Raw genomic sequence first — 55,927 nt, 5'->3', positions numbered from 1 at the left:
ACAATGAGGATAAACAATGAGGACAAAAAAGGTTAATGCGATGTTCATGGCATACACTGATTAATTGGCACAAATTACATTTGTATAATAATTCTTTTTTTGGTACGTTAACGAGTTTTGGTTGCCGGTCTTTTTTTTTTTTTTTTTTTAGGAAAGTCGTCTTTGCATTCTCACGCCCCTACGCATGGCTCAAATGAACTGTGATTGGTTGGTTTTTATTTCAGTCAGGCACTCTTGTAAATAAAAGCTGCTATGCTATGGTCCTAAACTTCTAGCGTTACGTACTAGGTGTCATTTGGTGAGCTGAGTCAAGTGATCTGATTCGTTAACGCAATGACTCATATTTATTTAAATGATGATACTGCCATCTTGTGGTACATATAAATTCAAACAAGGTTGAGGAATTTCTACTCTATTCATAAAAAATAAATACTTCATCTGGATTTAACATGGTGCTGCAGACTATGTCATTATTGTTGTATTGTTGTTTAAAGAACACAAACATTTTGTTTTGAAGTATCAAAATCTATTTATTTATATCTCTGTAATGGTACAATATACAGTATTACTAATGATAAGTCGTCAAGTATATTGACACATTTCATTAAATTCATCCTCAGAGAAGCTTTCTAAAAAACATACAACAAACATTTTTATAAAGTTTTAAAAATCACCTAAAACTAACTAACTAACTAACTAACTAACTAACTAACTAACTAACTAACTAACTAACTAATTCCACATTCTGCTCCACAGAAAATGTCTGATTTATTTTTCATTTAGCACAGACTAACTGAGACTTGTATGTTGTGTTTGTGCTTCTTGTGAGGGCGACAGAGCTTTCTCTATTTTGTTGTGTGTGAATGGATTGGGGTACACACACGATAATGTGCACCTTTTGATTAAGGTGTTAAATACTTGAACTCTAAAATAATGTGTGTGTGTGTGTGTGTGTGTGGGGGGGGGGGGGGTTAAATAAAAATGTAAGTCACTATAGATAAGGGTGTATGCTAAATGCCAGAAATGTTAACTATGCCATTATTGGGAATCAAGTGTTTGATTTCCTGACTGTTGTACCACTTGATAGTCACTTAATGTTGATGGGTTGGAATTGGATTGGCCAAATAATGTATGTTGTTAGGTGCCAACAGGAATAATAAACATTTATACTTCAGACTTCAGGCTCATTCATTTACATGAGTATTGAACAATTCGGGTTGCCATGTGGTTAAGGTGTTACTTTTTCGATCTTCTTCACTGTCATCCTAATGGTGCCATTAACCATAGCCTGAATGTGTTGAAAAAACTGCAATAAAAAGAAAGGTAAGTGAAGTGACATTTTACAGTGCCTTAAAACTTATACATGTAAAAAATATACATATATTACATACACAAAAATGTATTATTTGAAAAAAAGTATGCTAGTGTGATGTTTTCTGTAAAGAGACATGTATGCCAGTGTCAGTATTTTGTACCACAACAAGATGCATTTTGGATTTATTAACATCTTATTAACTTCTCACATAAGTAAAAATAGGAACTAACTTGTTAGAAAAACATTACAAAGTTTAATATAATTATAAATTATAAAAAATTATGATACTAAATACTATTCAAATACTTGGCTGTGGTATAAGAGCAAGAGAATACTTTGGCACATTCTGTAAAAGGAAGATAATCAACTTCAGAGTGGCTACACGATACCACCCTGTAGTTTATTTCCTTATAAATGCAGGCCCTAGGAATGTTTAATTTCATACTTATTGCTTTTTATATATATTACAATATCGCATAAAGCATAGTCTTACCTCTTGTATATAAATGATGATATTTTCATTGCTTAGTTCAGTGAAAGATTGCATCCTAACCACTGCTTGAGCAGACTCTGTAATATATAGAGAAATAAATACGAGAGTTAATTTAAACAACAATAAAAAATAAATTAACAAACAAATGAATGAACAAAACACAAATCCATCTAAAAATTTCCATTTAATATCTTAGAATTTAGAATAGGATATTAAGGATTAGAGTATGAAAAACAATACTTGTTTGACGAATAGTGGATGTTATATCTGTTGTTGTTGGATAGGTGGTTGTAATGGCTGTTGATGTTGGAGATTGGGTTGTGTTAGTTGTTGTTTCTGGAGTGATGGCTGTAATAGCTGTTGTTTGTGTAAAGGTGGTTGTTATATCTGTTGTAGGATAGGTGATTACAATGGCTGTTGATGTGGGAGATTGGGTTGTGTTGGTTGTTGTTTCTGGCGAGATGGTTCCAAGAGTTGTTTGTGGAAAGGTGGTTGTTAGGTCTGTTGATGTTGGATAGGTTATTACAATGGCTGTAGATATGGGAGATTGGGTTGTGTTGGTTGTTGTTTCAGGAGTGATGGCTGTAATAGCTGTTGTTTGTGTAGAGGTAGATATTATATCTGTTGTTGTTGGATAGGTGGTTGTAATGGCTGTTGATGTTGGAGATTGGGCTGTGTTAGTTGTTGTTTCTGGAGTGATGGCTGTAATAGCTGTTGTTTGTGTAAAGGTGGTTGTTATATCTGTTGTTGGATAGGTGTTTGTAATGGCTGTTGATGTTGGAGATTGGGTTGTGACGCGTGTTGTTTCTGGAGAGATGGTTCCAAGAGTTGTTTGGGGAAAGGTGGTTGTTATATCTGTTGTTGTTTGATAGGTGTTTGTAATGGCTGTTGATGTTGGAGATTGGGTTGTGACGGTTGTTGTTTCTGGAGTGATGGCTGTAATAGCTGTTGTTTGTGTAAAGGCGGTTGTTATATCTGTTGTTGTTGGATAGGAGTTTGTAATGGCTGTTGATGTTGGAGATTGGGTTGTGACGGTTGTTGTTTCTGGAGTGATGGCTGTAATAGCTGTTGTTTGTGTAAAGGCGGTTGTTATATCTGTTGTTGTTGGATAGGAGTTTGTAATGGCTGTTGATGTTGGAGGTTGGGTTGTGTTGGTTGTTGTTTCTGGAGTGATGGCTGTAATAGCTGTTGTTTGTGTAAAGGCGGTTGTTATATCTGTTGTTGTTGGATAGGTGTTTGTAATGGCTGTTGATGTTGGAGGTTGGGTTGTGACGGGTGTTGTTTCTAATGAGATGTTTCCAAGAGTTGTTTGTAGAAAGGTGGTTGTTAGGTCTGTTGATGTTGGATAGGTGATTACAATGGCTGTTGATGTGGGAGATTGGGTTGTGCTGGTTGTTGTTTCAGGAGTGATGGCTGTAATAGCTGTTGTTTGTGTAGAGGTAGATATTATATCTGTTGTTGTTGGATAGATGGTTGTAATGGCTGTTGATGTTGGAGATTGGGCTGTGTTAGTTGTTGTTTCTGGAGTGATGGCTGTAATAGCTGTTTGTGTAAAGGTGGTTGTTATATCTGTTGTTGGATAGGTGTTTGTAATGGCTGTTGATGTTGGAAATTGGGTTGTGTTGGTTGTTGTTTCTGGAGTGATGGCTGTAATAGCTGTTGTTTGTAGAAACGTGGTTGTTATATCTGTTGTTGTTGGATAGGTGTTTGTAATGGCTGTTGAAGTTGGAGGTTGGGTTGTGACGGGTGTTGTTTCTAATGAGATGGTTCCAAGGGTTGTTTGTAGAAAGGTGGTTGTTAGGTCTGTTGATGTTGGATAGGTGATTACAATGGCTGTTGATGTGGGAGATTGGGTTGTGCTGGTTGTTGTTTCAGGAGTGATGGTTGTAATAGCTGTTGTTTGTGTAGAGGTAGATATTATATCTGTTGTTGTTGGATAGGTGTTTGTAATGGCTGTTGATGTTGGAGATTGGGTTGTGACGGGTGTTGTTTCTGGAGAGATGGTTCCAAGAGTTGTTTGGGGAAAGGTGGTTGTTAAGCCTGTTGATGTTAGATAGGTGATTTCAATGGCTGTTGATGTGGGAGATTGGGTTGTGTTGGTTGTTGTTTCCGAAGTGAAGGCTGTAATAGGTGTTGTTTGTAGAAAGGTGGTAGTTATATCTGTTGTTGTTGGATAGGCGTTGGTAATGGCTGTTGATGTGGGAGATTGGGTTGTGAAGGTTGCTGTTTCTGCAGAGTTGAATGTAGTTGAAGACAATGTAGTTAATATTTGTGTAGTAGCTGTAGTTGTGGATGTCTCTGGAGAGGGTGAAGGCAGAGATGATTCATTTGTAGTTGTTGTTTGTGTAGTAGCTGTAGGTGTGGATGATGTATCTGTAGTCGAAGAAGGCGGGTGAAGGCAGAGATGATTCATTTGTAGTTGTTGTTTGTGTAGTAGCTGTAGGTGTGGATGATGTATCTGTAGTCGAAGAAGGCGGAGATGTTGTTTGTGTAGTAGCTGTAGGTATGGATGTCTCTGGAGAGGGTGAAGGCAGAGATGATTCATTTGTAGTTGTTGTTTGTGTAGCAGCTGTAGGTGTGGATGATGTATCTGTGGTCAATGAAGGCGGAGATGATGTTTCATTTGTAGTTGTTGTTTGTGTAGTAGTTATAGGTGTGGATGATGTATCTGTAGTCGAAGAAGGCGGATATGTTGTTTCAGCTGTAGATGATGTTTGTGTAGTAGCTGTAGGTATGGATGTCTCTGGAGACGGTGAAGGCAGAGATGATTCATTTGTAGTTGTTGTTTGTGTAGTAGCTGTAGGTGTGGATGCTGTATCTGTGGTCAATGAAGGCGGAGATGATGTTTCATTTGTAGTTGTTTGTGTAGTAGCTGTAGGTGTGGATGATGTATCTGTAGTCGAAGAAGGCGGAGATGTTGTTTCAGCTGTAGTTGTTTGTGTAGTAGCTGTAGGTGTGGATGTCTCTGGAGATGGTGAAGGCAGAGATGATGTTTCATTTGTAGTTGTTGTTTGTGTAGTAGCTGTAGGTGTGGATGTCTCTGGAGAGGGTGAAGGCAGAGATGATTCATTTGTAGTTGATGTTTGTGTAGTAGCTATAAGTGTGGATGTTGTATCTGTAATCAATGAAGATGGAGATGATGTTCCATTTGCAGTGGATGTTGAGTCTGAAGACAATGAAGTGTCATAATTTTCTAAAAGAGAGGAATTATATTTCTCAGTGGTATTTTGTTGCATGTTAGAAAATATATGTAAACATGATAACAATAAAATAACAGTTATAGTGTAGTAAATCTTAGTAGCTGTAGTGGTAGTATGTAACTGTTTGACCTGTAGGCTCATAAATACCTAAAAAGGGAAAATATTTATCAGTATGTAAAAAAATCAACTGTTATAACTAATGTTATAACAAGTGTTAAGAAATAGCTACTAAGAAATAGTAACTAGTTACAGTTACTAGGTGTGGAAGTTGCAGGTACAGTTACTCGTTACTTCATTCAGAAAGCAACTCAATTACTTTGTTGATTACTTACACCAAAAAGTAACACATTACTGTTAAAAAGTAACTTTTTAGTTACTTTTTTAAAGAACGTTCTTTAATGTTCCCATTAATGCCCTTTTATGCGTTATGGTCTATACAAACACAAAACTGACTTAAACACAAAGTAATTTTTAAACACTAAAAACGAGAAACTCGTCTTGCTCTCGTTTTGACTCGCCATTTCCCTCGTGCGTCTTCGTGTTTACAGTGGTTGGCATCCACCAATCCTACAGTGCGTCGCTGCTGTAAACAGGTTAGGCTGTAGGCTACACTTCAGACAAAATGAATTAATTCAATGAAGTAATGGACAACCGCATCATATGGTAACGGTAACGGAGTTAATTTATTTAAAAAATAATTTTATTTTATTGAAATTAATTCAGGGGGGCACGGTGGCTTAGTGGTTAGCACGTTCGCCTCACACCTCCAGGGTCGGGGTTCGATTCCCGCCTCCGCCTTGTGTGTGTGGAGTTTGCATGTTCTCCCCGTGCCTCGGGGGTTTCCTCCGGGTACTCCGGTTTCCTCCCCTGGTCCAAAGACATGCATGATAGGTTGATTGGCATTTCTGGAAAATTGTCCCTAGTGTGTGATTGCGTGAGTGAATGAGAGTGTGTGTGTGTGTGTGCCCTGTGATGGGTTGGCACTCCGTCCAGGGTGTATCCTGCCTTGATGCCCAATGACGCCTGAGATAGGCACAGGCTCCCCGTGACCCGAGGTAGTTCGGATAAGCGGTAGAAGATGAATGAATGAATGAATGAAATTAATTCAGGGGGGCACGGTGGCTTAGTGGTTAGCACGTTCGCCTCACACCTCCAGGGTCGGGGTTCGATTCCCGCCTCCGCCTTGTGTGTGTGGAGTTTGCATGTTCTCCCCGTGCCTCGGGGGTTTCCTCCGGGTACTCCGGTTTCCTCTCCTGGTCCAAAGACATGCATGATAGGTTGATTGGCATTTCTGGAAAATTGTCCCTAGTGTGTGATTGCGTGAGTGAATGAGAGTGTGTGTGTGTGTGCCCTGTGATGGGTTGGCACTCCGTCCAGGGTGTATCCTGCCTTGATGCCTGATGACGCCTGAGGTAGGCACAGGCTCCCCGTGACCCGAGGTAGTTCGGATAAGCGGTAGAAAATGAATGAATGAATGAATGAAATTAATTCTGTAATGAGTCTGTCTGTGTTTTGCCCTGTTACTGTCTGCCTTGCTGTTAATTGTTTGCTCCGCCCACTCATTGGCTACCATGGACACTAATTGCACTCTATCTCCCCCCCAGGTGTATCGTGTTAGTCACTGATTGTCTCTGTGTGGTGATTGGTTCCTGTTTGCTATATCTACCCTGTTTGTTCTCTTCCCTGGTGTTGGTCGTTGTTGTATGTTGGTGTCGATGTTCCTGTTTCCCGTGTTGCTCAGTGCTCTTCCCTGTTTTGCCTGCCCGTCTGTTTGCCCATTTCTTGTGTTGGATTAATAAAAGACTGAACTGCGTTTGGATCCTCACTCGCCTTTGTCTCGTCGCGACAATATCTCTGTTGAGAATGCATTTTTTTTTTTATTTGGTGAGATATTGTTTCATGTGGTATTTACTTTAGTGTAAATTTCTTAATCTTTTTTTTTTAGCTTTATTTCAATGTTATTTTTAGAAGTATCAGATAGAGTAATAACTGAGATGCACAAAATTTCTTGCAAAATTTAGTTTGATCCATAATTTTCTAGGCATTATGTTTGGCTGAAGAAATAAAAACTATATGCCAGTCAAAATTTATTCCACTAGGGCCAAGGTGTGTCCATGAAATGAATTATAGTGCTAGGCAGTTGAACTACACAAATTAACATGTAACAGAAGAAGAAGAAATATTGACATCATCAGGAAAGGTGGGGATAGGCACAGACCCAAACACAGGGATAACAAGTTAAAAAAGAAAAACAATTTATTAACAAAAGAAACAGACAGGGAACATAAATTCACGAGCATAAGAACTGGGAAAACATGATACAAAACCGACACGCAAAGACTAAGACTACACATAATAAATAGACATAAAGATTAGTCCATTACGAACAGGTGAGTATTGACAAGAAACGTGACACAAAAAACACTGCTGGAACACCCCCTAATGTTCCGGCAGAGAATGTCCAAGCAAAAGTCCTGACAGATAGTGAATTATTAAAAAAGGACACATTCTGTATTTATAAACTCCTAATGATACAAACAATTGATGTTTATTGTCTTTTTAATACAGATAAGGTACAGTAAAATGTACTATATAACTATGTTTTTGTTTGGTGTTTAGCATTGTGGTAAATGATTAATAGAATGTAAAGTATGCAACATTGTCAAGTAATCAAGGTAATGTCCCATTAATTATGACACATGGTGGCTCATAAAGGAAACGCATGACAGAAAATAACACGTGACAGTTTTCATCAGGAATGGGAAGAATTTACGCTTTACAGTTTATTGGTAACATGACACGCTGCCTGTATGTAAGCTTGTGTTACTTATTTATGGTGTGTGATGTTGTTTTAATAATGCTTTAATTTGTTTGGTTATATGACCAGATTTTCATGTTTTGTTTCCAAATGTATGTAAGAAATTGCTTCAAATTTGCCAAACACTTGAGACAACACAACTGCCATTTTAAAGGTACACAATGCATTTGCTTATAATTGGAGAAGCAATATAAGTATTATTATTATTATTATTATTATTATTATTACATGTATGACCCTTGGTGTCATGTTGTTTTAGGGGGAAATAATTAATTAATTACTGTTATCATTGCCAAATTAGATGATTTCTCTATAACACCACATCCCAAAATGTCTTTTGAGTGATTTTTTAAGAAGAGCATGTCATGAATTCCATTTTTTTTTTTTGTTTTTAATTTAAAGTTGTGTAATATCTGTGAACCAAGAGAGCTTGTGTTCTCATATATATCATGTGTTCTCATTTATATCATAGTGTCTATAAATGCTAAATATATAACAGGTTTGCCAGCATATGCACTCTTCTGTTTGGAAGATATTGGAAACTCTAAAGTTAAAGTTGAATCTCTTAAAAGGTTATGACACTGGAGACACCTACCAGAAATAGGTGTCTTCTCAGAAATCATCTTCTCATTGAAAACCTTACAATTTTAACAATAACACGTTCTTGAATTGTTTTTTGTGAAGTATCCCCTGTACAAGTTCCTGTGAATGAGCTGTCACTATAGAAATAATAACCTACTTGCAGATTGACTACTGTCAAAGTAGTCAGCTTATTTCAATAAATAAGCCTTATAATAATAATAATTTTCAATAATCAACATTTTCTGACCAATTTGAATCCAGAAAGATAGTGCTATATTAAATGTATATTAAATTAAATTGTATTTAAAGTGCTGCTATTTATTTAAGATATTATTCAGGGCACCTTTATCACATTATGAATACTGTAGCAGAACAGATCTGCAGCTTCCTGGTTTGTTTTTCTGAGAATCTCTGAACGTCTTCTGTTTGTTATACACGTGATTAAATGAAGACAATGGTGCTCAGACAAAAAGATAAGTGAGATATAGAGATATAGAGGTGATGGAAAATGAAACGCTAAAGGTGAAAACCAATTGCAAATACAGCTTTACACAATAAAATGTTATTTTCTCCTAACATTACTACCAACACTAGTTGCTATTTTTGGATAGCTAGTAAGTAAAAAAAACATTATTTATTATTATTATTATTACATTATTATTATTTCAGTTGTAATAAGTGTTGGGCTATTTTAGATCAGTGGTTAAGATTTGGGACTAATAATCAAAATCTCAGACACTGCTGCTGCTATGCCATTAATGAAAGTTACTCTGGATAAGGGGGACAACCAAATGTTGTAAATGTAGCTAATAATACAGTACACATCATGGCACCATTGCAATGGTTATATAACAATCAAATTCTTGTCATCACCACATCTACCACATGTCTGTCTGACATTCAGCTGAAATGCAAGAGAGCATTCAATATATGTAGATAAATATACAGCTTTTATAATAGGTAAAGTGACACTAAGGAAAGTGCTCTCAGAGACACTAAAAATATACTAATATATTGTATTGATGATATATAACATCTTACCTGTAGTTTGACCTTTAATCATTATAACACATCCTGCAAGAAGCATGAGTAGCATCTTGGCATGCAGCGATGTTAAAGCAGCTCTCATGGCAATCCTTAAACAGCTTAAAATCTGAGGCAAGCTTATTGTATGTTGCTCTAAAGATGAATAAACTCTGAGGCACTAAGTGACAATGCACAATTGTTTAGCTGTTGTGAAACTCTGACCACAAACTCCACCCTCATCAGCTCAGGGGAAATACCAGGATGTGTTTTAGATAGCTTATATTACACAATTCCTTACTCTACTGAACTACTGAATTACCAAAAGGAAGTAACAAAGGAACTTTAATATGTACTTCTTTGGAATATTAATATAAAGTGAGACCATCTTAACAAACCATTTATTTAGAAAAAGCAGTTTGAGACAATATTTATAAAACATTATCGCACCACCCTGTTGAATGCAATTAAATGCAATTTTAATCAGTCAATATGATGATGGGAATTTCTCATCACCAGGGTGTTGGTTTGCCCAATAATAATAATAATAATAATAGTAATTATAATAATAATAATAATAATAATAATAATAATAATAATAATAATAATAATAACCTCCTTTCTAATTTACTCCCTTTTATCTCCTATGACTTCATTTTTTTCTGTGGAAGGCACAAGAATATTTTCATAATTTCTGAGTACAATTCAGGCTCTTTCAATTTCTGAAAACACATTTGGAAGAATGTTATTATTACTGTGTTGTTAATTGTTACTTTTTAATTGCACGTTTTTAATAAAGCTTGTAGACAATCCAAATTCATTTTCTAAAATGACAGCTGTCACAGTAGTATACTGGAGTTGATAATAACAGTACTATACTGTAATTTCAGAGTTTACAACTAATCTGCCCAGGTCAGATGTGTTAAACACACCAAGAATTTCAGTAGTCTTGTTTATTTATGTCAATAATTTTTATTACATATTTTGCATAATTTAACTGCTTTTCTTGTACACTTGTTTATCAAACCATCTAGCATATCTGTCTATTCTTGCACATATCACTACCTCTTTATTTTTGTACTAATATATTTTACTGTACAGGTTTCACATCTTTTATTGCATCCCCACTGCACTATACACCTTTTGTTTATTGCTCTAAGCCCTATAGCTATTCTTATTATCTCTTTTGTTTTTTGTAACCCTACTATGTTTTACATGTGCCAAGTTGTTACTACAATTTATTTTCCCACCAGGGATTAATAAACTTAATCTATATTCTGTAAAATGTACAGCAAGAAGGGTTATAGTGTAGCTTTTCTCAGTTTGAGTTTCAAATAGGAAAATTTTGGTATTTGGAAAATGTGTGGCCCTGGCTATAGAAGAGGATGGACTGGACAGACTGGATGTGTTTTTTGCTGTGTCAAGGTTAACATCATTGTCAGAATATGTGCTCTCATATATACTGTAGTTTTGAACAATTCCCAGATAATTTCCAGTGTGACCATATCAGCTTTAGGGAGCTTCTATAAGCACTCTGGAGTCACAATTACTTGAAGCAACATTGTGTTTTTCTGGAAACATATGAAATAAAATACGTTCAGTGATTAAGATCAAATAATGATCTTGCTAATCTGTGTACATTATTGCTGCTAGCAATCCAGTGGAAAAAAACTTTAATTTAACAGTAATATTTAGGTGACACCAATTGTCAGGAATGGCAGATTCTGAACCAGATGCAGGGTGCAGACAAGAGTCTTTAATGAGAGTGGGGATAGATGCAGGAAGATAAAAGTGACAAGAGAACAGACAAAAACACAACAGAAGTCACAGAACGAATCTAAATACTGCAGGCAAAATCTCAGTCTAACACAGTCAAATAATCCAGAACCAGTAGGCAGACACAGCAATAAAGGGCAGGCAATAATCCAGGTCAATGGACAGCCCAAGGCAAGCAAAATCTGGAATGTGGAACAGGCAGGTTCGATAAACAGGCAAGGCAGAACAGGAAGCAAAGAAGGACAGTTCTGAGATATGTAACGCAAACTAAAGAACATTGATAACACATTTTCCAAATACAGTATGTCTACTGTCTACCAAATATGTCTACCCAAATTACAATGTCTACTCAAATTACAGTGCAAAAAATAGCAATTGTATTGTCTCATGCCTTTTCAGTTGTGTAGCCAAATGCCTGATAAAGATTTTTTCAGTACACACATTTTAGTAGTCATATAAGTAACAGATAAATGTAGCTTGCACAGTCATTTAATCAAGAATTATGTGTTTTTTTGTTTCTCTTTGAAGTTTAGAACCTAGTAGTTTTACTGACTTTTCCATGAATTTTTGCTTAACCAACACACACAAAACAATAAGTCGTTTTTTTCCCCCATGGTGGTTATGATTCATCCTAGTGACCCGTTCTGTAAGTTACATTGCACCCTTAGGTGGCACCAGTGAGTGTCTTTAAATATTGCAGGGAAACGTAGTTTTTAGATGCGTCCCAAATCGCATACTTATGCACTATTCTATGCTATTTTGTAGTTTAAATAGTGTGACTACAGTATATGCATTTCATGTATAAATGTGATGCGCTTATTCAGCTGATAATACAAAGTTGGACATTTCATGTACTCAATGCTTGCAGCTTTGTTTATGTAGCAGAAGAGGGCGAATAATAAAAAAGAATAATAAATAAAAAATCAAGATGATTTTTTCATCCTTTTTTCATATGTACATTTATGAAGTAGTTTTTAATGTTAACTAATAATTAAAATAGGGGGGCACGGTGGCTTAGTGGTTAGCACATTCGCCTCACACCTCCAGGGTCGGGGTTCGATTCCCGCTTCCACCTTGTGTGTGTGGAGTTTGCATGTTCTCCCCTTGCCTCGTGGGTTTCCTCCGGGTGAGTGAATGAGTGTGTGTGTGTGTGCCCTGCGATGGGTTGGCACTCCGTCCAGGGTGTATCCTGCCTTGATGCCCGATGACGCCTGAGATAGGCACAGGCTCCCCGTGACCCGAGGTAGTTCGGATAAGCGGTAGAAGATGAATGAATAATTAAAATACAATTTCATTTTACACATTTATTTATTGCGGATTATGCTATGAAAAAAACAAGGTTTTGTCTTTGTGCTCCACAATTTGTATGGTTTCTGACCAGTGGTGTAGTCTTCAAAAAAAGTGGTATACTACTACCCCCGCCCACCTCTTAAACCCCCTGTTCCCTGCCACGCTGCCAAAAAAAGAAAAGGAAAACAACCCACAGAAGTCAATGTTTGCATTTACATGACATTAACATTAATGCCTTTAGCAGACACTTTTATCCAAAGAAACTCACAGTGCATTTGAGTTACATACATTTTATCAGTATCTGTGTTCCCTGGGAATCGAACACACAACCTTTGCGATGCTAACATAATGCTCTATGTTTGTTCAGTTACAGTATGTTCCAAACATTTTTTCTATCTATTGTAACATGGACTGTGGAAAAGTGGCATAAGGTTGATTTTTTGATGACTCATCTATTGAACTACATCCCAATCATCGCAAATACTGCAGAAGACCTATTGGAACCCACATGGACCCAAGATTCACACAGAAAACAGTCAAGTTCAGTGGAGGAAAAATCATGGTTTGGGGTTAAATTCAGTATGGGGGCGTGCGAGAGATCTGCAGAGTGGATGGCAACATCAACAGCCTGAGGTATCAAGACATTCTTGCTGCCCATTACATACCACAGGAGAGGGCAAATTCTTCAGCAGGATGGTGCTCCTTCTCATACTTCAGCCTGTCCTAATTAAATAATTAAAAATCAAGGCATGATAAGATTTTATTTTGGTAAAATAAGCTTAATCTAGAGGTCTTTGCCTTTCATATAAGCCACTGCTGATTCCAAATGATCAACTAGAAGTCAAGTTATTATCTGTTTTTCCTACAACTTGGATAGGAGATAGGAGACAAGACTTTTGTCAGGGAGTGTATGGATAAATTTAAAGTAATTAAATATTTCAATATGTTTATGCATTACAGGATTCCTAAAGCAAATATTTTATAGATATAGTTTACATATTTCCCCCCTTATAGATTCAGTGTGGAACCTGCACAAAATGGTTCCACATAAAATGCCTTGGGATGACAGAAGCACAAATACTGAGCAGACATATCCCTTGGTATTGTGCATTGTGCATTGAGCTAACGCAAGTACAGAGAGCATAGTGTTACAATATCTGTAATAGCTCTTATATAAGCAGCAGGATTACATATGTTTGTCAAAAGCTTATTTACACATTGAAGTTTACATCACAGTTAAATGTATATTGTTGTATATTGTTTATAATGCAAACAATAAAAATAATCAAAAAGCAAGGTTTCTCAAAATAAGTGTTGTAGTATTACTATCAGGATATCAGTGATGCGTGAGCTGAATTTGGTGACAATACAGTGTATTACAGTGAAGTTATTGAATATAATTTCCATAATAGTGAAGTTATGGAATTATTTTCATATTTAAAAAATCATATATATTGTTTATCGTATATTGTTGTATATTATTTATAATGCAAACAATAAAAATTATACAAAAAGACATTTCCCCAAAATAAGTGTTGTAATATAACTATCTGGACATCAGTTGTGTGTGAGCTGAATTTGGTGACAGTACAGTGTATATTGTTTGTTTGAAAGCATTAGAAATGCAGTTTCTTGTCTCTCCTTATTGTTCAGATAATAATATGGTGAAAACGGAAGAACAGTATTTTATTTTATCAGGAAACAACACAAAAATTGTCAGAAAGCGCTTAAGAGCGAGGCACACTTTCCTGACCGCTCTGCAAACAGTAGCCTTACTAATATGTTCTGCATCCCCGATGTTATACACAAAACTACAATTCGCAAAGAAACGTAAGGCAACGCAAAGCATCTGCTCCGATTTAAGAGCACGGATTGTAAGAGTGGATGAGATTATGGATCTTATTGACTGTAAAGAAAAACGCTACCGCTCAAATAAAAATCCACTCTGGGCTCAAAAGAATTAATACAGACTCTTCAACAGGATCATCCATATAAGGACACGCCATTTCATTCATTTTACATTTACGGCATTTAGCAGACCCCCTTACCCAGAGTGACTTATATTTTGTTTCAATTTAAACCCATGACCTTCTGATCAGTAGTCCAACACCTTAACCACTAAGCTACCACATCCCACAATCCCTTTGCTGCTCTATGCGTAACTGAAATGTGGGCAATGAATGAGGTGTTTAAACGTCGCTTCCTCTTTAAAAAAGGGGAGGAGACCGACAGAAACTCTGGGTTTACCGAAGAAAACCCCCATACGTACATACATACATACATACATACATACATGCATACATAAATACATACATATATATGCATTTTGCCACACACAGCCACAGTACCCCACCTAAATAGAATTACACACTTTACATTAATTGGCCATGAATAACCATGACACAATACATTTTTTTGTACCTAAAAAGTTATATTTTGCACTCAAATCACAGTTATCTTTTATCGGATTATATATAACAATGGGACGTTGTCTCACTATGAGTCACACAGTTAGAATATATCTTCTAAGTACAGAAACAGAAGACTGTGTGATGGTGCTGAAGTCAGCACAACTATTAATGCAAACTATATGACTGCATTGATGGAGAGTAGTAAAATAAAACACAGCTGTGCTTACATGTTTCTAAGAAATGTCAGGAAAATTAAATAAAATTAATCTGTTGTCAAGCCTTACTGATAATACTGGTGCCTTTTACACAGACATAGTGAAATGCAGCAGCAGTATGCCCAGAAGAACAGCTATGATACTATACACTTTTTACATTTGATTTTTGTATAAAGTAAATAGCATGCAGATACAGGGAACTATAAGGCATTGTCGAGTTTAAGATTTTAACCCAGTTTTTTTTTTTTTTTTTTTTTTTTTTTTTTTGCCAATTTATGTCAAGTCCACACAATAAGTTTAAAATTGCAATGTTTTTAACTGCTTTGCTTTAATATCCACAATAAACAACATCTTTGCCACCGAAGAGAACTGCCACTGGTGATCTTTAAGGCGTGACTTTTTGAATCTTCTTCACTGTAATCGTAACCTTTCCATTAATCTTAGCTTGGATGAGTCTGGAAAACTACAATAAACAAATAAAAAAAATATTTAAAAATACTGGAATAACTGAACAAGATTTTTTTTTATTTTACTCTATGCATGAACATACACTATAGAGCCAAAAGGCTGTGGACACCTGACCATTACAGCCATACAGTATGTGCTTTCTGAACATCCCATTCCAGTTTTAGTCCCCCCTTTGATGTGAATGTTATCCACAAGATTTTAGAAGGTGGCTGTGAGATTTGTCCATTCAGCCACAAGACCATAAGTAAGGCCAGGCACTGAGGTGTTCAGTGAGGTTGATGTTAGGGGTTTCATTCAAACCTTGGCAAACCATGTCCCAAAAAAGATTGGAATGTGCACATATGTGTGTGATGGTTAGGTGTTGGCAACATTTTGGCCCTGTAATAACATTATAATGTCATTATCATATGTGTGTTATATAAGGAATAATACAAGATGGGCTATGCAGGTGTAGTAAAATAACTGACACCAGGGTGGTGTAATATAACCAGTCACAAAGTATCCTGAAGTGTGTTATTTCTTTAATTCTACAGTGATCTCAATTTCAAAATTACACTGTATTAATGAATAACTCATTTTAAATGTTCATAGTCACAGCCACATCCAAAAGTTTGTTTCTGTTCTCACTTACATCACAGCAGCTATTCCCAAACATTTTCTATCACTAGCTGCTCATATTTTTTCCAATTATGAAGGAAATGAATCACATATGTGGTATTAACAACATACATACAGTATGTATATAAGTAACACTTATGAGAGGAGTCTTGAGCCTTTTAAGGTAAGTATGGTTTCTTTGGAGACTGGGACATAATGACTAATTTTAGCTGCTGTAAAGTAGACTGGAATAAAAACTCTCAAAGACATTTTACAGAATTTAACTAATGTATAAACCGATAAAAAAATATATTGCATAATTCGTTAATAAATAAAACATTTTAATTGAGGAATGCCTTGTTACTGGAAAATAATCCACTTTGGGTTGGATTCTTCCTGTATAATAGGAGACACCACATAATATGTTTTCAAGAACAGCAAAAGCATGTCCTTACCTGATCTATATATTCAATGATTGTATCGTTGCTTAGTTCAGTTACAGATAGCATCCTAACCACTGCTTGAGCAAATGCAGTAGAGTCTAGAGAAATTAAAACAAATAAACAGAAGTTATTTTTAATATTAATACATAATACATGCATCTAAATTTTTCTTTCATTGTTTGAAAGGTAAACATTATCACGTGTTAAACACAGTACTTGTTGACGGTGAAGCTGTTGGTGGTCGACTTGTTTGGGGAGAGGTGGTAGTTGGAGGAGTTGTAGTTGTTTTTGTAGAGGCAGTTGTTATAATTGCCGTAAAAGAAGCTGTGTTTGTATTTCCATAGGTGCTTGTGATGTTTATTGAAAAATGTGAAGATGTTTTTGGAGAGATGGTTGTGGTCATTGATGTTGAAGACATGTTATTTGTTGGCATGATAGCTGTTGTTTTTTGAGAAATGCTTGTGATGGCCGTTGTTCCTGGTCCAGTGGTAGTGGTTGTTGCATTTGGAAGAGTTGCTGGTGTTGATGCAGAGTTTGTGGTTGTGCTGGTTGTTGTGGAAAGAGTTGAAAGACTTTTTGTAAAGGTGGTTATATTTGTTAATGCTGTTGGACTAATAGTGGTGGTAGATATGTTTGGGTGAGTTCCTAGAGCTGTTGAGGGTTGAGCAATAGATGTTACAAATAGAGATTGTGGTGTGGTCATGCTTGAGGGAAATGTGACCGTGTTGGTTTTTGAAGTGGTAATTACAGAGGATGTGGGGGTTAGTTTGTTAGTTGTGTTCGTTGTTGCTATTGTAGATGCTGTTGCAAGGGTGGTAGTAGTGGTGTGAACATTTGTTGGAGGAATATTTGTTGCATACATACTTGTCATAAATTGGGCTGATGAATTTGATAGAAAAGATGAAGCTGTATTGCTTGTTGAAGATGTGGTTGTTGAAGGACTTGCAGCAATTATTGTATTTGTGTTTGGAGTATTTGCTATGGTTGATGTTATTGGAGAGATATCTGATGTAATGTGAGAGGTGGTTGTAGTTGGTGTCACTGTCAAAAGAGAAGGAGTTTGGGTGTTTGTTGCTGGAGAACTGTTTATTTTGGATGGGGAGGTCAATGAGATTGTGGGAGTTATAGAGGCAATTGTCATTGGATGGGTGTTTATTGTGGTTGACTGGGTATTTTTATTTGTTGCTGTTCCTGGAAGCGTGGTTGGTAGTGTGATTATTGATGGAATAGTAGTTAGTGGAGAAATAGTGGTTGTTGAGGCCGTTTTTAAAGATGTGGTTGGAGTAAACTGAGATATAGATGTCGAGAGAAAAGAGAGAGATGAAGATATAGTTGTTACAGGAATATTTGGAGATGGAGAGGGAGAATCTTTAGCTGGTAAAGTTTTGGTTGTTGATTGTAGTGATGCAAATGTGGAGGGTAGATATATTTCTTGTGTTGTATATGATGGAGAGGAAGGTAATGCTGTAGACTGATAGTGAACATTGGTTGTCGGTTTTATTGAGGAAGTATATGGTGATGCTGTAATAATTTGTGGTGAGGTTTCTGGAGATTCAGAGGTTAATGATTCATACGTATGTAATGTTTCTGAGGCTTCAGATGTTGATGACTGTTCTGTAGATGATTCTGGGGAAGTATAAGGTGATGCTGTAATTTCTTGTGTTGAAGCTTCTGGAGATTCAGATGCTGTGTGATCTGTAGATGATTCTGGTGAAGTAGATGGTGATACTGTATCTAAAGGTGTAGATAAAGTGACTGGAGCTTCAGGGGTTAAGGAGAGATCTGTTGATGACTCTGGGGAAGAATATGATAATGCTGTAGTGATGTTGGTTGTCACTTCTTGAGATTCAGATGTTGAGTGATCTGTAGATGATTCTGGTGAAGTGATGAGTGATTCTGTAACTGATGGTGTTGAAAAAGATTCTAAAGATTCGGAGGTTGATGATGGATAAATAGATGATTCTGGTGAAGTAGATAGTGAGACTGTATCTGAAGGTGTAAATGAAGTGTCTGGAGATTCAGGTGTTAATGAGAGATCAGTTGATGACTCTGGAGATATATATGATAATGTTGTAGTAGTTTTGGTTGACACTTCTGGAGATTCAGATGTTGAGTGATCTGTAGATGATTCTGGTGAAGTAAATCTTGATGCTGGAACCAATGTTGTTGAAAATGTTTCTGTAGATTCAAAGGTTGATGATGGATCCATAGATGATTCTGGTGATGTGAATGGTGAAACTTTTACTGATGATGAAGGTAACGTTTCTGAGGCTTCAAATGTTGATGACTGGTCTATAGATAATTCTGTGGAAGTATAAGGTGATGCTGTAATTCTTTGTATTGTAATGTCTGGATATTCAGATGTTGTGTGATCTGTAGATGATTCTGGTGAAGTAATTAGTAAGACTGTATCTGAAGGTGTAGACGAAGTGTCTGGAGATTCAGGTGATATTGAGAGATCTGTTGATGACTCTGGCGAAAAATATTGTAATGTTGAAGTGGTTTTGGTTGACACTTTTGAAGATTCAGATGTTGAGCGATCTGTAGATGATTCTGGTGTAGTAGATGGTGATACTACATCTGAAGGTGTAGATAAAGTGTCTGGAGATTCAGGTGTTAATGAGAGATTTGTTGATGACTCTGGAGATATATATGATAATGTTGTAGTAGTTTTGGTTGACACTTCTGGAGATTCAGATATTGAGTGATCTGTAGATGATTCTGGTGAAGTAGATGGTAAGACTGTATCTGAAGGTGTAGATGAAGTGTCTGGAGATTCAGGTGATATTGAGAGATCTGTTGATGACTCTGTGGATATGTATGATAATGTTGTAGTAGTTTTGGTTGACACTTCTTGAGATTCAGATGTTGAGTGATCTGTAGATGATTTTGGTGAAGTGATGAGTGATTCTGTAACTGATCGTGTTAAAAAAGATTCTGAAGATTCAGATGTTGATGATAGATAAATAGATGATTCTGGTGAAGTAGATGGTAAGACTGTATCTGAAGGTGTAGATGAAGTGTCTGGTAATTCAGGTGTTAATGAGAGATCTGTTGATGACTCTGGAGATATGTATGATAATGTTGTAGCAGTTTTGGTTGACACTTCTTGAGATTCAGATGTTGCTGGATCTGTAGATGATTCTGGTGTAGTAGATGGTGATACTGCATCTGAAGGTGTAGATAAAGTGTCTGGAGATTCAGGTGTTAATGAGAGATTTGTTGATGACTCTGGAGATATATATGATAATGTTGTAGTAGTTTTGGTTGACACTTCTTGAGATTCAGATGTTGCTGGATCCATAGATGGTTCTGGTGAAGTAGATGGTGAAACTGTAACTGATGATAAATTAATTGTTTCTGATGCTTCCAATGTTGATGACTGGTATGTAGTTGATTCTGGTGAATTATATGATAATGTTGAAGTGGTTTTGGTTGACACTTCTGGAGATTCAGATATTGAGCGATCTGTAGATGATTCTGGTGTAGTAGATGGTGATACTGCATCTGAAGGTGTAGATAAAGTGTCTGGAGATTCGGGTGTTAATGAGAGATTTGTTGATGACTCTGGAGATATATATGATAATGTTGTAGTAGTTTTGGTTGACACTTCTGGAGATTCAGATGTTGAGCGATCTGTAGATGATTCTGGTGTAGTAGATGGTGATACTGCATCTGAAGGTGTAGATAAAGTGTCTGGAGATTCAGGTGTTAATGAGAGATTTGTTGATGACTCTGGAGATATATATGATAATGTTGTAGTAGTTTTGGTTGACACTTCTGGAGATTCAGATGTTGAGCGATCTGTAGATGATTCTGGTGAAGTAGATGGTAAGACTGTATCTGAAGGTGTAGACGAAGTGTCTGGAGATTCAGGTGATATTGAGAGATCTGTTGATGACTCTGGCGAAGAATATTGTAATGTTGTAGTAGTTTTGGTTGTCACTTCTTGAGATTCAGATGTTGAGTAATCTGTAGATGATTTTGGTGAAGTGATGAGTGATTCTGTAACTGATCGTGTTGAAAAAGATTCTGAAGATTCAGATGTTGATGATGGATAAATAGATGATTCTGGTGTAGTAGATGGTGATACTGTATCTGATGGTGTATATGAAGGGTCTGGTGATTCAGGTGTTAATGAGAGATCTGTTGATGACTCTGGAGATATATATGATAATGTTGTAGTAGTTTTGGTTGACACTTCTGGAGATTCAGATGTTGAGTGATCTGTAGATGATTCTGGTGTAGTAGATGGTGATACTGCATCTGAAGGTGTAGATAAAATGTCTGGAGATTCAGGTGTTAATGAGAGATTTGTTGATGACTCTGGAGATATATATGATAATGTTGTAGTAGTTTTGGTTGACACTTCTTGAGATTCAGATGTTGCTGGATCCATAGATGGTTCTGGTGAAGTAGATGGTGAAACTGTAACTGATGATAAATTAAATGTTTCTGATGCTTCAAATGTTGATGACTGGTATGTAGATGATTCTGGTGAATTATATGATAATGTTGAAGTGATTTTGGTTGACACTTCTGGAGATTCAGATGTTGAGCGATCTGTAGATGATTCTGGTGTAGTAGATGGTGATACTGCATCTGAAGGTGTAGATAAAGTGTCTGGAGATTCAGGTGTTAATGAGAGATTTGTTGATGACTCTGGAGATATATATGATAATGTTGTAGTAGTTTTGGTTGACACTTCTGGAGATTCAGATGTTGAGTGATCTGTAGATGATTCTGGTGAAGTAGATGGTAAGACTGTATCTGAAGGTGTAGATGAAGTGTCTGGAGATTCAGGTGATATTGAGAGATCTGTTGATGACTCTGTGGATATGTATGATAATGTTGTAGTAGTTTTGGTTGACACTTCTTGAGATTCAGATGTTGAGTGATCTGTAGATGATTTTGGTGAAGTGATGAGTGATTCTGTAACTGATCGTGTTAAAAAAGATTCTGAAGATTCAGATGTTGATGATAGATAAATAGATGATTCTGGTGAAGTAGATGGTAAGACTGTATCTGAAGGTGTAGATGAAGTGTCTGGTAATTCAGGTGTTAATGAGAGATCTGTTGATGACTCTGGAGATATGTATGATAATGTTGTAGCAGTTTTGGTTGACACTTCTTGAGATTCAGATGTTGCTGGATCTGTAGATGATTCTGGTGTAGTAGATGGTGATACTGCATCTGAAGGTGTAGATAAAGTGTCTGGAGATTCAGGTGTTAATGAGAGATTTGTTGATGACTCTGGAGATATATATGATAATGTTGTAGTAGTTTTGGTTGACACTTCTTGAGATTCAGATGTTGCTGGATCCATAGATGGTTCTGGTGAAGTAGATGGTGAAACTGTAACTGATGATAAATTAATTGTTTCTGATGCTTCCAATGTTGATGACTGGTATGTAGTTGATTCTGGTGAATTATATGATAATGTTGAAGTGGTTTTGGTTGACACTTCTGGAGATTCAGATATTGAGCGATCTGTAGATGATTCTGGTGTAGTAGATGGTGATACTGCATCTGAAGGTGTAGATAAAGTGTCTGGAGATTCGGGTGTTAATGAGAGATTTGTTGATGACTCTGGAGATATATATGATAATGTTGTAGTAGTTTTGGTTGACACTTCTGGAGATTCAGATGTTGAGCGATCTGTAGATGATTCTGGTGTAGTAGATGGTGATACTGCATCTGAAGGTGTAGATAAAGTGTCTGGAGATTCAGGTGTTAATGAGAGATTTGTTGATGACTCTGGAGATATATATGATAATGTTGTAGTAGTTTTGGTTGACACTTCTGGAGATTCAGATGTTGAGCGATCTGTAGATGATTCTGGTGAAGTAGATGGTAAGACTGTATCTGAAGGTGTAGACGAAGTGTCTGGAGATTCAGGTGATATTGAGAGATCTGTTGATGACTCTGGCGAAGAATATTGTAATGTTGTAGTAGTTTTGGTTGTCACTTCTTGAGATTCAGATGTTGAGTAATCTGTAGATGATTTTGGTGAAGTGATGAGTGATTCTGTAACTGATCGTGTTGAAAAAGATTCTGAAGATTCAGATGTTGATGATGGATAAATAGATGATTCTGGTGTAGTAGATGGTGATACTGTATCTGATGGTGTATATGAAGGGTCTGGTGATTCAGGTGTTAATGAGAGATCTGTTGATGACTCTGGAGATATATATGATAATGTTGTAGTAGTTTTGGTTGACACTTCTGGAGATTCAGATGTTGAGTGATCTGTAGATGATTCTGGTGTAGTAGATGGTGATACTGCATCTGAAGGTGTAGATAAAATGTCTGGAGATTCAGGTGTTAATGAGAGATTTGTTGATGACTCTGGAGATATATATGATAATGTTGTAGTAGTTTTGGTTGACACTTCTGGAGATTCAGATGTTGAGCGATCTGTAGATGATTCTGGTGTAGTAGATGGTGAAACTGTAACTGATGATAAATTAAATGTTTCTGATGCTTCAAATGTTGATGACTGGTATGTAGATGATTCTGGTGAATTATATGATAATGTTGAAGTGATTTTGGTTGACACTTCTGGAGATTCAGATGTTGAGCGATCTGTAGATGATTCTGGTGTAGTAGATGGTGATACTGCATCTGAAGGTGTAGATAAAGTGTCTGGAGATTCAGGTGTTAATGAGAGATTTGTTGATGACTCTGGAGATATATATGATAACGTTGTAGTAGTTTTGGTTGACACTTCTGGAGATTCAGATGTTGAGTGATCTGTATATGATTCTGGTGAAGTAGATGGTAAGACTGTATCTGAAGGTGTAGACGAAGTGTCTGGAGATTCAGGTGATATTGAGAGATCTGTTGATGACTCTGGCGAAGAATATTGTAATGTTGTAGTAGTTTTGGTTGTCACTTCTTGAGATTCAGATGTTGAGTAATCTGTAGATGATTTTGGTGAAGTGATGAGTGATTCTGTAACTGATCGTGTTGAAAAAGATTCTGAAGATTCAGATGTTGATGATGGATAAATAGATGATTTTGGTGTAGTAGATGGTGATACTGTATCTGATGGTGTATATGAAGGGTCTGGTGATTCAGGTGTTAATGAGAGATCTGTTGATGACTCTGGAGATATATATGATAATGTTGTAGTAGTTTTGGTTGACACTTCTGGAGATTCAGATGTTGAGTGATCTGTAGATGATTCTGGTGTAGTAGATGGTGATACTGCATCTGAAGGTGTAGATAAAGTGTCTGGAGATTCAGGTGTTAATGAGAGATTTGTTGATAACTCTGGAGATATATATGATAATGTTGTAGTAGTTTTGGTTGACACTTCTGGAGATTCAGATGTTGAGCGATCTGTAGATGATTCTGGTGTAGTAGATGGTGAAACTGTAACTGATGATAAATTAAATGTTTCTGATGCTTCAAATGTTGATGACTGGTATGTAGATGATTCTGGTGAATTATATGATAATGTTGAAGTGATTTTGGTTGACACTTCTGGAGATATCTGTATATGATTCTGGTGAAGTAGATGGTAAGACTGTATCTGAAGGTGTAGACGAAGTGTCTGGAGATTCAGGTGATATTGAGAGATCTGTTGATGACTCTGGCGAAGAATATTGTAATGTTGTAGTAGTTTTGGTTGTCACTTCTTGAGATTCAGATGTTGAGTAATCTGTAGATGATTTTGGTGAAGTGATGAGTGATTCTGTAACTGATCGTGTTGAAAAAGATTCTGAAGATTCAGATGTTGATGATGGATAAATAGATGATTTTGGTGTAGTAGATGGTGATACTGTATCTGATGGTGTATATGAAGGGTCTGGTGATTCAGGTGTTAATGAGAGATCTGTTGATGACTCTGGAGATATATATGATAATGTTGTAGTAGTTTTGGTTGACACTTCTGGAGATTCAGATGTTGAGTGATCTGTAGATGATTCTGGTGTAGTAGATGGTGATACTCTGATTCAGATATTGAGCGATCTGTAGATGATTCTGGCGTAGTAGATGGTGATACTGCATCTGAAGGTGTAGATAAAGTGTCTGGAGATTCAGGTGTAAATGAGAGATCTGTTGATGACTCTGGGGATATAAATGATACTGTTGTAGTGGTTTTGGTTGCCACTTCTTGAGATTCAGATGTTGAGTGATCTGTAGATGATTCTGGTGAAGTAAATCGTGATTTGGGAACCAATGTTGTTGAAAATGTTTCTGTAGATTCAAAGGTTGATGATGGATCCATAGATGATTCTGGTGATATGAATGGTGAAACTTTTACTGATGATGAAGGTAACGTTTCTGAGGCTTCAAATGTTGATGACTGGTCTATAGATAATTCTGTGGAAGTAGAAGGTGATGCTGTAATTGTTTGTGTTGTAATGTCTGTATATTCAGATGTTGTGTGATCTGTAGATGATTCTGGTGAAGTAATTAGTATGACTGTATCTGAAGGTGTAGATGAAGTGTCTGGAGATTCAGGTGATATTGAGAGATCTGTTGATGACTCTGTGGATATGTATGATAATGTTGTAGTAGTTATGGTTGACACTTCTGGAGATTCAGATGTTGAGTGATCTGTAGATGATTTTGGTGAAGTGATGAGTGATTCGGTAATTGATCGTGTTGAAAAAGGTTCTGAAGATTCAAAGGTTGATGATGGATAAATAGATGATTCTGGTGATGTAGATGGTGATACTGTATCTGATGGTGTATATGAAGTGTCTGGTGATTCAGGTGTTAATGAAAGATCTCTTGATGACTCTGGAGATATATATGATAATGTTGTAGTAGTTTTGGTTGACACTTCTGGAGATTCAGATGTTGATTGATCTGTAGATGATTCTGGTAAAGTAAAGCATGATTTCGGAACCAGTGTTGTTGAAAATGTTTCTGTAGATTCAGAGTTTAATGATTCATCTGAAGATGATATTGATAATGTTGATACTGTAGCTGATTCTAAAGGTAAGGTTTCTGAGGCTTCAAATGTTGATGACTGGTCTATAGATAATTCTGTGGAAGTATAAGGTGATGCTGTAATTGTTTGTGTTGTAATGTCTGTATATTCAGATGTTGTGTGATCTGTAGATGATTCTGGTGAAGTAATTAGTAAGACTGTATCTGAAGGTGTAGATGAAGTGTCTGGAGATTCAGGTGATATTGAGAGATCAGTTGATGACTCTGTGGATATGTATGATAATGTTGTAGTAGTTATGGTTGACACTTCTGGAGATTCAGATGTTGAGCGATCTGTAGATGATTCTGGTGTAGTAGATGGTGAAACTGTAACTGATGATAAATTAAATGTTTCTGATGCTTCAAATGTTGATGACTGGTATGTAGATGATTCTGGTGAATTATATGATAATGTTGAAGTGATTTTGGTTGACACTTCTGGAGATTCAGATATTGAGCGATCTGTAGATGATTCTGGTGTAGTAGATGGTGATACTGCATCTGAAGGTGTAGATAAAGTGTCTGGAGATTCAAAGGTTGATGATGGATAAATAGATGATTCTGGTGATGTAGATGGTGAGACTGTATCTGATGGTGTATATGAAGTGTCTGGTGATTCAGGTGTTAATGAGAGATCTGTTGATGTCTCTGGGGATATAGATGTAGTAGTTTTGGTTGACACTTCTGGAGTTTCATATGTTGAGTGATCTGTAGATGATTCTGGTGAAGTGATGAGAGATTTAGGAACCAATGTTGTTAAAATTCTTTCTGTAGATTCAAAGTTTGATGATAGATCCATAGATGATTCTGGTAAAGTGAATGGTGAAACTGTAACTGATGATGAAGGTAACGTTAAGGTTAAAGTTAAGGTTTCTGAGGCTTCAATTGTGTATGACTCGTAAGTAGATACTACTGGGGAAGTATAAGGTGATGCTGTAATTTCTTGTGTTGAAGCTTCTGGAGATTCAGGTACTTTGTGTTCTGTAGATGATTCTGGTGAAGTAGATTGTGATACTGTATCTGACGGTGTAGACATAGTGTCTGGAGCTTCAGGTGTTAATGAGAGATCTGTTGATGACTCTGGGGATATAGATGTAGTGGTTTTGGTTGACACTTCTGGAGCTTCATAAGTTGAGTGATCTGTAGATGATTCTGGTGAAGTGATGAGAGATTTGGGAACCAATGTTGTTAAAAATGTTTCTGTAGATTCAGAGGTTGATGATGGATCCATAAATGATTCTGGTGAAGTAGATGATAAAGTTAATGTTTCTGATGCTTCAAATGTTGATGACTGGTATGTAGATGATTCTGGTGAATTATATGATAATGTTGTAGTGGTTTCGGTTGACACTTCTGGAGATTCAGATGCTGTGTGATCTGTAGATGATTCTGGTGAAGCAAAGCATGATATGGGAACCAATGTTGTTGAAAATGTTTCAGTAGATTCAGAGGTTGATGATTCATCTGTAGATGATTTTGGTAAAGAAGATGTTGATACTGTAACTGATTCTAAAGGTAAAGTTTCTGATGCTTCAAACGTTGATGACTGGTCTGTAAATAATTTTGGGGAAGTATAAGGTGATGCTGTAATTGATTCTGTTGTAATGTCTGGAGATTCAGATGCTGAGTGATTTGTAGATGATTCTGGTAAAGTAGATGGTGAGACTGTATGTGAAGGTGTAGATAAAGTGTCTGGAGATTCAGGTGATATTGAGAGATCTGTTGATGACTCTGGGGATACAAATGATAATGTTGTGGTGGTTTTGGTTGACACTTTTTGAGATTCAGATGTTGAGTGATCTGTAGATGATTCTGGTGAAGTGATGAGAGATTTAGGACCCGATGTTGTTAAACGTGTTTCTGTAGATTCAATGGCTGGTGATGGATCCATAAATGATTCTGGTGAAGTAGAGAATGAAACTGTAACTGATGATAAAGTTAATGTTTCTGATGCTTCAAATTTTGATGACTGGTATGTAGATGATTCTGGTAAATTATATGATAATCTTGTAGTGGTTTTGGTTGACACATCTGGAGATTCAGAGGCTGATGATCCATCTGTAGATGATTCTGATAAAGTAGATGGTGATACTGTAACTGATGCTAAAGTTAAAGTTTCTGGGGTTTCAAATGTTGATGACTGGTCTGTAGATAATTCTGGGGAAGTATAAGGTGATTCTGTAATTGTTTGTGTTGTAATGTCTGAGGATTCAGATGCCGTGTGATCTGTGGATGACACTGATGAAGTAGATGGTGATACTGTATTTGAAGGTGTAGATGAAGTGTTTGTAGCTTCAGGTGTTAATGAGAGATCTGTTGATGACTCTGGAGATATAGATGTAGTGGTTTTGGTTGACACTTCTGGAGCTTCAGATGTTGAGGGATTTGTAAATGATTCTGTAAATGATGGTGTTTGATTTGGTGTTTCTGTAAATGATGGTATACTTCCTGGAGATACAGAACTTGATAAAATATCTGGAAATTCAGATGGTGATACTCTAACTGATGGAGTAGTTAAAGTTTCTGACGCTTCAATTGTTTTTGTTGGTAAGGAGTCTGGGGATTTAGTTGTTGATGACTGATCTGTACCGATCTGACATTCTGTGGAGTTAAAAGTGATGGTGATGATCAGTTATTATGAAATATATTATATTGCATTATTGTATTGCATATAGTTTACTATGTCTGCTTTACTTTAAGAAAAAATATGGGATTTTATTAGAAATCATACAATATTTATGTCAGGTATACATCATAAAGAGCTACAAATATTTATATTTATATACACACACACACACACACACACACACACACATATATATATATATATATATATATATATATATATATATATATATATATATATATATATATATATATATATATATATATATATAGTAGAGCCACATCAGACATTTTGGAAGTGGAAGCGTAGTTTCTAATGATAATATTGTTGAATATACAATATAATTTGCATTTATATTTTTATTCTTAATGCAGACCTATTTTTTTTATTTTTGAGAACTTTTTGTAAAATGGTACACAAATGATGTAATTCCATAAAACCGTAACATGCTATATGTTTTACAAGATGGCAGTAAATATGCAGAAGTTTTATTTTGTGTTTCATTAGTAATTCATTATCATATTGTAGTGACCATGCATTTTGAGATTGATGTTTTTTTGTGGTCATTTTAAGTTTTGGAAGTTTCTCCAGCAATTTCATTTAAACTTCTTTCTTGGGCGGTAATGTGATCATTATAACAGGCACTTGTGCCTGTAATAAAATTAGATTTTGTCCTTTTGTGTTTTTTAACAAAACCCAGAAATAAGTATTGAGTTTTTAGTCTTAGCTTTCCTTTGATGCAGGATAAATGGATGAGAATATGTAAGAAAAGAAAAAAAAGCATCTGTGTCTATGACAAGGATCAATGGAATTTGGATTGTGAGAAGACAGATAAATAATTGTTCATCTGAGTATTAATATGGTACAACAATAATCTTTGGAGGTTTTCATCCCATAAATAGTTTTATCTTAGAATAATAACTTTTTACACTTTTACTTAGTACCGTACAGACATGGTACCTTGTTCTTAACTCTTTACAGTGTAGCTTTAATATTTCACATTATATGGCAAACAATACCACAAATTGAGTGCAACTTGAGATCAGCATGCTCCTTTTTATTAGTATCCTTAACATTTTTGTTAAACAACAGTTCTCTTTACATGTTTTCAGGTTCTTTGTTTTCTGCATCATTTAAAAATATACAGTATACAGTATCTGGAAAACATGTCTATTCTTAGTTCAGTTGTTGTACTGTTCACATTTTGAAGAATGCTAAGATCGCCGTGTTGTTAATTGTTAAACAGTTAACTACACTTTAAATGATTTAATAAAAAATACTGACAGGGGGATTTCTTCTCTTTGCCTTAAAAATGTGTAAACCCACAGAGAATGCTGTATTCCATTTCCTATTGCTGCTACTATTATGAAAAATGACAAAAAAGCATGTTTTTAAGTATTTAAAGACCAGTAATTCGATCTATAATTACATATATCAGTAATTACAGTATTACTCTGTAAATATACAGTGGATTCCTGTAGACAATAATGTGTATGTATCTAAAGCATATAAAATAATATGTAAATTATCTTACAATAGGATATTAAATTTGGTAATTACAGCATTATACTATTCATGATGATTATAGTAGTAGTCTTGTGAAAATACAGTAAGTGGCTAGGAAGTCAGCGTCCAATATTTTACTGTAAAAGTGCTGTAAATAGTTTAACAGTGTACATTTTCCTTGGTGGTTTGGTGCATACTTTGTTTTTGACTTTTTTCCATTACCAAGTGAACTGCCCCTTTAAGGCTTTGATTCAGGTTCAGTATGTTGAGCTTGTGTTTATATATTCAACACTTCCAGCACTGTCACTAAAAAGCCATGAAGGACAAATTGTACTGATTCTGAGAACATAGACTCACCTTGTTATGGAAGACCTAAGAATAATTATTTGCTTGTTATTTGCTTGCTTTTTTCCTATATAAAACTGATTTGTTAAAATAAATAAAGGAAAATTTAAAATTATTATATATTTAGTATGCAGATATAGCTAGTGTCATATCAGATTGATATCCATTTTCTCTTGCAGCAAATGCAGGTCCAAAGCATGATACTAGCACCACCATGTTTTTTAGAAGGTATATGGATCTTATGCTGGAATTCAGCATTTTTATTTCTTCAAAAATAACGCTATTCATTTTAAACCAAAAATGTCTGGTTTGGTCTCATGCCTCCACAAATTATTTTTCCAATAGTCATCTGGCTTGTCCACATGATCTTTAGCAAGCTTCATGGGCAGCAATGTTCTTTTTGGAGAGTAGTGGCTTTTTCCTTGCAACTCTACCATGCACACCAAGGTTGTTCACCTCATGGCAGACTCACAAACATTAACATTAGCCAAAGTAAAAGAAACCTTTAGTTGCTTAAAAGTTACCATTACCATTTTGGAGTTATCTTTATTGGTTGACCACATCTGGGGAGGGTATAGAATCTGCTTGACTATAGATTTTTGGAGTTAAAAATCTTTAAAGATGATTTTGTAACCTTTTCCAGCACAATGAGCAAGAATAACTCCTTTTCTTAAGTCCTCAGAAATCTCATTTTTGTCATAAAACATTTCCTACAAATTACAAATGTGCGTCATGAACATCAGTGTTTAATATATTATTCTTTAAATAAAAATAGGGCACTCACAGAGACGTAATTGAAATAGGACAGACACTAATTTTACCTTACCTCTGATAATCTTTTAGATCATATTTATGCAAAAATATAGAAATTTCACAAACTTTCAAGCAACATGGTATACACTAAAACTATGTCAGTGTCTACAAGTATGTCAATATCTCAGATAATTTTAAGAAATACCATCTTACCTGTATTTGTAGATTGTCCTTTAATTATTATAATGCATCCAATGACTAATGTAAATTTAAGCATTTTGCCATACTGTGATATAAATGCAGCTTTCAACATGATAATCCTTAAAGTTTTTCCAAATAAAGTGTGTTGTATTCAGCTGTTGGTTGAATAACCTCTGAGGATTGACAATTACCAGTATGGTTATTATAAAGCTCTGACTCCACCTCCACCCTCATATACAGTACTCAAGAAGAACAGGTTCTCAGGGAAATGCCATTCTGTGTCCTAAATGTAAATACAATTTCGGTGCATGTTTATTGGAATATTGTAGCTCATTTTAGACTTTATTTCTTTATATTCACAGTGTGATATGCTTCTTTAAATTTGTTTATATATGTACATACATAAAACTACATGAAATAAGTTTATATTTAGATATTTGTGTTTTTAATGATTTTGGTGCTAATTTGATCTGTACTTTCATTAGTCCCTTGAGATGTTAGCAGTTGAGGGCTGCTCTGATGTCAGGGGAGGCATTATTATTGTTATTACTAGTACAGTTTTGCTAATGTTTTATGGGAGAAATATTTTTACTTGTCTCAAACAAAAGGGACAATGGTCAGGGTTTGATGGTACTAAAAATATAACTTATTTTACTAACCATTTTCCAAAAACATTCAACATTTACAAGGAATACAGTGTAGAAGTAGTGGACATTGGTATAAAACAATACAATGCAGTTACAGTATAAGACTTTGAAATAAAGAAGAGGTTTGACTTGACAAATTAACAGTCTATACTGTATGATGAACACAATGCTATCATACAATGCTGATGATATTAGCATGAAAGCTGAAGCTTTGGGAGATGATCTGTTTAATTAGAGTGTACAGCTTTATTTATAGTACTTAAAGGAGGTGATTAATAAGGTGAAACTTTTTGGATCTTCTTTACTGTAATCTTAAAGGCTCCATTAACCTCAGCCTGGATGAGTTGGGAAAACTGCAATAAAAAGAAATTAAAAGTGACTTTTTACATATTTATAAATAAATAAATAAATAAATAAAGGTAAATCATATTTGGGTTATTTTTTGAATAACTAAACAAAAGATTTTCTTATGCATAGACTTACACTGGACATACAATATGATATCATAAGCATATGCATGTTATACATAGAATAACACAACACTGAAGGAAAACATGTGAAGGAAAACGTGAAGTAAAATCATTTTTCTGCTATGCTTTCCACTTTACAGGTCACTGTGAATTAGTTGTTATTGTAACGTAATGTAATGTAACTCTGTGGTTTACTGCAGCATTACTTGAGCACGGTGATGCAGTTATAGAAAATGGATCAACGCTTTTTAATTAAAAAATGACAGAGTTCTGAGAAAATTTGTGGCAGCTTTATAACAGTCACTATATTTTCTGGCATGGCAGAATCTTCAGGACAGAAGATCTTCAGGACAGAAGTTTATACCTTCTATAATATTCAGACTGTGATAACAGGAAGTTCATTCATGGATGTACCAAAACATTAATACAATGAACTTATTAATACATTTTAAAATCTAAATATTTTGCAGATCACAGTTGTATAAAAGGAAAAATAAAACACTTCAGGATGTACTGTTATATAATTCATTTCGTCACATCACATTATACCACCCATGTAGTGGATTATTTTCCTATAACAATACACCAAGTACTCTTTCTTACTTATCGTTAATACAACTGATAGAAAAGACACAGAAATCTACAAGATACAGTAACCATAAATTTGGAGTGTAACAAAGTGTGGCCTTACCTTCTCTATATAGATGATGATTTCATCATTACTTCCTTTAGTGACACCCCGCATCCTAACCACTGCTTGAGCAAATGCTGTAAAATTGAGAAAAATCAAATAAAAAATGGAAGTTATTTTTAATCACAGTTTACATTTTTATACAGATTCATAGACTGAAATTTAACACAATGTCAAGAGTTAGTGGAGGAATACAATACTTGTTATTAGTGGAGCTGTTGTTGGATGAAAAGTGATCGTTTGTTGTAAAGTGTTGGATTTGTTATTGTTTATTATTGATGGGGTTTTTGAAGAAGAGGTTGTTGGAGAAATAGTTGTGGTCATGTTTGTTGTTGTTGAAAGGGCTGTAGTTGTTGGAGAGATAGTTGTTGTTCTTGAAGAGGTGGTTGTGATGGTTATTGTTGGTGGACCATTGGTTGTGCTTGTTGTATTTGGGAGAGGAGTTGGTGTTTTTGCAGGGTTGGCCATTGTTGGACTAGTGATTGTGGTGCTGGTTGCTGTATTTGGAGGAGTTATTGGTGTAACCCTAACCCTTGGTGTTGGAGCTGTCACAGTTGTACCAATAGCGGTGGTGTATGAATCAGTTTGTGTTCTTGTGGAAATGGTTGTTCTAGTTATTGTTGCTGAAGAGTTTGTTGGCGTTGTTGGTGTTGTTTTTGGCATATTGGTTGGATTGAATGGTGTTGTTGACATTTTTGAGGCTTCAGGTATTTCAGATGTCGATAAATCAACTGATGATGGTTCTGGTGACGTAGCAGGCGATGTTGTAACTAATGGTGTTGATGAATTTTCAGACATTAACAAGTGATGCGAAGAAGATTGTGGAGACGTAGGTGGTGATGTGACTGATTTTTCAGATTCAGATGTGGTTGAGTGATCTGAAAATAATCCTGGGGAAGTAGATGAAGAGGCTGTAACTGTTTGTTTTAATGACATCTCTGGAGATTCGGGTATTAATGAGTAATCCGTAGTTGATTCAGTGTTAGTATGTTGAGATACTATATCTGTTTCTGATGAAGGATCAGTTGATATAGTAATTGTTTGTGTTACTATATTTTCTGTGTATGCAAATTTTACTGTGTCATCTGGAGATGATTCTAGCCATATAGATGGTGATGTAACTATCAGTTCTGATGACGTTTCTGTAGTTGAAGGTGTTAATGAGTGAACTTTAGGCAATGCGGATGTAAATGGTACTCCTGAAACGGTTTGTTTTGATGACGTTTCTGTAGACTCAGATGCTAAAAAATGACCTGTAAATGGTTCTGATTTAGTAGGTTGTGACAAGCTATCTGTTTGAATTGATGAAGTTTTTGTGACTTCAGATTTTGAGAAGTGATGTGTAGATAATTTTGTGAAAGAAGAGAGTAATGTAACAGTTGATTTTGTTGATGTTTCTGTAGATTTACTTGTTGAATGCTTTGTGGATGCTTCTGATGAAATAGAAGGTGTTGGTAAAGTTTTTGATGAGTCATATCGTGAAGAGTGACCTTGAGGTGATTCTTGTGACATAGATGATGATGTAACCAATGTTGTCGATGACATTTCTGAGGCTTCAGGTATTTCAGATGTCGATAAGTCAACTGATGATGGTTCTGCCGACATAGCTTGTGAAGTTCTAACTGATGGTGTTGATGAATTTTCAGACATTAACAAGTAATACGGAGAAGATTGTGGAGAAGTAGGTGGTGATGTGACTGATGTTGTTGAGGACACTAGAGAGTCAGTTGTGGAATGATTTGTAGATGTTATTGCTGAAGTTTGAGGTGTTGATACAGTTTTATCTGATTCATATCTTGAGGAGTGATCTTGAGGTGATTCTTGTGACATAGATGATGATGTAACCAATGGTGTCGATGACATTTTTGAGGCTTCAGGTATTTCAGATATCGATAAGTCAACTGATGATGGTTCTGGCGACATAGCTTGTGATGTTGTAACTGATGGTGTTGATGAATTTTCAGACATTAACATGTGATGTGGAGAAGATTGTGAAGGAGTAGGTGCTGATGTGACTGATTTTGTTGAGGACACGGCAGAGTCAGCTGTTGAATGATCTGTAAATGTTACTGCTGAAGTATGAGGTATTGATGAAGTTTTTGCCGATTCATATATTGATGAGTTATCTGGAAGTGATTCTAGGGATGTAGATGACGTTGTATCCAATGGTGTTGATGACATTTTTGAGGCTTCAGGTATTTCAGATGTCGATAAATTATCTGAAGAAGATTTTGGTGCGATAGTTTGTGATGTTGTATCTAATGGTGTTGATGTTTCAGACATTAACAAGTACTGCGGAGACGATTGTGGAGAAGTAGGTACTGATGTGACTGATTTTGTTGAGGACACGGGAGAGTCAGTTGTTGAATGATCTGTAAATGTTACTGCTGAAGTATGAGGTATTGATGAAGTTTTAGCCGATTCATATATTGATGAGTTATCTGGAAGTGATTCTAGCGACATAGATGATGTATCCAATGGTATTGATGACATTTTTGAGGCTTCAGGTATTTCAAATGTCGATAAGTCAACTGATGATGGTTCTGGCGACATAGCTTGTGATGTTGTAACTGATGGTGTTGATGAATTTTCAGACATTAAAATGTGATGTGGAAAAGATTGTGAAGGAGTAGGTACTGATGTGACTGATTTTGTTGAGGACACGGCAGAGTCAGTTGTTGAATGATCTGTAAATGTTACTGCTGAAGTATGAGGTATTGATGAAGTTTTAGCCGATTCATATCTTGAGGAGTGATCTTGAGGTGATTCTTGTGACATAGATGATGATGTAACCAATGGTGTCGATGACATTTTTGAGGCTTCAGGTATTTCAGATGTTGATAAATTATCTGAAGAAGATTCCGGTGTGATAGTTTGTGATGTTGTAACTGATGGTGTTGATGAATTTTCAGACATTAAGAAGTAATGCGGAGAAGATTGTGGAGAAGTAGGTGGTGATGTGATTGATTTTATTGGTGACATTGGAGAGTCAGTTGTTGAATGATTTGTAGATGTTATTGCTGAAGTATGTGGTATTGATGAAGTTTTAGCCGATTCATATCTTGAGGAGTGATCCTGAGGTGATTCTTGTGACATAGATGATGATGTAACCAATGGTATCGATGACATTTTTGAGGCTTCAGGTATTTCAAATGTCGATAAGTCAACTGATGATGGTTCTGGCGACATAGCTTGTGATGTTGTAACTGATGGTGTTGATGAATTTGCAGACATTAAGAAGTAATGCGGAGAAGATTGTGGAGAAGTAGGTGGTGATGTGACTGATTTTGTTGAGGACACTGGAGAGTCAGTTGTTGAATGAGTTGTAGATGTTATTGCTGAAGTATGAGGTGTTGATAAAGTTTTTGCTGATTCATATATTGATGAGTTATATGGAAGTGATTCTAGAGACATAGATGATGATGTGACCAATGGTATCGATGATATTTTTGAGGCTTCAGGTATTTCAGATGTCGATAAGTCAACTGATGATGGTTCTGGCGACATAGCTTGTGATGTTGTAACTGATGGTGTTGATGAATTTTCAGACATTAACATGTGATGTGGAGAAGATTGTGAAGGAGTAGGTGCTGATGTGACTGATTTTGTTGAGGACACGGCAGAGTCAGTTGTTGAATGATCTGTAAATGTTACTGCTGAAGTATGAGGTATTGATGAAGTTTTAGCCGATTCATATCTTGAGGAGTGATCTTGAGGTGATTCTTGTGACATAGATGATGATGTAAGCAATGCTGTCGATGACATTTTTGAGGCTTCAGGTATTTCAGATGTCGATAAATTATCTGAAGAAGATTCTGGCGACATAGCTTGTGATGTTGTAACTGATGGTGTTGATGAATTTTCAGACATTAAGAAGTAATGCGGAGAAGATTGTGGAGAAGTAGGTGGTGATGTGACTGATGTTGTTGAGGACACTGGAGAGTCAGTTGTGGAATGATTTGTAGATGTTATTGCTGAAGTATGAGGTGTTGATAAAGTTTTTGCCGATTCATATATTGATGAATTATCTGGAAATGATTCTAGGGATGTAGATGACGTTGTATCCAATGGTGTTGATGACATTTTTGAGGCTTCAGGTATTTCAGATGTCGATGAATTATCTGAAGAAGATTCCGGTGTGATAGCTTGTGATGTTGTAACTGATGGTGTTGATGAATTTTCAGACATTAAGAAGTAATGCGGAGAAGATTGTGGAGAAGTAGGTGGTGATGTGATTGATTTTATTGGTGACATTGGAGAGTCAGTTGTTGAATGATTTGTAGATGTTATTGCTGAAGTATGAGGTATTGATGAAGTTTTAGCCGATTCATATCTTGAGGAGTGATCCTGAGGTGATTCTTGTGACATAGATGAGGATGTAACCAATGGTATCGATGACATTTTTGAGGCTTCAGGTATTTCAAATGTCGATAAGTCAACTGATGATGGTTCTGGCGACATAGCTTGTGATGTTGTAACTGATGGTGTTGATGAATTTTCAGACATTAAAATGTGATGTGGAGAAGATTGTGAAGGAGTAGGTGCTGATGTGACTGATTTTGTTGAGGACACGGCAGAGTCAGTTGTTGAATGATCTGTAAATGTTACTGCTGAAGTATGAGGTATTGATGAAGTTTTAGCCGATTCATATCTTGAGGAGTGATCTTGAGGTGATTCTTGTGACATAGATGATGGTGTAAGCAATGCTGTCGATGACATTTTTGAGGCTTCAGGTATTTCAGATGTCGATAAATTATCTGAAGAAGATTCCGGTGTGATAGTTTGTGATGTTGTAACTGATGGTGTTGATGAATTTTCAGACATTAAGAAGTAATGCGGAGAAGATTGTGGAGAAGTAGGTGGTGATGTGACTGATTTTGTTGAGGACACTGGAGAGTCAGTTGTTGAATGAGTTGTAGATGTTATTGCTGAAGTATGAGGTGTTGATAAAGTTTTTGCCGATTCATATATTGATGAGTTATCTGGAAGTGATTCTAGAGACATAGATGATGATGTATCCAATGGTATTGATGACATTTTTGAGGCTTCAGGTATTTCAGATGTCGATAAATTATCTGAAGAAGATTCCTGCATGATAGCTTGTGATGTTGTAACTGATGGTGTTGATGAATTTTCAGACATTAAGAAGTACTGCACAGAAGATTGTGGAGAAGTAGGTGGTGATGTGATTGATTTTGTTGAGGACACTGGAGAGTCAGTTGTGGAATTATTTGTAGATGTTATTGCTGAAGTTTGAGGTGTTGATAAAGTTTTATCTGATTCATATCTTGAGGAGTGATCTTGAGGTGATTCTTGTGACATAGGTGATGATGTAACCAATGGTGTCGATGACATTTCTGAGGCTTCAGGTATTTCAGATATCGATAAGTCAGTTGTTGAATGATTTGTAGACATTATTGCTGAAGTATGAGGTGTTGATAAAGTTTTAGCTAATTCATATCTTAAATCTGGCGACACAGCTTGTGATGTTGTAACTGATGGTGTTGATGAATTTTCAGACATTAACAAGTGATGCCTAGAAGATTGTGGATGAGTAGGTGGTGATGTGACTGATGTTGTTGAGGACACTGGAGAGTCAGTTGAATGATTTGTAGATGTTATTGCTGAAGTATGAGGTGTTGATAAAGTTTTTGCCGATTCATATATTGATGAGTGATCTGGAAGTGATTCTAGCGATGTAGATGATGTATCCAATGGTATTGATGATATTTTTGAGGCTTCAGGTATTTCAGATGTCGATAAATTATCTGAAGAAGATTTTGGTGCGATAGTTTGTGATGTTGTATCTAATGGTGTTGATGTTTCAGACATTAACAAGTACTGCGGAGAAGATTGTGGAGAAGTAGGTGGTGATGTGACTGATCTTGTTGAGGTCATTGCATAGCCAGTTGTTGAATGATCTGTTTTAGCCAATTCATATATTGAGGAGTGATCTTGAGGTGATTCTTGTGACATAGATGATGATGTAACCAATGGTGTTGATGACATTTTTGAGGCTTCAGGTATTTCAGATGTCGATAAATTATCTGAAGAAGATTTTGGTGTGATAGTTTGTAATCTTGTATCTAATGGTGTTGATGTTTCAGACATAAACAAGTGATGCCTAGAAGATTGTGGAGGCGTATGTGGTGATGTGACTGATGTTGTTGAGGACACTAGAGAGTCATTTGTTGAATGATTTGTAGATGCTTCTGGGTAGGGAGATGGTGATACTCTAACTGATGGTCTCGAATTATCTGGAGATTCATATTTGGTTGAGCCATTGGAAGATGAACCTGGGGAGGTAGATGAAGAGGCTGTAACTGTTTGTTTTAATGACATCTCTGTAGATTCGGGTATTAATGAGTGATCTGTAGTTAATTCAATGTTAGTATGTTGCGATACTCTATCTGTTTCTGATGAAGAATCAGTTGATGGAGTAATTGTTTGTGTTACTATATTTTCTATGTATGCAAATTTTACTGTGTGATCTGGAGATGATTCCAGCCATATAGATGGTGATGTAACTATCAGTTCTGATGACGTTTCTGTAGTTGAAGGTGTTAATGAGTGAACTTTAGGCAATGCGGATGTAAATGGTACTCCTGAAACGGTTTGTTTTGATGACGTTTCTGTAGACTCAGATGCTAAAAAATGACCTGTATATGGTTCTGATTTAGTAGGTTGTGACAAGCTATCTGTTCGAATTGATGAAGTTTTTGTGACTTCAGATTTTGAGAAGTGATGTGTAGATAATTTTGTGAAAGAAGGGGGTAATGTGACAGTTGATTTTGTTGATGTTTCTGCTGAAATAGAAGGTTTTTGTAAAGTTTTTGATGATTCATATCTTGAAGATTGATCTGGAAATGGTTTTAGCGACATGAATGGTGATGTATCCAATGGTGTAGATGAAGTTTTTAAAGCTTCAGGTGTTTCAGATGTCGATAAATCATCTGAAGAAGATTCCGGCGTGATAGCTTGTGATGTTGTAACTGATCGTGTTGAATTTTCAGACATTAACAAGTGATGTGGAGAAGACTGTGGAGATGTAGATGGTGATGTGTCTGATTTTGTTGAGGACACTGGAGAGTCAGTTGTTGAATTATTTTTGGATGCTTCTGGGAAGGGAGATGATGATGCTTTAACTGATGGTGTTGAATTTGCAGGTGAATGATCTGTAGTTGATCCTAAGGACGTAGATGAAGAGGCTGTAACTGTTTGTTTTAATAATATCTCTGGAGATTTGGGTTTTAAAGAGTGATCTGTAGTTGATTCAATCTTAGTAGTTTGTGGTACTCTATCTGTTTCTGATGAAGTATCAGTTAACACAGTAATTGTTTGTGTTAAAATATTTTCTTTGTATTCAGATTTTGATGCGTGATCTGGAGATGATTCTAGCCATATAGTTGGTGATGTTGTAACCATCAGTTTTGATGACATTTCTGGAACTGCAGGTGTTAATGAGTGACCTGTAGGCAAATATGGAGATGTAGACGATACCACTGAAACGGTTTGTCTTGTTGATGTTTCTGTGGCTTCCGATTTTAGAAAGTGATGTGTAGATAATACTGTGGAAGGAGATGATACACTTTGTGATGGTGTAACTGATGGTTTTAATGAAGTTTTTTTATCTTCAGGCTTTAATGTATAATCTTTTGGCAATACTACAGAAGCAGGTAGTGATGCTTTAACTGAATTAGTTGAAGTTACTGGAGATTTAGATGTCGAAGTAGATACTATAGCTGAGATTGTTTGTCGAGATGACGTTTCTGGAGATTTCATTGTTGATGAGTGACCTGAAGATGATTCTATGGAGGTTGATGTTGATAAGTTCCCCAGTAATATTGATAGATTTTCTTGGGATTCAGTAGTTGGTGAGTGACTTGATGATGGTTTAAGGGAGTTTAATATTGATGATGTAACGGATGATGTTAATGAATTTATTGTTGCTTTAGGTGTTATTGAGTGATCAGGTGGTAATTCTACAGAAGTAGATTGTGATGCTGTAACTGAATTTGGTGATGATGGTTCTGAAGATTCAGTTTTTGAATTATGCCTAGATGATTCTGATGAAGTAGGTGAAGATGCTGTTACTGTTTGGATTGCTAATGTTTCTGTAGAATCAGTTGGTGAATTATTTGTAGATGATTCTTTTGTAGCAGTAGCTAATCCTTTAACTGAGTATGTTGATGAAGCTTCTGCAGATTTGGATATTGTTGAGTCATCTGTAAATGATTGTGGTGCAGCACCTGGTGATGAAACCATTTGTGTTGATGACATTTCTGGAGCTTTAGATGAAGAGTGATCTTTAGGTGATTCTTTTGAAGTAGATGGTGATACTTTATCTGTTTGTCTTGATGTAGTTGCTGGAAATTCAGATGTTGATAGCTGATCTTTTGATAAGGATTCTGTAGCTTTAGTTGTTAATTCTTGTCCTGTAGACAATTTTGCAGCAGCAGATTGTGATGCTGTGAATGGATTTGTTGAATGTTCTGAAGCTTTAGATGATGATGACTGATCTGGCAATGATTCTGAGGAAGTAGATAGTAAGTCTTTTACTGTTTGTCTTTGTGAAGTTTCTGGAGATTCAGATGTTGAGAGGTGATCTGTATGTGATTCTGTGTTAGTATGTCCTGACACTTCAGCTTTTTGTGTGGAAGAAACTTTTGTGGCTTGGGTTGTTAAGAAGTAATCTTTATATAATTCTGCAGAAGTAATTGGTAATGAGGTAATTGATTTTTCTGATGTATCTATAGACTCAGTTATTGAGTGACTTATAGATATTTCTGGTGAGGTAGGAGGTGATGCTCTAATTGTTTGTTTTGATAAAGTTTCTGGGTATTCACAGCTTGATGATTTTATTGTGGTAGGTGGTGATGTAACTGATTGTCTTGTTGAGGTTTCTGGAGATTCAGTTGTTAATGAAAGATCTGTTGTCAGTTTAGCTGTTTCTGTTGATTCAGTTGTTGAATTTTCTATAGATAATTCTAATAAAGTATGTACTGAATCTTTGACTGAGTTTGTTGATGACGTTTCTAGAGTTTCAGATGTTGAGGAGTAATATCTAGATGTTTCTGCAAAAGAAGATGGTGACACTGTAACTTTTTGTGTAGTTTCTGGAAATTCAGCTGTTGATGAGTAATTAGTAGATAATTTTGGGGAAGTACTTGGAGAGACATTAACTGTTTGTCTGAATGAAGCTTCCAGAGGTTCCGATGTTGATAAATGCTGTGCAAATAATTTTGTTTTGGTAGGTAGTGACATGCTATCTGTTACTGTAGTAGAGGGTATTGTGGTAAATGATTTTGCTGACATATCTGTAGACTCTGATGTTGAATGCCCTGTATATGTTTCTGGTGAAGTAGGAGCTGATACTGCAAATGAGTTTGTTGATTCTGGATATTCAGATGTTGCTGACTTAATTTTAAATGATTCTTGGGAAGTAGATGGTGATAATGTAACTGACAGTGTTGATAATTTTACAATAGATTCAGATGTTGTTTCTTGATCTGTAAATGATTCTGGGGAAGTAGTTTTTGATGTTGTAATCAATGGCCTTAACAAAGTTTCTGGCGTTTCAGATGCTGATGTGAGATCTGTTGGTGATTTTGTGGAAGTAGGGGGTGATGTTGTAAATGCAAATGAAGATTGTGGTTCAGTTTTAGACGGTTGTTTAAAAAAGCTGGACACTGAAGGAGATACTGGTTCTGTGAAAAAATTTAACAGTAATTGTTTGAGTTGAAACTGTAGACATGTTAAATATATATATTTTTTAAATATTATTTGCTTAACCTGTAGTTATGTGCATTTTAGTTATTGTTATTCAATTAACAGAATATGGAAAGCTGACTTTGACAATGTCTTAAATTTAAGCAATTGAAAACATGAATAATAAAGCTTTCTTAAAATGATAAATCTTAAAATCTAGGAAGACAAAATTTCTAGCATTTAAACAACTGTATAAAAACACATAGCATTTATTACAATTATTTGCTTGTTTCAAAGTCTCTGATGCAGTTCAAATTCCAATATAGAGATATATTTCTTAATCAGCAGTGTATCTAATTAGGATTTTCAGAAGGTTCCTTTAAATATTTAATCTCCCTGAAATGGTAATTATTTACAATTAATATACTGTATGCGTGTGTCTTTAACATGCATATACAGTGCTAATGATTACATGCATGTCCATTATAAAATTCTGTGCATTAATTGTGCTATAATGATTAACACATTAATATTTACCTCCCTATTACTTTATATTTGATGTCAAACGAATGTTACTTTTAGTTTGTTTAATCGTGTTTTACACTGTGGATAACCAAAAATATACAAAGCCAAAATCTAAAATAGACAAATGAAAATTAGATTATATGATTAATGTATACAGCATGCAGAATGGTAACAATATCGGGTTAATATTATAGTTTTTTTTTTATTATTACTCTTATTTTTCAAAATGATCACTTATATGTTTAGTCGTAATTAGTCACATAGCATCTTACCACTTGTTGTAGTTTGTCCTTTATTCATTGTAACAAATCCTACGAGTAATGTGAATTGAAACATCTTGCTGTACAGTGATGTAGAAGCAGTTCTTCGCATAGCAATCCTTAAACAGCTTAGAAATTGACTTTTAGTGTAGTCAGAGTTTAGTGTAAGATTTGTTGCTGTACACCTGAATAAAATCTGAGGTAATAACTGAGGACTGACAGCTGCTTACCTGATTTAGAGCTGTGACTTCAAACTCCACCCTCATTTCCTCAGAGGGAGAACAGGTTCGTAAAGGATAACATTGAAACCCGTTTAGTGTTTTTAACATGGGTGTAATAAGGTAGATCATTTTAGACTATATTTCCATAAAAAGTGCTACATTAACTTTGTTACTTAATTAAAGTAAAACCCCTTCCTGAAACATATCAAATGTTTACTTTGAAATATCTATGATACATTTAATCATTATGTTGCTAGTATTTTGGCTAATGATGTATTTTCATTATTCATGAATAAATAGCAGTTTTTTACTGCTCTGATGTTGCAGTGTAATTGTTATAGACAGTACGGTTACAAAATTATTTAAGCATCTCTTTTTTCCCCAATTTGAACATGCAGTTGTTGAGAATTATCTTAAATAGAGCTTGGTGAGATCAGCTGCCATGTAAGTGAGTTTCCAGGATTGGTATGATAATAAAAAACCAGCAGGCCGGAGGAAGAAGGGCAAGCAGCTACTATGTTGGGACATAGTAGCCAGAGGCTGCTGATCTATTGGGAAAAAAGGATGAGAAGCTTTAATTGAATTAGTGCCAAAATGTGCATGAGCATAAAAATGCATAATTTTGAAGTTTGTCTTCCTACTTATGTGTTTAGTCCAATGTAGCATGCTGACATTTAAACAACATCTATAACATTTATTAAATAACATCAACCCTTACAATCAATTACATGCTAATTTTAAATATTACTTTGCAAATCATTCAGGTGGATTTCCAGGTATCTTGCACTTAAATCTTTTACTTATTGCTCACATTATATTTCAAAACAGATCAGTTCGTCTATAATACACATATTTTTAGAAGCCTGCTTTTCTTGGTTTTTCTTAGTATTTGTGAACTCCCTAAATCTAATAATAAAAAAAGTCACATAATACCTAGTCTTGAAAACCAAAAATAGCCATTGAACTTTATATTCCACTACAGTGGTAAAAATGACAACACCATCCAAGATTATTCAAGTTCTTTAATTTCTTCTTGAGTTCTTATATAAATGGGTTTTAGCCAAACCTAAAAAAACATGTAGCCAGTTATTAATGTCAGTTTGGACCTAATGTGTTAAGGGTTAAAAAACTAATAAATAGCCCAACTTTTTTCTTGCTAATTTGCTTATTTGTGGTAACGGTTGATGTTTTCAATATTTCTATACTGTTTTCAGCATCAAAAAAGATCTAAAAGGTGCATCAGATAGATGTTAGCTAGCTAAATTTCATTTCTCTGTAACTTCATTACATGTAACAGTGAGGAGTCTTTTGCCATCTATTTTTAGCCGTTGCCAAGGGACAAAAACTAAAAACATAGCAAAAATACAAACACTGAAAACAATGGAACAATACATGATTAAGGAACATAGGAAAGATTTAGCAGTCACAGAGGAATACAGGGGGTTAACAGGAAGATTAGGTGAAAACTGATAGTATATCATTCAACTTCTTCATTTGTATTGTATGAGACCAAACCTCATGCTATTTTAAAAATATAGAATGGGCAGTTTAACTTTTGTTGTTTTAATTGTTTTTCCCCCTTTATTTAAAGTGGGCAAAAAGTTTAATTCTATTTATGCATCATGCAATGTTTGTCAGAGAATTTACTGCTTTTTTATGTTTCTTTAATGTTGGAAGATCCAGATTTGACCATACTTGTGCTGGGAAGTAAGAGTCCCCATGTTCATGAAACCTGTCCATTATAGTTTGGTATTTGGAGTCTTTGTGGCTTCAACAGCCATGTAGACTTTACTGTCTCTAAGATACTTAAGATGCTATAACTGTCTCTCTAAAGCCTCAGGCTTTCATAAAATGTGTGTGTGTGTGTGTGTATGATAATCATTTTACACAAATCATTTACACAAACTGTGTACTTGGAAGTACATGGAAGAGTAGCTGTGTACATGGAAGAGTAGTCTCTAGTGTTTATAATGGTCAGTTGTCAATCTATTATTTAAGATTTCTGACATCTTTAGAACATAGGATGCTATATTGTTTTTGTTTTTTTTTATTATTATTAATGTCAAGAGACAGAAAAAAGGCTGGTGTGCAGTGGCCATAACAAAGATGACAACAGGAACTACTCATGAAAATTCCACAACACTAAATATAACTCCACATGCATAAAAAAATATGATATATCGTGTAATTGCTGCAGTATAAGAGGAATGAAATACATGTGCATTCGCTTTAGGGTGCTAACACTAACTCTGATTCATCACACCACCTAATTTCCTGCTGGTTTAATATTTGACTGTTGGAATGTACCTTGTTATAAAAAAGAATGCTCAATCCCAAACAGTTCACTCAGAGTGTCATTGTAATCACCATAAATATGTACATACATATTTAACCTGACTGTTTAGAGATTTTGACTTGAAGCAGACAATTTTGTGGGCTTCTTTTTGTTAGTTCTTGTCACTGTCTTGGTCATGTACTTTTGTTTTTGTCATTTGAGTGCATCAGACCCAAAATTCAACAGAGCTGTGATATAAGACACTATTGATTTACAGTTTTACTGTAACATGAGAATAAAGCCCTCAACCTGGGGTGAACATATAAACACAGTGTGGACAATGCACTCGCTTCAGAGAGATATCACACTGATATTCGACACCACTGATACATAAGCACTGAACCAGTTGAACAAGTACTTCATAAACAATAGAGTTAACATTGGCTGTTGATGAAACCTCTAAGAGACGCTAGGTGTGAAATTCCAAATACACAGATAGCTGTGAACCCCATGGAGATAATGATGATGATGCTTATCATTATTAACTTATAATTACATAATATGTATGCTGCTGAATAACTGGAAACAAAAAGCATAGTACAACGATGCTTAAGAATACCCTTACACTTGCAAAAATGGTTGCAGGGTCACTGTTGATATGAGTGGATCATCAGCGTTAATGTTTAAAAATAATATTTGTATTATGCTTTGATGGGTATTCATGTAACTTTGAAACCAAAAGAAAAAGAAGAAATTAATGCGCATAATTCTAAGGATAATGCTGGCGTTAGTGACTTTTATTTTGAAAAACTCAGTTCTCTTACGTAGCATATTAGCTTCGTGTCACAACTTTAAGTTTTTTTGTATGCACACATACCCAGTATTTTGCTAATGGTAAAATAGAGCATATTTCTACAAATATCGGTTATCTACAATGCTGAAAAGCCCTAATAGTGAAATATCAGAAGGTACAGACTTTGACAGGATATTAAAACATTCAGCTAGCATTTCAGGCAGCATTTAGCACTTGTGCCGTTAGCAAGTGCTAACTATGTGCATTTGAGCTCAGTTCTTGATTTATACTTTTGCAAAGAATTACGGAAAAATAAACAGAGCATAATATTTTACTCAAAATATATGTTTGAAGAGTTTGATCCAACTGAAGCTGTCTATATGAAGCTAAGGTAGTTTAACGCGTTCATTTAGCTACATGTTTTCCCGTTGTTGTATATTAGGACGATTTTTAGACGGTTTTAGCGACTAAACGTCTCCTAAATATGTTAGCATTTTGATTACTGAACAAACCTGCACTGTCAGTAATGTAAATTTGTGGCTGCAGCGGTTATAGAAAATATATCAGAAGCCAAGTATTCAACAGTTTTGTGGTATACTTTATAATGTAATGTCAGTAACATTCATCTTTTTTCTTTCTCTTCAGGTTGGAGTGTGTGTACCGACGCAAGGAGAATGTGTTGTTGAACATGGATAGAGATTTACTCAGGCAGTCCGTGGCATTTCATGGACAGAGTCTGTTTTCTCTGTTAAAATGTGAACAGAGTGAAAATCCAGATTTTAAACATGTCACAGCAGATCTCGCCAAATCTGTGAACCAGAGGTACAAACTGATTTGATCATGGTGTTACATCTGTTTCTGTACATCTGTTTAGTAGATTGACAATATAAACTTCAGCTTAATCTATTTTTTATTAACTGTTAAAAAATTGGCGTGACTTTAGTTGATTGGTCACTCATGTAATATACAGATATTACAAATAAGTCATATAAAGACTAGACATCTATTGTAGAAGCTTCAACTGTGTTTAGGCAGAAAGCTTCAGACCCAGTAAAGGATCTTTGTCCATTAGTGCCAGAGAAGGAGGTGTGGTTTGTGCCCCTTAGTCCTGGAGAAGGGAGGATGTCCGCGTCCATTAGTCCCAGAGTAGTGGGCATGGCCTGTGTCCATTAGGCCAAGTAAAGCAGTTTTGGCCTGTGTGTATATTAGTCCTAAAGAAAGACGCATGGCCCCAGTGAAGGAAGCATGACCTTTGTGTCACACTCCGTAATGGAGCTGTGTAAATGGGTCTCATTCTTAGTGAAGTATGCATGTCCTGTGTCTCTGTCTTGGTGAAGGGGACATGTTTTGTGTCTCTCAGTCTTAGTGAAGGATGCATGTCCTGTGTGTGTCAGTCTTAATGAAGGAGGCATGTCCTGTGTCTCTCAGTCTTAGTGAAGGAGGCATGTCCTGTGTCTCTCAGTCTTAGTGAAGGAGGCATGTCCTGTGTCTCTCAGTCTTAGTGAAGGAGGCATGTCCTGAGTCTCTCAGTCTTAGTAAAGGATGCATGTCCTGTGTCTCTCAGTCTTAATGAAGGATGCATGTCCTGTGTCTCTCAGTCTTAGTGAATAGGATGCATGTCCTGTGTCTCTGTCTTAGTGAAGGAGGCATGTCCTGAGTCTCTCAGTCTTAGTGAAGGAGGCATGTCCTGAGTCTCTCAGTCTTAGTGAAGGAGGCATGTCCTGTGTCTCTCAGCCTTAGTGAAGGAGGCATGTCCTGTGTCTCTCAGTCTTAGTGAAGGAGGCATGTCCTGAGTCTCTCAGTCTTAGTGAAGGAGGCATGTCCTGAGTCTCTCAGTCTTAGTGAAGGAGGCATGTCCTGAGTCTCTCAGTCTTAGTGAAGGAGGCATGTCCTGTGTGTGTCAGTCCCAGTGATGGATGTGTGGCCTCTGGAACAGTTTTTTGCTGAACCAATTAGCTACTATTATAAATTTTGCATCTGTTCAGTATTTGTATTTTCTTCGAACAATAAAAAACACTGGTATGTCTTTTTTATTAATTTCTGTAAAAGCAAATGTATTAATTCACGACTAAGCACCTTGTGCTAACACCGACCAGAAAACAAGATGAATGGCAGAGATGTTAACAACTATTTAATTGATATCCCATCCATCCATTTGTTCATTCATCCATTCATTTGAGATGACATTTTCAGTGTGGGTTTTTTCTTTAAGAATGTTCTGATCATTTGTAACCATTATTCTAATATCCTCATTCAGTTGTTAGTTTTGGCACCCATTTCACAGTCCAATACACTGTGGATGTTTTTAGCAATTGTACTTACTGCTATGTTTTTGGGTTTAACTGTTATAACAGGGATAAAGAAGATGACAGTCCTGTTGTGGAACAGTTTATTGCAAGGAAGGCAGACCTTCTGTTTGCTTCAGCATGGAAATCAACCACACCTGGAGAAGAGGAGTGGCAGGAAGAGACTCTAGGTTATTTACACACAGTTCAGACATATAATCAAAGCTGAGTCCTTAAAGACACCCTTAAAACAATAATATATGTGATTCATAAGTAAACCATATTATAGATTGTTTTTTAAAAATATTTCTGCAACTATTTTTAGCACACAAACAGAAAGTCAATAACACATAATATAACAAATATTATACATAATAATAACATAATAACAAATAATTATCTTTAAAATCACCCTTGAGCTTTAAAATGTTTCAGAGAGTCACCTTTTTGTATTACACCCTATTAGTGTTTACCCATTCCATTTTCACTACCTTTTAAAGCAATAATACTTAATATTTTATTTTTTTTTGGTGTAAAAATATTTTCTACACCATGTTTGTTTGTACAACCTTGACTCTTATTCAGGGAAATATTGTGTTTCTTAGTACAGTGATTTAGGTCACTTGATCTTCATGAAAGTCACTTCATTTTAAAAGTTATTTGTGTTTACTAGAAAACAGTATACTAGGGCTGGGCAGTGTGCTGATGTATGATATTGTGATAAATTACACCATAATACACTTTCCTGAGATGTAAGATTGTAGAGATTATTGTACCAGTTTAATTTTTCCAATGAAATATTTGTTTGATCTTAACTGACTGAAAAAGGCTGATTTCCTGATTAAATTTTGTACTTTCTTATAAAAAAAAAATTATCTTAGATAATCTTAGAAGATTTATCTTACATTTACATTTACAGCATTTGGCAGACTCCCTTATCCAGAGCGACGTACATAAGTGCTTAAATCTCTAACATTGAATCATTAATGCTGGCTCACTAGGTTACATACTTAAGATACCATGAGTTTAAAACATTTGTTCAGAGTTACAATGAAAAAGTGTCAAAGGTTGTGCTTTTTTTCTTCTCATTTTCAGTGTCAAATATGCTTATTTGGGTTTAATTAAGTAATATTAAAATATTAATTGATATTATCTTAAAATGCCTTTTTTGTTTTTAGTTTGTAGACATTAAATAAAAAATAAAATATTTAATTTTTTGAGCCAATATTAGTATAGATATTTTGTATCATAGAAAGGTCTTTGATATCATAAAGATTTTCTAGATAGATTGGATAATCCTTTATTTCAGTAAAAAATATATTCAATAAAGAATAAATTCTACACACCAGCTGTAGGGCTATCAATAATAATGATGTAGTCTTGTTTGTGAAATACTTGACCAAATGTTAATTTTTATATTGTGTGAAATAAAAATCTCAGCAGTGGTACGTAAATTGTGTATGATGCTAATTTTGCAGAGCCGTATGCCGTAATGCCCCCATTGGAGCAGTTCATGGATGTTTCTTACAATGAGAGAAGAGAACTTTTCTACAGAGATGTGGAGCGAGGCGATGTAGTCATTGGCAGAATTACATCAATCCGAGATTTTGGGTTCTTTGTTAGTCTTCTCTGCACCGCTGGAGGAATGGAGCGGGATGTTGAAGATCTAGAGATCACGGTACTTTAAATGTGATTTACAGCTTGCACCATAACTGAACACTTACTCTGCACTGCTATATAAAGTTTCACACCTCCTTTAATTGAGAGTTTTTTCTTTGTTCTCTTTTTTAGGGTCTATGTCCAATCAGAGATGTCCCATCAACCAGAAATCATGATGATCCTTTGTCTTATTTCCAGATTGGGGATTTAATTAGAGGTACCTTTAGGCGTGTATATTGTTTATAAAGCAATATATGTATTAGTTCTCAGCAAAATTTGTATATAATTTTGAATAATCTAATCAGCCAATCATGTGGCAGCAGCAAAATACATAAGATCATTCAGGTACTTTTTAAGAGCTCCAGTTAATGTTCACATTAAAAATCAGAATGGGGGAAAATGTATGATCTCTGTAATGTTAATTGTGCCATGGTGGTTGGTGACAGATCAACTGGTTTGCGTATTTCAGAAACGTCTGGAATTTACATGAAAAACAGTCTTGAGTGTATACAGGGGGTTGCTCAGATAGCTCAGTGTAGAATAACCAGACTGGTATGAACTTGCAGTTCATTTAAATGTAACTGCTAAGTTCTCTAATTTTGTTTAGCTGGTGTGAAGGACATCGACCGTTATCACGAGAAGCTGACGATCTCACTTTATCCCACATCCCTGGCCTTGAACATGCAGAAAACCAAACTGGGTGTAATAAGCAAAGAAGATTTACCCCTTCACTACATGTAAGATGAAGTTTATGTGCACCCTTGGTCACTTGTGAAAATGGTATACAGCATTATTTCTGAGCGTTTTCCCACCGTTCTGTTCAGTCGTGGTGGACAGGTGACCGCAGGCAGCAGAGAGTCATACGAGATGCTACTCCAGAGTTCCCTTGACTTTTCAAACCCGGCCAACGTGGACTATTTGCTTGGCAAGCTGGGAATCAGTGAGACACAATCTCACTCTCTTATGAGAGGATTACAGAGGTACACTTTTTTGTTTTGCAGCTAAATATACATTTTGAAATAATCATATGTGGAATATAAAATGTATGCCTTTTTTAAAAAAATATTATTATAGTAAGCTTTTCATGGAAGATGATTATGCAAGCGCAATTCGGAAGAAGCAGTCTGCCTCCTGGGCACTGAAATGGTATGATTTGATATGTAGCTTATCTTTGTCTTTTTTTTTCTCATAAATATTACCCTGATGTGGTGTCTCATTTCCTGTGTGAATCATTTGCAGTGTGAAAGCTGGTGTGAATCATTTCAAATCAGGCCACCATGTAGAAGCGATGAATGAGTACAACAAGGCTTTAGATATAGACACCAATAATGTTGAGGCACTTGTAGCACGTGGTGCTCTGTAAGTTACCTTACCTCCTGACATCCAAAACAATTCACAATTAAATGTTTTGTTTCTTTTTCATGTTACATGGAATTGAATTATTAATATAAAGCCTTTATCTCTTCCTGCAGATACGCCACTAAAGGCAGCTTGATGAAAGCTATCAGTGACTTTGAGCTAGCTTTGGAAAGCTGCCCAACACACAGGAACGCTAAGAAATATCTGTGCCAAACACTGGTGGAGCGAGGTGGCCAGTAAGTCTATTTATACAAATAAAACTTCCTGTGTTCATAGATTCCAGGGTTGAATTGAGATATATATTAGCTTAACATTTTTGCTTGCATCAACATTACCTTTTTTCTTCTTATGTAGAACTTATGTCATTTTTCTGCACTTGTCTCTGCAGTTGGCTGTTTTTACTTCTCCTTTGCAGTCGTTGCAACATTAAGCGCTCCACAGGGATAATTTAGTTTGTCATCTTGTATCTCTCTCTCAGTAAGATAGTTATCTAACAGTTCTCTAAGACAGTTACAGTACCTCACCATGCTAACTGGGTTTGTGTAAATAAACAAATAGGTAGTTAAAAAAAAAATGCTTTAAAATAATTGTGTCCCCAAATTCAGTCTTGAAATCAGTTACACACTGTTAAGACTTTTTTCAGGAAAAAAGGGGTTCGGAAATTTCAGATATGCAAAAACTTATTTATACATTTTGTGTATGCTAATTGCTAGTACTGGGAATTCTTGGAATCTTATTTTAATAAGTAATAGTTATTCAATGTGTAATTGATGTCTGTTCTCTACTTATCAGGCTGGAGGAAGAGGAGAAGCTGATTACAGCTGAAGGGCTTTATAAGAAAGCAATAGCTTTAGACAACACATATTATGAAGCAAACGAAGCACTGAGGAAGCTGCAACTGCACATCCAGGTGAGCTGGAAAATCTCCACTTGCGTCGCTTGTAAGAATAATACACCACTTATTTGTCAGATGCTTAACAAGCTGTAGATGTAGAATTGTTTATCTATCTTTGTTTTCTAACTGTGTTAAAAAAAGATGTAGATTTACAGATTTACATTTTTTTATAGTATAGGTGTGCAGATTTACAGTAAAAATAATATTTACAGTGTTCTTTTAATGATGTTTGTAATATTTATGCAGTTTTTTTTGACATGTTTTATGACATTTTTAGAAATTTAAAGAAAATTAAGTTTAAAAATGGATCTTGTCTTGTTATACTGATGAAATATTTTTTGTTATTTATGTGTGTCCTTGATCTGGGATGTTGAATCCTGTTTGCCGTTGGATGCTGAATCCTAATCACACCGGTTCGGCACAAATGCCATCTCTGGAAAACGCTGTTGGACTGAAACAACACTGGTTTGTATTCTGCTGCTTGTGCTGGCTGGTAACCGTTTTTGTCTGTCTTAATCTATATCCATTTTTAAAATTGCACTGCTTTCTTACATTCCTGATATTCTGTCGTGTTCTGATTTTTGGTCGATCTTCTGGAATGGTCGTTTATGGCCCTCTTGCTTTTAAAACAAAACATTACCGCATGTTCCTGCATGCCTGGTTTGTCACATGTACATGGTTTTGAATCTCCACTGTGCCAACTGACCGCTTTAAAGAAAACTCTTAAACTGAAAGCTGAGGAGGCTGCAAAAGAGAAGGAAAAGCAGCCAACTGCGGAGACGAGTGCAGAAAAATTACGTAAGATCTTAAAAGAAGAAAAAAGGTAATGACTAACACAAACACACAGACTGGAGCCTGGCTCTGTTGTTGAGAAGATGATGATGATCATGGAAAAGTTGTAATACGAATATTTTATATTTCTGGCTGATGATATATAAATCACGGAGAAAATTAAGCTAAGCAATTAGTAAGCTAACTAGATGGCTAATTAATTTCAATGAGGCCTAACCAAATTGCATGTTAACAGTTTGATATTTATAATGAAAGTAACGGTGTAGAGATGTTCTAAGGCCATTTTTATTAAACAAGCATATTAAACTAATTTCTAATTAAGCTTTATTGCTGTGTAATAGCTTAAATGACATTCTAAAGGGGAATTTAAAAATAACTTTTGATCACAGTATTTAAATATGAATTAAGGAGTTCGTAAAATTGACTTTCATCCAGGATGAAAAAGAAAAGGAAGAGGTCTGACTCCACATCAGAGACGTCCTCGAGCTCTGATTCCTCCAGTGACCACTTGTCCAGTCGCAAAAAATACAAAAAACGAAAGCACAAACGCAGACGTTCCTCACACAGTAGTAAAAAACACAAGCAAAGAGTTTCATCACGTGATGAGGATGATGACTACCCTGTTCCAGCTAACACCTCAGCATCCTTCATTAATGAGAAGCAAACCCTCGTTAAACTGCTTGATGGAGAGGACGGCGCTGAAAACCGAAGAGACTCTCATGAGAAAAGCAGAGAAGGTAGGTTTGAAGATGACTCCTTCACTCAGAGCCCCAAGACTGAAGACCGGAAGGTCAAAGGTCAACAGGAGAGTCTCAGCGGGTTAAATGGCCGGGATAAAAATGCGTACAGAGAGCGCAGAAGATCTGAAGATGAACACATTTCTCGGCTAGAGAGTTGGAGATGTTCACACACCACTTCCAATAGGAAGGATTCATCCTCCTCTGCCTATTCTGAGACCTCGCGCAAATCTGACTTGCGTGATTTCGACTCGCGCAAATCCAGCTCTCGCACATCCGACTCGCGTGATTCTCTCTCATCTGACTTTCGCAGATCAGACTCTTATAAATCTGGAAGCCATGGAAGGTCAGAGGTTAAGGAAGGGAATGATGGGCATCGAAGATTAAGCAGCAGAGACGTTAGCAAAGACTCAGATGGAAACCAGAAAAAAAACGTACCCACCAATTTACTGGATATATTTAATCAGATTGCTGAATTTGAGAAAGACAAAAAACAGAAGAAATGAGTGTAATGCTATTTTTTGTGCTGTCAATTTCACTTCTTGCCTTGAATGAAAAAACAGCTGGAGTGATAAATAGGACCCAGACCTGCCGGCCTTTACACATTTTACATTTACATTTTTCCTTTGAATAGGAACATTCTACCAAGATTCTTATTCTGATTCTGATTAGAAAAGCAATCTGTAAATGTGCGATTCTAAAAATATATGGGACTAAGTATTATTCCTCTTCAAGGTTGGCAAGTCTGGAAACACTGATAATGCCTTGTAATAACCAAACCTGATGGTACCATGTGTTACTTTAGCAGTTATTACACTCATGCTTTTTTTTTGTTTGTTTTTTTCCCTGAAATGACAAAAATAAATTGTATTTAAAAAAACTATATTCGGTACATTCATGGTTGCAGGTTGTTGCTTTTTCTCTGTAGAAGGTAATAAATCAGGTATGGAAATGTACAGACTGTAGTTTAGCCAATAATTAGAAATACATCTGCCGGTGACTTCTATGCCTTTTGTTTGTTCATCACTCTGATAAATGTTTTAGGAATGTGTGCAACATGTAACCCATATATCCGAGCATTTCCTAATAAACTGAGGGTTAAATCAAAACTAATTTGCTTATTCTTCTATAATTTCGGCTTCTGTCAGCTAGAATTAAATACACTTTTAATTGCGAAACTTGTATTTATATCCGAATTTAGAGATGCATCGTACTAAACTGTTGAATATTAGCTTCACTATGAACTGTTATAGCTTTAATGCAAAATGGACCTATAATGGAAATGGTGATGCTTAGAGGAAATGGTGCCTGATTAGTTTTGGGGATTTTAGGTGACAACAAAACATATTTTTAGAATCAATTTAAAGAGCTTGAGTTGTCTATGACAGTATCTATTTCTATTTGTATAACAGTATTCTATTTGATTTACTCTGGTAGTTAACTGTCCACTATGAAATATTTTGTGTCCTTAACAGTTTCTTTTATTCATTCATTCATTCATTCATTCATCTTCTACCGCTTATCCGAACTACCTCGGGTCACGGGGAGCCTGTGCCTATCTCAGGCGTCATCGGGCATCAAGGCAGGATACACACTGGACGG

The 55,927-nt window shown here is 35.7% G+C and overlaps 3 protein-coding genes and 1 long non-coding RNA gene across 6 annotated transcripts; 1 reads left to right on the top strand and 3 right to left on the bottom strand.

Annotated features, from left to right (window-relative positions):
• Positions 1-529: 529 nt before the first annotated feature.
• On the bottom strand, positions 530-9,601 carry LOC132854835 (mucin-2-like). 3 transcript variants are annotated; one of them, XM_060883477.1, is made up of 6 exons: positions 9,450-9,601; positions 4,252-5,001; positions 2,651-4,166; positions 2,049-2,536; positions 1,809-1,885; positions 530-1,306 (listed from the first exon to the last, which is right to left on the bottom strand). In XM_060883477.1, exons 1-6 carry the CDS (start codon positions 9,535-9,537, stop codon positions 1,229-1,231), a joined length of 2,997 nt encoding a protein of 998 aa, XP_060739460.1. In that variant the 5' UTR covers positions 9,538-9,601; the 3' UTR covers positions 530-1,228. The 3 variants fall into 3 exon arrangements, with proteins under 3 accessions (XP_060739460.1, XP_060739451.1, XP_060739469.1); XM_060883486.1 differs by having other exon boundaries at positions 533-1,306; positions 2,049-4,166; positions 4,252-4,311; positions 4,540-5,001; XM_060883468.1 differs by having other exon boundaries at positions 532-1,306; positions 2,049-4,166.
• A 4,565-nt stretch (positions 9,602-14,166) lies between these two features.
• On the bottom strand, positions 14,167-31,142 carry LOC132854172 (serine-rich adhesin for platelets-like). Its single transcript, XM_060882451.1, has 6 exons — positions 31,021-31,142; positions 24,525-28,178; positions 24,272-24,336; positions 16,848-24,168; positions 16,644-16,729; positions 14,167-15,586 (listed from the first exon to the last, which is right to left on the bottom strand). Exons 1-6 carry the CDS (start codon positions 31,118-31,120, stop codon positions 15,509-15,511), a joined length of 11,304 nt encoding a protein of 3,767 aa, XP_060738434.1. The 5' UTR covers positions 31,121-31,142; the 3' UTR covers positions 14,167-15,508.
• An 816-nt stretch (positions 31,143-31,958) lies between these two features.
• LOC132843195 (uncharacterized) lies at positions 31,959-33,070 on the bottom strand. Its single transcript, XR_009648104.1, has 3 exons — positions 33,017-33,070; positions 32,817-32,893; positions 31,959-32,008 (listed from the first exon to the last, which is right to left on the bottom strand). It is a non-coding gene; the product is annotated as an uncharacterized LOC132843195 (long non-coding RNA).
• Positions 33,071-46,630: 13,560 nt separating this feature from the next.
• On the top strand, positions 46,631-55,434 carry ttc14 (tetratricopeptide repeat domain 14). Its single transcript, XM_060883457.1, has 13 exons — positions 46,631-46,773; positions 47,244-47,420; positions 48,953-49,074; positions 50,362-50,561; positions 50,675-50,759; positions 51,150-51,279; positions 51,367-51,522; positions 51,617-51,688; positions 51,782-51,901; positions 52,015-52,137; positions 52,694-52,811; positions 53,513-53,619; positions 54,024-55,434. The coding sequence occupies exons 2-13, from the start codon at positions 47,287-47,289 to the stop codon at positions 54,829-54,831; spliced, it is 2,175 nt and encodes a 724-aa protein (XP_060739440.1). The 5' UTR covers positions 46,631-46,773; positions 47,244-47,286; the 3' UTR covers positions 54,832-55,434.
• Positions 55,435-55,927: the final 493 nt, after the last annotated feature.

The sequence above is a fragment of the Tachysurus vachellii genome, chromosome 1, assembly GCF_030014155.1.
Source record: "Tachysurus vachellii isolate PV-2020 chromosome 1, HZAU_Pvac_v1, whole genome shotgun sequence".
NCBI classification, from domain to species: domain Eukaryota; kingdom Metazoa; phylum Chordata; class Actinopteri; order Siluriformes; family Bagridae; genus Tachysurus; species Tachysurus vachellii.
Note: the sequence above shows the minus strand (reverse complement) of the source record. Positions and strands in the feature narration are given on the sequence as shown.

What these genes read in the sequence shown, in the direction of transcription:
- LOC132854835 (XM_060883468.1), bottom strand. Translation starts at nt 9,537, where the DNA reads ATGAGAGCTGCTTTAACATCGCTGCATGCCAAGATGCTACTCATGCTT. An exon ending in GATTAAAGGTCAAACTACAG is followed by an intron (nt 5,002 to 9,449) that starts GTAAGATGTTAT and finishes CCTCTCTTTTAG; the next exon opens with AAAATTATGACACTTCATTG. An exon ending in ATCCACTATTCGTCAAACAA is followed by an intron (nt 1,886 to 2,048) that starts GTATTGTTTTTC and finishes TATATATTACAG; the next exon opens with AGTCTGCTCAAGCAGTGGTT.
- LOC132854172 (XM_060882451.1), bottom strand. Translation starts at nt 31,120, where the DNA reads ATGTTGAAAGCTGCATTTATATCACAGTATGGCAAAATGCTTAAATTT. An exon ending in ACATCTGAATCTCCAGAAGT is followed by an intron (nt 24,337 to 24,524) that starts GTCAACCAAAAC and finishes CAACACGATCAG; the next exon opens with TTACAGAATCACTCATCACT. An exon ending in AACAGCTTCACCGTCAACAA is followed by an intron (nt 16,730 to 16,847) that starts GTACTGTGTTTA and finishes TAATTTCTCTAG; the next exon opens with ACTCTACTGCATTTGCTCAA.
- ttc14 (XM_060883457.1), top strand. Translation starts at nt 47,287, where the DNA reads ATGGATAGAGATTTACTCAGGCAGTCCGTGGCATTTCATGGACAGAGT. An exon ending in GTGGCAGGAAGAGACTCTAG is followed by an intron (nt 49,075 to 50,361) that starts GTTATTTACACA and finishes CTAATTTTGCAG; the next exon opens with AGCCGTATGCCGTAATGCCC. An exon ending in GCCTCCTGGGCACTGAAATG is followed by an intron (nt 51,689 to 51,781) that starts GTATGATTTGAT and finishes AATCATTTGCAG; the next exon opens with TGTGAAAGCTGGTGTGAATC.